This window comes from Ipomoea nil, unplaced genomic scaffold (genome assembly GCF_001879475.1).
Source record: "Ipomoea nil cultivar Tokyo-kokei standard unplaced genomic scaffold, Asagao_1.1 scaffold1720, whole genome shotgun sequence".
Taxonomy (NCBI): domain Eukaryota; kingdom Viridiplantae; phylum Streptophyta; class Magnoliopsida; order Solanales; family Convolvulaceae; genus Ipomoea; species Ipomoea nil.
Genome location: NW_017618148.1, coordinates 259,925 through 332,013, shown reverse-complemented (window position 1 = coordinate 332,013; position 72,089 = coordinate 259,925). Strand labels below are relative to the sequence as shown.

The 72,089-nt window shown below is 35.2% G+C and overlaps 4 protein-coding genes and 1 long non-coding RNA gene across 11 annotated transcripts; 2 read left to right on the top strand and 3 right to left on the bottom strand.

Moving 5' to 3' along the window:
* Positions 1–12,299: 12,299 nt before the first annotated feature.
* Positions 12,300–37,096, top strand: LOC109191794 (putative late blight resistance protein homolog R1A-4). Of its 7 annotated transcripts, XM_019342463.1 has the most exons (3): positions 12,300–12,477; positions 17,178–19,639; positions 19,709–19,927. In XM_019342463.1, exons 1-3 carry the CDS (start codon positions 12,307–12,309, stop codon positions 19,893–19,895), a joined length of 2,820 nt encoding a protein of 939 aa, XP_019198008.1. In that variant the 5' UTR covers positions 12,300–12,306; the 3' UTR covers positions 19,896–19,927. The 7 variants fall into 7 exon arrangements, with proteins under 7 accessions (XP_019198008.1, XP_019198009.1, XP_019198012.1 ...); XM_019342464.1 differs by lacking the exons at positions 12,300–12,477; positions 19,709–19,927 and adding an exon at positions 36,808–37,096 and having other exon boundaries at positions 16,920–19,635; XM_019342467.1 differs by lacking the exons at positions 12,300–12,477; positions 19,709–19,927 and adding an exon at positions 36,808–37,096 and having other exon boundaries at positions 16,920–19,639.
* On the bottom strand, positions 16,870–33,335 carry LOC109191797. Its single transcript, XR_002055979.1, has 4 exons — positions 32,512–33,335; positions 30,828–30,865; positions 28,081–28,083; positions 16,870–16,971 (listed from the first exon to the last, which is right to left on the bottom strand). It is a non-coding gene; the product is annotated as an uncharacterized LOC109191797 (long non-coding RNA).
* A 1,883-nt stretch (positions 37,097–38,979) lies between the features above and the next one.
* LOC109191744 (putative late blight resistance protein homolog R1B-12) lies at positions 38,980–60,856 on the bottom strand. Its single transcript, XM_019342395.1, has 4 exons — positions 59,926–60,856; positions 58,201–59,538; positions 57,953–58,111; positions 38,980–38,998 (listed from the first exon to the last, which is right to left on the bottom strand). The coding sequence occupies exons 1-3, from the start codon at positions 60,854–60,856 to the stop codon at positions 58,095–58,097; spliced, it is 2,286 nt and encodes a 761-aa protein (XP_019197940.1). The 3' UTR covers positions 38,980–38,998; positions 57,953–58,094.
* Positions 38,986–52,602, bottom strand: LOC109191745 (putative late blight resistance protein homolog R1B-8). The gene is made up of 5 exons (XM_019342396.1): positions 50,760–52,602; positions 45,833–45,846; positions 45,670–45,674; positions 39,229–41,714; positions 38,986–39,149 (listed from the first exon to the last, which is right to left on the bottom strand). Exons 1-5 carry the CDS (start codon positions 52,600–52,602, stop codon positions 39,130–39,132), a joined length of 4,368 nt encoding a protein of 1,455 aa, XP_019197941.1. The 3' UTR covers positions 38,986–39,129.
* Positions 60,857–65,555: 4,699 nt separating the features above from the next.
* Positions 65,556–71,171, top strand: LOC109191796. Its single transcript, XM_019342471.1, has 9 exons — positions 65,556–65,770; positions 65,941–65,991; positions 67,170–67,191; positions 67,354–67,468; positions 67,692–67,724; positions 68,390–68,515; positions 69,706–69,812; positions 69,891–69,962; positions 70,610–71,171. Exons 1-9 carry the CDS (start codon positions 65,579–65,581, stop codon positions 70,924–70,926), a joined length of 1,035 nt encoding a protein of 344 aa, XP_019198016.1. The 5' UTR covers positions 65,556–65,578; the 3' UTR covers positions 70,927–71,171.
* Positions 71,172–72,089: the final 918 nt, after the last annotated feature.

Below are 72,089 nucleotides of genomic sequence, written 5' to 3'. Positions count from 1 at the left end.
ATAATCCATGACTTCCTGATGAATTTACAGCCCCATTTTACAAGGATAATCCATGACTTCCTGATGAATTTACAGCCCCATTTTACAAGGCTTCTGTAAAGGAAATCCACACAACATTAGGTTATTCAAGAATGCAGCGAGGCCCTCATTTGCGGGGTAAGTCGCTTAAGGATTTGGGGATTATTCCAGTGAAATGATTGAAGGATAAATTTAAAGTTCCTGAAATCGATTTTAATTCACCGATAGCATCCGGAATTGGACCATTGAATGAGTTGGATGACAGATCGAGCTTCTCCAAATTCGCCAGGTCTGGGAAAACTCCGGCGGAAATCTCGCCGGAGAGTTTGTTTTTCGCCAGAATTAACCGTTGCAGTTGTCGACAGTTTCTGAGGTCCCTATAGAACACTCTGGCGATGGAGTTGTTCGATAAATCCAGATTTGGAGCCGCGGGAGATTGCATACAGACGACGGAAGAGTACCGGAAATGTTGTTATCGTAGAGAAAAATACTGAATGGCACCGTCAGTCCGGTGGAGTAAAGGAAACCACCTAAATTTGAAATTACTAAATTATCCATGTACTTAACACCCTTTTGACGGATTAACAAACGGAGGACAATATTGAGCGATAACACAAAAGTCTGGGACTATTTTATGACACCAAAGTCGTTTAGGACGAAATTGAGAAAAACCATTATAGTCGAGGACAATTTTGGGTATTAACTCAATCTATATATATATAAAAGTAAAATCCTCCTATTTCATTTTCCCGCCCAAACTTTTGTAGTAAAACTTATTTGGTAACTAAATTTAAATAAAAATTAATTAAAATCTATTAATTGATAATATTGTTTCCATATTCACATATTAACCTAATTGGTAAATCTATTAATTGATAATATTTTTTCCTTATATTTATTTATTCATTCTTTTATATTGAGTAAGTATATATAGAGATATAGATATGTATACTAACATACAACTATTACGGCTCCAATGTTTATTCTTGTCCAGGATATTTCTCCATTGAAGACTTGCAGAGCTATTAGACTGCAATTGGTGCGCACCTATATGAAGTCCCATAGAGAAAGGGGAGTGAATCCATAAAATCTAGAGAGTGCATGCTTCACGATCAAGAAGTATTTTTTTTTCAATTTTTTTTTATACGACTCCAATGTTTTTTCTTGCCTGGGATATTTCTCCATTGAAGACTTTCAAAGCTATTAGATGGTGATTGGTGTGCACCTATATGAAGTCCCATAGAGAAAGGGAGTGATTCCATAAAATCTAGAGAGTGCATATTTCCCGATCAAATGGTATTTTTTCAATTTTGCTTTTTTCTATAACTCGTGTTGTATATGAAATTGGGAAAAAGATGCATTACAAAGCTGCTTCCTATACTGCAAAAATAAATTGGAAAATAACACTTTTCCTTTTTATTTCATTGTAGGAAACTTCATGCTCATATACCAAGGGAGCATGTTGGTAAGTACTGTAAGCTTTTCAAACAATGAAAAGTTTATGCCATTAAAAATTTTATGGTGATAAATAATTTCTATATTTTCAAAAAATGCACTCATTATTTTATGTTGTAATTCCACTATGGTACTTTGGTTAAAGAATATAAAAAAAGACAACTTTTCTAGACAAATTTATGTATTGAAATCATTTTCATCTTTTAAGTCTGTAGATGATAAACAATTCGTTGGTAAGTTTCATTTACAATTTTAATCTACATCTGAATTCTTTTTTTTTTTATTTTTTATTATTATTATTAACATGTTTGACGTTATTGGTAGGGTCGTTGGAATTGAGATATACTCCCCATTGGATAAGATCATTGCAGGGAAGCTTTCTTAACTTATTGATTTTCTAATTGTACATGGATACAAAGTAAATTATCTATTTTTTTTTATTTTTATTGTATTTTTTATATGTATTTTTTATTAAGAACTCCGTAGTTTATTTGTTTATAGGGACAATCAATTGAAAGCTACAGTGTGGGATCAACATATACCAAGGCCAAGAGTTGAAACTTTTTTTTTTTTTTTTAATTCTAGCCTTGCAAATCCTATGGTTGTTCTTATGCAATTGTGTAGAGTTAAAATGATACGAAGAGTTAATCTAAACACAAGTATTTTAATTTTTCTTTATATTTGAAAGTGTTTGAATAAGGACAAGTAATGAATGTTCTTTTTGATTAGCCATTTCAAGATATGTAACTCTTGATACACAGCTCCTTTTCAATCAGGATTTCCCGAGTTTTGTGATTTTTTGAAAAGGTAAATTTATTATGTCTTAATCATTATCATAATGTTTTTATCATTTATTTTTGTACATATTTTGTTTATGATTGTCATTTTTTTTTCAGTTTATGTGTTGATTAGATCCCTCTAATAAAAATTATGGATATTTATGAGATGATTGAGGTAAACAATAGCAATAATTTTTTTTTTTTTTTTTAAAATTGATGCAGTGGCATCAAATTAGAAAATCATCTTTTGCCACTTTTTAAAATGATTTATTATTATAAATTGTCACACTTTAAAATGTATTTTTTTTAATGTTAATAAATAAATTAGCTTAAAATAATACATTAAAATCTAAAGGATAAGCAAAGTATAATTTAAAGTATAAAATAAAGCCAAAGTTGTACATGTTTGCAAAGTGATGGAGCATTGTAATAGTCTTAGTGCATCCAAATAAAGGCATCATTTAACTGATTATTTCTTTCTTATCTCATATATATGTTACAACCTCACGGTCAAATCTATACTATAATTAAAAACAAAATACTATTTACTTGATTTCCTGTCCAAACAATAGTAAATAGTAAAGGTAAATTAAAAAAAAAAAGAATGAAAAAAAAAGAACATAAATATTTCACAATAATATTCTACATCATCAATTAAAAATGGAATGGAAATTAGGTAAATTGGAAAAAGAAATGAATATTAATAATTTATTGAAAATTAAAAATGAAAAAAAGGAATTGAAGTTATGTTAATTGGAAAAGGAAATGAATATTAATAATTGACTGCAAATAAAAATGATCCATAATTGACTAAAATGAAAAAAGAAATGGTCAGATCATTGCATTTAAATTTTTCACAATAATATTATACAGTATAATACATCAAATCACAATTATGTCATAAATCTTTCACAATTTTAAACAATGAAATGGAAATTAAAAAAAGAATGAAAATATTTTAATAATAATATTCTACATCATCAAGTAAAAGTAAATTAAAAATAAAAGGAAATATTTACATAATAATATTCTACATCATCAATAGTAAATGCATATTTTAAACAATAGTAAAGGTAAATTAAAAATGAAACAAAAATTAAAAATGAAACCGGAATATTTCAATAATAATATTCTACATCATCAATTAAAAATGGAACAAAAATTAGGTAAAAATATCACTGCATCTGATATTCTAATTGACTAATTGAATGAAAATAAAATAAAATAAAAAGAATTGGCTGAAAATGAATATGGCATTACAAATTGACTGAAAATATAAAAAGAAATGAATATTAATAGTTGACTACAAATAAAAAATGATCCATAATTGATTAATATGAAAAAAATAAAATGTTTTGATCATTACATTTTAATTAAAAATGGAACGGAACCTAAAATTTGACGGAAATATTTCAATAATATTTCTACATCATAAAGAGTAAATGCATATTTTAAACAATATTAAAGATAAATTAAAAATGGAACGTAAATATTTCAATAATAATATTATACATCATCAATTAAAAATTTAACGAAAATTAGGTAAAAATATCATTGCATATGATATTCTAATTGACTAATTGACTACAAATATAAAAGAATAATTTGCCAAAAATGAATTTGATACTACTAATTGACTTAAAATATAAAAGGATCGCTAATTAACTAATACTCTACCATTATATATTTTCACCCGAGTCACCTATCCAGATGGACTGAAGGTGTTAGCTCTATACGATGATGGACAGGATTGCGTTGCTACAACCAATGTCATCTACAAACAGGTTTCAATAATGTGTAAATACAATCGTTGATATTATGTTTTTTTAAATGACAAAATTGCTATATATATATATATATATATATATATATATATATATATATATATATATATATATATATATATATATATATATATATATATATATATTCCATACAAATGAATTAAGATGGCAATTCATTCCTATAACTGAGTTGCTAGAGAACGAACATATTTGCTTAATTTATAAAAAAAAATACTAAACAATGATAAATAAAATATTCAAAGTTACAGCATTGCATGCGTACATCTACACATTAACTATTAATTTCAGTAATTATTTACTCAAATTCAAACAATGATAACATCAAAACACATAAATAATCCAAAACATATCTTCAATTGCAATGTATAATATTTGATGTTCTAATTTAAATAATTATATATCAATCTAAATATTTTTAATATATTATAACAAATCCACCCCGTGCATCGCACGGGCGAAAATACTAGTTGTACAAAATTGACATTGCGAGGACAACTATATTTGCAGATGTCAACTATAAGGGACCAAATTGATTAATTGTACCTAAAAATAGGGACTAGAATGCAATTCTTCCATTTTTAAATAATGAATTTAGGTTCAGAAAAAGTCAAAAACAAAAAATGGTTTGAAAAAGTTTTAATTAGACCAAACAACTATTCAATGAGGAAAGCACTAAAATGCTTGTCACATATATTACAAGTTACATAATAATAACATATTATACATTCTTGAATGATGTGACCAGTAAAATATGATTTTCATACCTAAAGACTAAAAATCACAAAAATTGAATTTTTTTCGTCTTTAGGGTTCTCATATCTCGGTCTGGCAGGATAATAGATAGATAAATCATAGTGATTCATCAGCCTATTGGGTGAGAGGAGCAATGTTCACAAGGAACCCATCACATTCAGTGTAACTCTTACACTACGACTGTCATGATTGAAGAATTTTAGTGTGGAAATTGAGAGGATTTTTTAACAAAGGATTTCGATTCATTGTTAAGAAATTTAGTATGAAGAAGGATATAGATGAATATGATTTCCACTGTGCATTCACAAAGTCTCAAAGAAATTACATAATTAATAAAGTAATAAGGAGGAATTGAAGCTAATTATAAGCCATATATATTTTTCCGTCAGTGCTTTACCAACATCATCCTAGCTAAAATCTGACATCTCCGTTCACATCCTGTTTGGCAATCTCGTGTTTTTGCAACGGATGAGCGACAGAACATGTTCTTGCACCTTGTCGAACATTCATCTGTGTTATGCGGCGGAAGTGCAGGTGCAACAACGTTGTTGTTGACCCGTTCGACGGCGGCGCCGGTGGTGTCACGTGCATTAATCGCCGTCACTGCTAACAACATTAATATAAAACTCACGCACAAAACCTTTCCTGCACTTCCCATTTCGATCTGCAGGCCTTAATTATATATCTACAGCCTGATATATCGAAGATATATGCTTGGATAAACTTCTCTGATTTATTCCTGATAGACACATGTTTAGCAATGCTATATATATACATTTTTTTTTCGTATCCATGGCGTGATCATTGTATTAATTTTTTTTAATTTTTTTTAAAAGTCGTGTTACGTCTCTATGGCCCGTTTGGTAATATAGTTAGTTTATCAGTTAATTTTGACTGATTTATTCACTATTAGTTATTTAATTTGGTTAAACAATCAATATAAGTGTTTGATTAATTAGCTTTTTGTAACCATTCAACTTATTGTTTTAAATTGCTAAAATTTAAAAAGCTGCTCAAAGCAGCTTTTTCGATCAGTATTTTGAGAAAAATCATTTTGAAGGTGATCAACTATCGACTAACAGATGATTTACCAAACATTTTTTTTGCAATTAGCTAATGTTATCAACTAGTCAAACCACTAACCCAATCAACTAACATATACTTACCAAACACTCCCTATGAAAAATAATTACATAATGGACCATGCTATACACCCCTCTAATTTTATCACTTATAAACTAACCACTACATAATGTGGTAAAATTATAGACATTAGTAAAAGGGAAAATTGCACTTTTCATCCCTAAGTTATAGGGTAATTGTAGAATTCGTGATTAAGTGTTGGTCAAACTCATTTTTCGTCCCTAAGTTATTATTGACGTTGCACTTTTCGTCCCTAAGTTATCATCGACGTTGCACTTTTCGTCACTTTACTAATAAAACATTAGGGACAAAATTTACAATTTTAGTATAACTCATAGACGAAAAGTGCATGCAACACCAATGATAACTTAGGAACAAAGAGTGAACATGACCAACACTCATGGACGAATTCTACAATTACCCTATAACTTAGGAACGAAAAGTGCAATTTTCCCTTAGTAAAATTAAAAAAGAAAAACTAATGTCCAGGCTTTTGTCACACCAGTGAGGGAGTGATTAGTTTGTGAGTGGTAAAATTAGAGATAATTAGTATTTTCTTTGCAATAATATTGACTATCTATTTTTTTTTTTTTTACAGTACATTATTAAATTAACTATATATTTTTTGTATTTGATTATTATGTTTTTTTTTTTTTTTTATTAACTCGTTATATGGTAGGTCAATTTATGAGTATTCATTTTGTAGAGAAAGTATACTTTTTTGAAAAAAGAAAATATTTGATAATTGTGTGACTTCTTTATTACGTACATTGCAACGAAGTTTTGATTAATTCATAAATAACTCATGAAAATAAAGATTTTTAGTATATTTTTTTAATACTGTTACATTAGTGGTGAGCAGTATACAGTGATTTTAGTAAATTAATAATAATAATGATATTTTTCAGTATAATTTTATCATAATTACTTATTCATGTATGAAAATAGAATTATGTATTTAACGTAAGTATTAAATTAAAAGTTCGTAGCTGACATACGTTATTGAGCAATTTATAAAGTGTTCTTAAAATCTAAGATATTAATTGGTGAACCCCAATTACAGGCAAATTATTGTGTGGATCATGTTATGTGGATCATAACAAAAAGGACATTTTTAATATACTAAATGTACATTATACAATATAATGTACATTCAGAACAAAAATAATGTACATCCTTTGAATACAATATACATTATTTTTATATTGAATGTAAATTATTTTACAGTAGAAAAATATGGTCCACACAATAATGATTGCGTTCCGTAAACTATTGTGTGGACCATGGTCCATGCAGTGTTGTATGGACCATAACAAAAAGTACATTTTTAATATACTAAATGTACATTATTCGTGTACTAAATGTACATTATAGAAAATAATGTACTTTTAGTACTCAAATAATGTACATTTTCTTAATACAATTTACATTTTTAATAAACTAAATGTACATTATTATTTTACAATATACAAAATATAGTCCACACAGCTTATGTGGGCTATGGTCCACATAATAATAATTGATGCATGTACAACTGGGCCATAATGGATTAATGGGTAACTGGGCTAGTAAATTACAATGTAGAGTTGATTAGCCCATTTAACTTTTTGTTAGTTACGGATTGGAGTATTTAATTTAATGGATAATGGATTTATTTAGAGTCGTCAAGATGGACTTAGTCCGCTGGGTTAGTTCGTTGCTCTCCGCCAAAAAAGTTAGTCCGGCTTTGAATTATATGGCCTGTATTTTGGCGGGCTTTTTTGCTCGCCCCGCAATATGAAGGGCTTTGGCACGGCCCACCCGCCAACCCGTTTCTGACAATTCTAGATTTATTAGTTATGTATGGAAGATTATGGCAAATTATTGTATGGACCATGGTCCACACAATGTTATGTGGACCATAACAAAAAATATATTTTTAATATATTGAATGTACATTATTTTTGTACTGAATGTACATTATACAATATAATGTACATTAAGAATAAAAATAATGTACATCCCCTGAATACAATGTACATTATTTTTGTTTTGAATGTATATTATTTTTGTACTGAATGTACATTATTTTACAGTAAACAAAATATGGTCCACACAACTTGTGTGGACCATGGTCCATACAATAATGATTGGAAGATTATATCATAGACCATGTTTTATGATTATAATATTGTAGGTTTATTATAAAGTATTATCATTTGTTACGATTAATTATTATAATATTGTAGGTTCATTATAATAATACTATATGTTCACTAAATGATATCAATTTGTCTACTATTATCTACGCATTTTTTTTTAATAAATAAAATCAATGTTGCAAAATATATTATATTATTAAAAGTATCCTATTTATATCTTTTGAATAATACTCATATTAATATAATTTGAATCCTTATTTTTTAAAAAAATATAGGAGAAATCGCACTTTTGGCCCCACAATTAGTGCCCAATCTGCAATGTCATCCTTAGTTCTCAATTTGAACACAATTGGTCCCTCAATTATTCGACCATTAAGCAGATTTGGTCCTTCTGTGAGACCATCAGTTTAACTCCGTTTAAATCAGGGGTATAATTGAAGTTTCACATAGCCTTGAATATAATAAGCTAATTTTTTCCCTTTCGCTGCCCGGTTGTTATTTCCACCGCCGCAGATGCTCCGCCACCATCGCCGTCAAGAAATGTCTTGGCATCCACCATTTGCAAGTCCACTCCCTACCCATCTTACTGCCAAACTGTTCTCCCCAGCAACAACTCTTCTTCCAATGTCTACGACTATGGTCGATTCTCCGTCCGCAAATCCTTATCCGCTGCGTGCAAGTTTCTATCATTGATCCAGAAGTACCTTCGGCGCAATTCCAAGTCGTTAACCACCAACGCCGTTCGAGCTCTCAAGGATTGCGAGTTCCTCGCCGGTTTAAACATGGATTATCTCTCTAGTTCTTTCAAGACTGTCAACGGGACTTCCCGGTATCTCCCGGTGTTGGAAGCCGACGACGTGCAAACGTTGCTCAACGCCATTCTCACCAACACGCCATGCTCAACGCCCAACCACAGCTATGTTGATGGCTAGACTACTTTCAATTCTTACTCATGTGAAATTTCAATTATATATCTGATTTAAACTAAGTTAAACTGATGGTCGCACAGAAGGACCAAATCTGCTTAATGGTCGAATAATTGAGGGACCAATTATGTTCAAATTGAGAATTAAGGATGACATTGCAGATTGTGCACTAATTGAGGGACTAAATTAAAAGTGCGATTTCTCCAAAAATATATAATTTGAATATTAGTTGTTTATTGATGGACTTACAATATTGATAAAATAAAAATTGTGTATTGTGAAAATGAACCTCTATTTTCTCTTAATGAACATATTTTAGATCCATTTGTATTATATTGGCAAATTATGCCGTGGAAACGTGGCCACCTTGCAGGTGGGCATGGTTGTAGATTCATAATTTCTATACTGTAGAATCATAAATAAAAAAAAATAAAATTTTGTTTTTCACTTGCCGTTAACGGCGTTTCTCTCTTCTCAATCGCACAGTTTAGAAATTATGAATCTACTGTATTTAAATTATGAATCTACAGTATAGAAATTATGAATATACATTATTAGGTTTGTGAACATGTGATAGAGCTATATGTTCATAATTATATAAATATATATTCATAATTATAAAGCTATATGTTCATAATTTTCGATGTTCATATATCCAATTGTTGAACTTTGTATTCACAAATCACATAATTGAACTATATGTTCATAATTTGATAACTATACAGTTTAGAAATTATGAATCTAAAGTACAGATATTATGAATCTGCAGTATAGAAATTATGAATCTACTTTATAAAAATCTACTGTATTTAAATTATGAATCTACGATTTAGAAATTATGAATCTACAGTATAGAAATCTATTGTATTTAAATTATGAATCTACGATTTAAAAATTATGAATTTACAGTATAAAAATTATGAATCTACAGTATAAAAATTATGACGGTTCCACAGCATAACGCTACTATTATATTGTAGTTGCATTATTATTGTAATAGATTGTTCGTCCCGAGGGTTTTCCGTTACAAGCTTAGAAGAGGTTTGGAAGTTGCCTTTGTTCCAAATTGGAAAAGGCCACTGATGAGTAGGTATTATATTTGTTTTAAAAGCCACAAATCAAAATTGGAAAAAGTATATTATAATTAATTGATTAAACTTAGATTGTATCAATGAATAATATTTTAATATATTACATTAAATATAATATAGTAAAAAAAAACAGGGATAAGGGTCAAATAGATTCTCCAACTATATATCAATGTTCAATTAGACCCTTAAATTGAAAAAACATTCAATTAGACCCTTAAACTTGTTAGATTTGTACAATTAACTTATTTAACAGGTTACCTTACCCAAAGGTAACCTGTAAACTTTGATTACAAGGCTTGTGAAATTCTATTTAAAATAAATAAAAAAAATTAAATCAAAAATTTTAAAAATTAATTTCCTTAAAAAAATCATCTCTATTAAGCTTCTTCAAACTGACATGGCGGGCTTCTGCAAGAGACAAGAAGCCATAGTAGCAGCTGCCCATGGACAAGAAGCCATGGCAGCAGCTTCTATGGAGTTGCCTCATGGTTTCTTGTCTATGGCAGCAGCTTCTATGGAGTTGCCCCATGGATTCTTCGTCCATGGCAGCAGCCGGTTAGGCTGTCATGGACGGACGATTGCCATGGCAGCTCGCTGCCATTTTTTTTTTAAAATTTAATTTAATTTAACTTTTTATGAATAAATATTATTTTAATATTTATAAAATATAATTTTAAAAAAATGTTAATCTAAGTGGCATCCTATGTGGCATGTGATCTAGAAGTAACATACCATCATAGGTCAAATAGGTTAATTGCACAAATTTAACAAGTTTAAAGGTCTAATTGGAGGTTGTTTTAGTTCGAGGGTCTAATTGCACTTTGGTTTATAGTTAGAGGGTCTATTTGACCCTTATCCCAAAAAAAAAAATGATGTCTTGCTTGTCCTTCCAAATTATATTTTAATGACAAAAATTGATGTGAGACCGTCTCACATATCCTTAACTGTGAGACTGGTGGGGTCGTAGATAACTCGATGTGTAATTATCACAATTTCAATTACAAGTATTACAATATTTATCATTAGTAACAATTAATTTTAACTTAAATAGTATCACAATTTCACATATAAATATTACAAAATATACATAAGTAACGATTTATTTTTAACTCAAATTGGTATTAAATTTTCTACAATTAGTATTATAATTTTTTTTTTTCAAAAGTAACATTATATGGGTCACACTTTTGTGAGATCGTCTCACGGATCTTTATTCGTGAGACGGGTGTGGTCAATATATATGCAAATGTAATACTTATACTAGCAAATGTAATACTAAATATTACATTATACGGACAAAGATTCATGAGACAACATGTTTTTGCCTTCACCATATAAGTATTACAATATTTACATTAGAATTATACTTTGAAAGTATCACAATTTCAGTTATAAATATTACAATATTTATCATTAGTAACAATTATTTTTTATGCAAAATAACATCATAATTTCAAATATAAATATTACAATATTTATTATAAGTAACAATTTGTTTATTTTAAATTAATAATTTTTTTTTTTTTTGGTAATAAGTATATATCATAAGTAACAAGCATTTGCCTTAGACCCCATCCGTCTTACGAACTAAGATTCGTGAGACGGTCTCATAGAAGTGTGATCTTCACCTATTTTAATATATGAAGTAGTTGGCTAGCATATTCCAAGTTGATCACATCATTATTAGTACCTCACAAAGTAATGTGACAAATTTAAAAAATATTTTAATTCTTTAAGGAAAATGATATTTTCCCCACTAAATTTTTTCCCTAATATTTCTTCCATGATGTGGCTTGAATTGGTGTCCTGACTTATGTGACCCCATCAATAGTTTTTTTTTTAAAAAAGTTAACTCTTCAATTAGAAAATACCATCTATGGAGGGGAAGATTAGATCGAGGAATGGAGAGCATTACTCATATTTTAAATCCTAGAAATTATCTCTCCTACTATGCAGGATATTATTAATAAACAAGGCCGGCAATACTTGTGCCGGCATATTTTAAACAATGCAGAGAGTAGAGCACGCAGACAATACAATAAAATAAAATAACAAAATATATACTAATTTATTATACTACGAGGAATTTGGGAACCTCTGCAAGTTGAGCATACTTGTACTGTGCATGCATTAATATTAATAAACCTTTCGTCGTTGGCAAAGTTCAAATTCGTTCAGAAGTATTGAAGGATACGATGGCCTGTGTTGGTCTCATATCTCTTATCCGAACACTAGAGTTGCAGTTCTTAGAGCCACCACCATTGTTGGTTGTCGATTACCAGGATAAAATCCAGTGTCTTCGTCAAAGGCTTTCTGTTTTGGTAGCCCTTCTTGAGGAATCTGAGAAAGAGCTCAACGTTAGCCAGGCCCAGAAAGATCATGTTATTGCAAGAGCTAAAGACATAAGTTTGAGAGCTGAAGATGAGATTGAATCTGAAGTGATGGAGATCCTTTCCAATGGAGCTTCTCATCAAAGACTCCATCAAATCTTGCAACGTCTTGCAGAAGACACTGAAGGGCTTCTTATTCAGCAAAGAAACACTACAGAAATGTGGTCATATAATCCCCAATCAAACAAAGAGCACATCATACTTGTAGGAGCTTCAAAGCTGCAGCAGGATGATGCAATGGTAGGGGCTGGGCACGCCCAAGAATTGGAGAGGACGAAGGAGATGCTCTTTCAACGCTCCAATCAGGAACGACAAGTTATATCCATTGTCGGCATGGGAGGGATTGGCAAGACAACTATGGCCAAAAAAATCTATGATGATCCATCAATAAGATCTCACTTTGATGTTCTTGGTTGGGCAACCGTGTCTCAACACTATGATCTGCGGAGAATCCTCCACGACCTGTACTGTTCTGTGGTACAAATGACTGGAGAACAAACAAGCAGTGCTGACCTAGCAGACAAATTACGTCGGCGCCTGATAGGTCAAAGGTATCTACTTGTGGTGGATGACATATGGGGAAGCAAAGGATGGGATGATCTACAAGGATGCTTCCCAGATGATTCCAACGGTAGTCGAATATTGTTGACTACTAGACTCAAAGAGGTAGCAGATTACAGTGGATGTTCAGGTAAGTATGTTTGCAACTTGCCTTTCCTAAATTCAAATGAAAGTTGGGAACTTTTTTCCCAGAAGCTGGGAAGCATACAATTGCCTCCAGAAATTGAAGAAATTGGTAAGGGCATTGTGTATAATTGTGGAGGATTACCACTTGCTATTAGTGTAGCCGCAGGGCTTCTCTCCAAAACCAAAAAGTCAGTAGAAAATTGGAGGAGTATTGCGTCAGCAATGAATATTCCAATGACATCAGATCTTCATGACCAATGCTCAAACATACTCACCCTCAGTTACAACAACTTGCCTTACCATTTAAAAGCCTGTTTCTTATACTTTGGAGTCTTTCCTAAAGTTAGAAGAGAAATCCCCACAAAGGATCTTCTCAATTTATGGATTGCCGAGGGATTTGTTAGGGAAGATAGTGGTAGAAGTTTGGAAGAGGGTGCCATGGGTTACTTACAAGATCTAATTGACAGAAATCTAGTACTTATTAGCAAGTTAAGTTTCATTGGCGATATCAAGACATGTAGATTGCACGATTTATTATTTGACTTGTGCGTGAGAGAAGTAGAAAAAGAGAAGTTCGTGACTGCTTTTCATGATAGAAGTTTGACATTTGGATTCGGTGTCACGGGGCAGCGGTTGTCTTCTTATTTGTTTAGTTTTTTACTGAATAGCAAACCATTTTCTTTTATATTTGCGCTTTTATATATTTACCGAGTTTGGCGTTGGAATGTGCAAAGTGCAAACCGTTGGTTAACATTTCAAACAATGACTATTCGGCCCATATTCAGTGATGACAACTATAATTTCTACAAATCTCGTACCCTTTTATTCTTTTTTGGGGATCCTGGAGATATTGTGAGGCCTGTATCTTGGAGACAAAATGTGTCTTTCAAGATGATAAGGGTACTGGACCTAAGGACATTTTGCTTCGCTGAGACTGCAACTTTTGACATCTCGGATTTGATTCTCTTAAGGTACCTTGCTTTGAGTAGAATTAGGTATGTAAGGGTGCTGAAACATCACCACAACTTACAAACTTTAATTGTTAAGTTTCGAATGGCATGGCGTCCAGTGGAAACTGAGATTGATGAGGAGATTGGCAGTAAGTGGTTGGAAGGTCTATGGAAGTCTCAAAATTTGAGGTTTATCAAGTATCCCTATCTATTCCCAATAGATACTGATGATGTTCCAGTTCATTATATTTTGTGCACTCTTTATTGGGTGCCATATCTCCAGTGTACCAAAGAATTTGTTTTGAAAATTCCAAATGTTAAAGTGTTGGGGATTAGATGCTTTGAAAGATGTGCATTTCAAACCCAAACCTGGTGGGATAATCTTCACTACTTAACTAAGCTTGAGAAACTAAACGTCTTAGATTTCAACTCCGCACAAATCAAACTTGGAAGTATTAACTCCTTTCCACAAACCCTTAAGAAGTTGAGCATTACTGGAACACAACTCAGTTGGGAAGCTATTACAGTCATCAGTATGTTGCCAAATCTTGAATCGCTCAAACTTCTCGGAGCGTATAGGATGGGAAACAAGTGGAAAACTAGAGACGGTGGGTTCCCCAAATTGAAGTTTTTGCTCATCAATTCAGCAACATTGAGGAACTGGGAAACTGTGGGTGATCATTTTCCTGTCCTTCAACGCTTAGCATTGCATCACTGTCGCCACTTGGAAAAGATCCCCAAAGGCTTTGCAGACGTTACTACCTTGCAATTGATTGAGTTGAAAGATTGTTATCGTTCTCTTGTGGACTCAGCTAAGGACATTCAAGAAGAGCAGAGCTCATATGGAAATGATCAACTTGTTGTTCGTGACTATGACACTCCGAGTTGGTAGGGTTTGATCTTTGCTTTTATGTTATTCTCATTTCTTTTCATTGACAATATTTGCTTCTTACTCCTCACCGGAAAAAAAAATATTTGCTTCTTACTGAATATTAGGAGCTAGCACCAGTCGAATGAAGAAATTGAATGAAAATTAAAGCAGATCGAGCAATCAAGGAATTGAATTTGAAAGTGGAGGCCAGGCCAGGCTGTGATGTTTTTTCAATGTTTTCTATCTCTCTTGTTTTGTTTTGTTTTCATCTATAAAATTAAAGATATTAAACTCATATATATATATATATATCACATCATTTGTATTGAATATTTCATGGGATGTATTTTGTTTCCTACTATATTTCTCTTCAATTTTAGCTTTGATCATTTTCTACCCATCTAAATGCAGCTTTCAAAATTTTCAACCTATGTATATATATAATGCACTTTCCATTTTCCCCATTTACTTAACACATTTGCTTGCACCATTTTTTGTGTAAAAAATAATGTTAATATATTTTTTGGGTTCATTCTATTATTGTAATTAGTAAAGAAAAACTTTTGTCAAAGAAAACCCAACGCCAAAAGTATACCACGTAGAAAAGACCACTCTATTTTATCATAAGTTTTACCCATATCTAATTTTAGTGCCCCCAACCAACACTCCCACAGTGTTTCCTATTCAAATAATGACCCACCTCCGCAGCAATTAGAATATTATTAGTTATCAACTTGTTAGGGATAAAAGCACTCTGAGATTCTAAAATCACATCATCCAACAAGGGTTTCATCCTATTCGCAATCATTTTAGCCATAATTTTATAGACCACATGCATTACAAAGAGCAATAGGCCTAAGATCAAACACCAACTCAGGCTAATTCTTTTTTGGGATTAAAACAACATTACTTTCATTCAAGCCATCATGAAAGGAACCAGAATGCAAACTAAGCACAAAAGAAGAGACTTACGTTCCAACAACATCCCAAAAATGCAGATAAAAGTCCGGATTCATCCCATTAGGATCTGGGGACTTGTCTGGAAACATAGAAAAGAGAGTCGTTTTGACCTCCTCAACCTCAAAAGGCCGAAGGAGGGTCTCATTCTGCTGCTGAGAGATACAAGGCGGTATAGTACTAAAGAAGGAATCATCACAATAGGCATGCTATTAGATTTAAAGATATTCACAAAGTACTCCAGAATCACAGTATTCATATTAGCATTCCCAACTCAGTTCCCATTAGAATCTTTAATTCTAGAGAGAAGTTTTACGCTTACGGTTAGAGGCATCCCTATGAAAGAAATGATTTAATTAATAAGAAATGATGTTAAACAATCCATTGAGATGGAGGAAGTATATTTTTAACAGTACCTCACTGTTTTCATTATATTAGGTCCATTATATTATAATTACTAATTTTTTATAGTAATAAATTCAAATCAGAGAATTGGGGTTTGTAAAAAATTCCATGTCATCACCATTAACCTAGGACAACATGTAATTTATTATACGACGAATCTGGGAACTTCTGATCTGCAAATCTGCAAGTTGAGCATACTTGTACTGCGCATGCATTAATATTAATAAACCTGTCGTCGTTTGGCAAAGTTCAAATTCAAATAAGTGAATTGTATATATATTCATCAGCATATTCCAAGTTGATCACATTATTTGTACCTCCCAAAGTAATGTGCCAAATTTTAAGATTATTTAATTCTTTTAAATTCTTTAAATTATCTCACCAATTGTGCAGGATATTATTAATAAATAAGGCCGGCTTAGAGATTAGAGTAGGCAATAAAATACAATAAGAAAATATTAAAATATATTAATTGAAGTAGGTGTGGTGTGAGTACAGTTGAGATTGAAAATTATAAGTACAAATTCAGAAGTATTATATCAAAACAATTCTAGCTAAAGGTGTTGATTCTTGATGAAACAAAGCTAGAGAGAGCAAGAACTGATTAGATCGAGTGAATTGAATTGAAGGATACGATGGCCTGTGTTGGGCTCATCTCTCTTATCCGAACACTAGAGTTGCAGTTCTTAGAGCCAGGATTATTCTTGGTTGTTGATTACAAGGATGAAATCCAGTGTCTTCGTCAAAAGCTTTGTCATTTGAAAGCCCTTCTTGAGGAATCTGAGAAAAAGCTCAATGTTAGCCAGGTCGAGAAAGATGTTATTGCAAGAGTTAAAGACATAAGTTTCAGAGCAGAAGATGAGATTGAATCTGAAGTAATGGAGATCATTTCCAATGGAGCTTCTCATGAAAGACTCCACCAAATCTTGCAACGTCTTGCAGAAGACATTGAAGGGCTTATTGAGCAAAGAAACACTACCCAAATGCTGTCGTCATATAATCCCGGCCAATCAAACCAAGAGCACATCATAGCTGGAGGAGCTTCAAAGCTGCAGGATGATGCAATAATGGTAGGGCACGCCCAAGAATTGGAGAGGACGAAGGAGATGCTGCTTCAATGCTCCACTCAGGAACGACAAGTTATATCCATTGTCGGCATGGGAGGGATTGGCAAGACAACTATGGCAAAAAAAATCTATGATGATCCATCAATAAGATCTCGCTTTCATCTTCTTGGTTGGGCAACCGTCTCTCAAGACTATGATCTGCGGAGAATTCTCCAGGACCTGTGCGGTTGTGTTGCACAAATGACTGATAAAGAAATCAATGAGGTGAAAAGCACTGCTGAGCTAGCAAACAAAGTACGTCGGCGCCTGATGCGTCAAAGGTATCTTCTTGTGGTGGACGACATATGGGGCAGCAGAGGATGGGATGATCTACAAAGATGCTTCCCAGATGATTCCAACGGTAGTCGAATATTGTTGACTACTAGACTCAAAGAGGTAGCAGTTTACAGTGGATGTTCAGGTAAGTATGTTTGCAACTTGCCTTTCCTAAATTCAAATGAAAGTTGGATGCTGTTTTCCCAGAAGCTGGGAAGCATAAATTTGCCTCCAGAAATTGAAGAAATTGGTAAGCGCATTGTTAATAAATGCCGAGGATTACCACTTGCTATTACTGTAGCCGCAGGGCTTCTCTCCAAAACCAAAAGGTCAGTAGAAAATTGGCAGAGTATTGCCTCAGCAATGAATCTACCAATGACCTCAGATCTTCATGACCAATGCTCAACCATACTCACCCTCAGTTACAACAACTTGCCTTACCATTTAAAAGCTTGTTTCTTATACTTTGGAATCTTTCCTAAAGTTAGAAGAGAAATCCCCACAAAGGATCTTCTCAATTTATGGATTACCGAGGGATTTGTTATGGAAGATAGTGGTAGAAGTTTGGAAGAGGGTGCCATGAAATACTTACAAGATCTAATTGACAGAAATCTAGTGCTTATTAGCAAGCTAAGTTTCATTGGCAATATTAAGACATGTAGATTGCACGATTTGTTGTTTGACTTGTGCTTGAGAGAAGTAAAAAAAGAGAAGTTTGTGTCTGCTTTTCATCAAAGGAGTGAGAATGTTATTGAATTGGGTGACACCGAGCCGTTGTTTGAATATGCAAACCGTTGGTTAACATTTCGAACAACGTATATTCAGCCCAAATTCAGTGACAAGTATAATTTCCACAAATCTCGTACCCTTTTATTCTTTTTTGGTGTTTCTGGAGCTTCTGGGCTACCTGTATCTTGGAGACAAAATGTGTCTTTCAAGATGATAAGGGTACTGGACCTAGTGGAAATTAGCTTCGATGAGGCTCCAACCTTTGACATCTCGGATTTGATTCTCTTAAGGTACCTAGCTTTGGGTACAATTAAGTATGTAAGGGTGCTGAAACATCACCACAACTTACAAACTTTAATTGTTAAGTTTCCAAATTCATGCCGTATAGAGGAAATTGACAGTGATGAGGAGATTGGCAGTAAATGGTTGCAAGGTCTATGGAAGTCTCAAAGTTTGAGGTTTATCAAGTATCCATATCCATTCCCAATAGATACTGATGAAATTCCAGTTCAAGATACTTTACACACTCTTTACTGGGTGCCTTATCTCCGGTGCACAAAAGAATTTGTTTTGAAAATTCCAAATGTTAAAGTGTTGGGGATTAAATGCTCTGAAATACGTGCATTTCAAACCGAAACCTGGTGGGATAACCTTCACTACCTAACTAAGCTTGAGAAGCTAATAGTTGAAGATATCGAGTCTGAACAATTCGAACTTCAAAGTATTAATTCCTTTCCCCAAAGCCTTAAGGAGTTGAAAATTGTGGGAACAGAACTTGGTTGGGAAGCCATTACAATCATTAGTATGTTGCCAAATCTTGAATCGCTCAAACTTCTCCAAGCATATGAGATGGGAGAGGAGTGGGTAACTGGAGACGGTGGATTCCCCAAATTGAAGTTTTTGTACATCAGTGGGGCGAAATTGAAGAACTGGGAAACTATGAGTGATCATTTTCCTGTCCTTGAACGCTTAGCATTGCATCACTGCCACAACTTGGAAAAGATCCCCGAAGGCTTCACAGACATTACTACGTTACAATTGATTGAGTTGAAAGATTGTTTTCCTTCTCTTGTGGAGTCAGCTAAGGACATTCAAGAAGAGCAGAGCTCATATGGAAATGATCAACTTGTTGTTCGTGACTATGACACTCGGAGTTGGTAGGGTTTGATCTTTGCATTTATTTTAATCTCATTTCTTTTCACCCCCTTTTTTGACAATATTTGTTTCTTACAGAATATTAGGAGCACCAGTCCAATGAAGAATAGAATGAAAATTAAAGCAGATCGAGAAATCAAGGAATTTGAAGGTGGAGGTCAGGCTGTGATGATGTTTTTCAATGTTTTCTATCTCTCTTGTTTTCTGTTGTTTTCATCAGTAAAAGATATTAAACTCTTATCACATCATTTGTATTGAATATTTCATGGGATGTATTTTATTTCCTATTATATTTGTCTTCAATATAATTATTTTAGCTTTGATAATTTTCTACCCATCTAAATGCAGCTTTCAAAATTTTCAACCTATAATATAATAATGCACTTTCCATTTTCCCCATTTGCTTAACACATTTGCTTGCACCATTTTTTGTGTAAAAAATAATGTTAATATATTTTTTGAGTTTGATGGAAAATAATGTAATGGGTCTGGCCCAAGTAGATTAGAGAGTGCGAGCCCAAAGGGATGAGGAGAGGGGCTCGCATGCATGCCTATACATACGCTTGGACCTCGCAAACATGCATGCACGCGTGTATGCGAGGTGGTTGCATGCGTACAAGGTGGCGGCTGTGCGCACGGGTGGCGGTTGCATGCGTACAAGGTGGTGGCTGCGCGTACGGATGACGGTTGCATGCGTACATGGTGGCGGCTGCGCGTACGGATGATGGTTTCAAGCGTACAAGGTGGCGGTTGCGCGCACAAGTGGCGGTTGCATGCGTACAAGGTGGCGGTTGCGCGCACGGGTGGCGGTTGCATGCGTACAAGGTCGTGACTCCAAGTACGGATGGCGGTTGCATGCACGCTATTGGAGACTACGTACATGCATGCATGTAGGTGAAATGGCGGCTAGTGCATGCATGCTGCACACGAAAGGGCAGCTGACGGAGGGCGGTGCGTATAGGAGCAGGGATCCCGGGTGAGTGCGCAACAAAATCGGTCCCGTTCGAGAAGTTGGGGGTACGTGTGGAGAGGGGAAGACACGTGTATGGTGGGAGCTGGAGGCCAGTAGATGTCGTACACGTGGGTGGTATAAAAGGGGGGGCTGCGGTCAGTTTAGGACAAGGCAAGAAACACAAAAGACCTGGTAGCCTGGCGGTCTGAGTCTTCTCTCTCTCCTAATTGGTCCAAAGATCGATTCTGGCATTATGCATGTAATTCAGGTTTCTGTCTATCCGTTTATTTCCCTTTTCACCGTATACTTTCCTGTACTATTGTTTCTGGGCCTGCGACATTGGGCTTGTGCGCGTTTATGTGGGCCTCGCGCCCCACTGGCAATAATAGCTCTTTTATTCCGTTCTATATTTCCTATACCCGGTTTATGGTAGACCCGATTTCATTAAAACCATCATTGACACCGTCTGTGGAGACCGTTACAAAAAGCGTGCGTTCGTAGCTTTACCCATCCTCTTACATTCTATCACGCACTCAAGTCCTAGCGAGCACCCAGATGAACAGATCTCGAAGTAGACTTCCACACGGTACGCGCGGGCCTAGCGTGGGGTAGCGGATGCCGTCTCCCGGAGGGGCGCGGAATACATAAGTTCCTTTCCTAGATTTGGTACGCTTTCACATTTTCTTCTCTTTCTGGTTCTGTTTTTCATCCTCGTTATTAAGCATAATAAAGTTGTGTTGATCCTAACACGATGAATCTTTATTATCTACCCGCATGAACGCGAGCTCCGCTCCGACATGCGCATCATCACCTGGGCCTACAGGGATTGTAGCCCAGCGTACATTCTTGAAAAAAAAAAATCACACGGTGTGTGGGCTAGCATGAGGCAGCAGGCAGCCCCCACACTAGTATACCATCGTTGAAGGGGACGCGATCCCCAAGACGAGGGGTATACACACATCCACCTGGGCTTCCAGGGTATGGTACGCAGCCCAGCGCGCGCCGTACTCCCCCCCCCCCCCCCCCCTCCCAAAAAAAACAAACAAACAAACAAAAGGAGTATAGTGTGCGGTGCCAGCATGAGGCAACAAGCGGTCCACACACTAGTATGCCATAAACGATGAGCATATACATATCCACCTGGCCCTGCAGGGAAAGGTACGCAGCCCAGCGTGCAAGCCAAAAAAAAAAATGGGCTACTACGGGTGAACGTGGCACAGTCCCACAAAAACCCACACCTAATTTGCAGGCAATGACAGTAGAGGAACACAAATACAAGTATGAAAAACGAGTTGTATTATTGACCATGTAGCAAAAGCATAAAAGAAAAAAGCGAGGAGGGATCACATCAAAGCAAAAACAAAATAACAAACGCCGCGAGCGACTGAGACAAGCCCCCGGCTCACTCACGCGGTGCGGCGGATCCTTCTGCCGACCCAAAAAAACCAGCGTGTGGTGCTAGCATGAGGTAGCATGCAGCCCATCTACAGGTACACCCAGGTTAACAGGATGCGATCTCAAAGCCGAGGGCGTACACGTTTCCATTTAGGCCTGTAGCAGCCGACTTATTATCCATTCGGCTTCTTAGCGGTCAAAAGTATTTCTTTCTCGCTTCTTAGCGGTCGATGTGCACTGTCGTGCTTTTCAGCGGTCGACGTGCACTGTCGTGCTTTTCAGCGGTCGACTTATTACTACCCCGCTTCTTAGCGGTCAATGCGGTCGACGCATCCTATCCCATTTCGCAGCAATCTAGTAGTTTAAATTATGCGACTCAGCGTTCAATATGTGCCGCTCCTCAGTGGGCCGCTAGGATACCCTTCGCGGCATGGCGTCCCAGTAAGCCCACGCGAAGGGAAGGTGGCGAGTATTTCTATCTTTCTCTTGTAGGGAAGGGGGAGCTTCCAGGCCGGGAGTTGGAAGGGTCGAGGTGCGTTGAAGGTCAAGAGCATATATACTTTATTTACTGGTCAGAGACAACTAATGAAAGTGGGGCACTTGTAGGGGTGTAAACGAGCCGAGCCGAGCCCGAGCCTGGGTATGCTCATGCTCGAGCTCGAGTTTAGGTTAGAATTTGAGCTCAATTTTGATCTCGAATTTGACCTGTTTGATTTAAAATTTAAACTACTTTGTTTTATGACTTTTATCCATACATAATTATTAAACTATTTTAATTTTCCTCCCCTAATTATTATTTTTATATACTAAATATAATATAATTATATATATATATATATATATATATATATATATATATATATATATATATATATATATATATATATATATATATATATATATATATATTATACAATATATTATAAGGCTCGCGAGCGGCTCGTCGAGCCGCGAGCCTACAATACCTAAGCTCGGCTCGTGCTCGTTTAATCCACGAGCTGCTCGAGCTCGAGTCGAGCTCAATTTTGACCGAGTTCGAGCCGAGCGTTGACCGAACTGCTCACGAGCGACTCGTGAGCGGCTCGGCTCATTTACACCCCTAGGCACTTGAGATGGGGCCAGGATACCCAGGGTCAGGGCCCATTTTATAAGAAAAGTCTTGGCCCAAGTGGGGGTGGTGAATAATGGAGGTGACCGGGTAATGGGAGCTGGGTCGTACGGCGCCGTGAGAGACGAACTGATTCCACATCCTGATCTCTTTGGAGTGATCAGGAAAGCACTATTAGGCAGGGATGGTGTAGTAGGGATCATCGGTTGAGGTGGTTGTTGTAGAGGACCTCTTGCATTTGCCTCTGTCCCATGTAAAAGGAAGTCTCACCTTCGCGAACTATTCGGCTCTGACCCTCCAACGTCTCTCGCAACTAAACCTCTGCGAGAGGAGCCATAGCAACCCGACCACCCTGCGTGGTCACCCAGTATTGAAAGATCTGCACGGAAGGAGGACATGTAACTGACGAGGATCTTGAGCCTCCCGCCAATTAGCCATGGGGTCCATCATCGGCTGACCTGACATATGAGGGGATGCCAACCAAGAAGTAGGCATACATGACATGGCATGCCCATCCGCCACTCGCACAAAATCGTCAAAATCTCGCCAATCTAGAATGGCCGCCTTCATGGTAGTAGCGTGAAGGGCTTCCGGTTGTATGAGTCGCTCTTACAAAGCCTGGAATGCTTTCTCCAACCGACCATGCTCAGCCACCAATGTATCATGCGCCATGCGCAATTGCGTGTGATTCTGTTCCGATCGTGTTAAATCGGCTACCAACATCTCCCGTGCTCGTTCAGACTCGGTATACTCCTTGGTGGCCGCATCTAAATCGTTGCTGCAACCCAATAGCCTGCATAGTCACCTAAAAAAAAGGGGGTCAGGACCAGGCGATACGGGCAGTAAAGCCGGGTGGGAGCTGAGTGCATCCATGGAGCTGCTATCCATCCAAAACCGTTTGGAGGGAGTCACCATGTCATGCACACTTCGCCGAATGAATTCAATGTGGCTGGGCTTGTATGGTTGCAGAGCCCGAGCAGCGACATCGCCAAACCCCCGCGCGGCCAAGGGACCATGTGGCTCGTACTCTTCATGTCGTGAAGGGGGGTGAGGCGACGACGGCTCCTCGATCCTCACAGAAACTACGCAAGTAGCGATCAGAGTAGGTAGATCCATGTCCGCATCCATCATCGAGGAAGACCGACCACCATCCATGGTAGGATCTGGCAATGCACTGACCAGTAAATCTTCTCCATCTAGCAAGGCGGTTTGGCCGCCGACGCGGTACACACGGTACATCTGCAGGAAGAGAGACAAAGAGGCCGGTACGCTAACCTCGAGACATCTCGTAAGAAAGCAAGTAAGAAGAGAAGTTTGTGCACATTGGGGGTTAGCTGGCATGGAATGGCGTTATGGACGCAAGGGAATTTGGCTACTAGAGGGTGTAAAGGAAATTGGAGACCTGTTTGAATAGAATGGAAATGGACTGCCACCAAGAGAGGGCCCGGAAGCTCAGTCATGGTATTCGTGGCGCCCTGGATAATAATTTTTACCCCCTCACCCAACCATTCATCTAGAGACATCAACTCAACACTGGACAAACAAGATTGGATCCCGCGGGGAACGGAAGGATCCAAAATACAATAACTTGGGGAGGTCGGAGGGAACCCATCATCTACAAGATTAACAACAAGGGGTACCAACCTTTGGCTAGCGGTAGTGGCATTCAGCGTAGCATCGGTAAGTGCGGCATGAGTGGCAATTGCAGGCGTGGGTGCGCAGTCAGAGTGATCTAACAGCATTGCCTTGCGAGAACGGGGAGCAGAGACGGCGAAGGGATTTCAGCAGCTTTCGGCGGCATTGAGCAGATTGCGAGGGGCAACAGGCACGGTGGCGGTGGCGGCCGCGGTCGCGTCCTAGCGGACTGACCCGGCTGTGCCATGCGATGATGCGGCGAAAAGCGATCGAGATAACTCTTTGTAAGTGGGTGTTGCGGGGGTAGAAGTCGACAAGCGGACGGAGGCGACGCGGTCGCCGACGGTAGGGTAAACGTCATGGGTCCCCATAGTCGTGAAGGCATCGGGCGTGGAGGGAGCAATCGGGGGAGTGTTGGTCGTCGCGGCGGCACCTGTGGCGAGACCTTGATCGTGGGTGGAAGAAGAGGAGATGACAAGATACATGCTGTTGGCGGCAGTCAGCGAGGGTACAACAAAGGAAGCGGACGATAATGTTAGGGTGATCTCGAGTGCGCGGTTGACGTGGTGGGGATGCATAAGCGGCAGAGGAGACGGGGTTTTCGGGGGAGTGGTGGCGAAGAAGAAGGGAGCTATTGCGTTGGAGAGGGAATAGGAGTCGTAATTGGCCGAAAAGGAGGGAGGAAATGGATATTAAGGTCATTTAATTCCAGGGCTTATCATGGAATTTGGGCCTTGCTTAGTGGACTGGGTCTTACTTCTTTTAATCATTAACCAATGATTAATAGAAGTGGGGGACTTATGATGGAAAATAATGTAATGGGTCTGGCCCAAGTAGATTAGAGAGTGTGAGCCCAAAGGGATGAGGAGGGGGGCTCACACGCATGGGCTCGCATGCATGCCTATACGTATGCTTGGACCTCGCAAACATGCATGCACGCGTGTATGCGAGGTGGTTGCATGCGTACAAGGTGGCGGCTGTGCGCACGGGTGGCGGTTGCATGCGTACAAGGTGGTGGCTGCGCGTACGGATGACGGTTGCATGCGTACAAGGTGGCGGCTGCGCGTACGGATGACGGTTGCATGCGTACAAGGTGGCGGTTGCGCGCACGGGTGGCGGTTGCATGCGTACAAGGTGGTGGCTCCAAGTACGGATGGCTCCAAGTACGGATGGCGGTTGCATGCACGCTGTTGGAGACTACGTACATGCATGCATGTAGGTGGAATGGCGGCTAGTGCATGCATGCTGCACACGGAAGGGCAGTTGACGGAGGGCGGTGCGTATAGGAGCAGGGATCCCGGGAGAGTGCTCGACAAAATCGGTCCCGTTCGAGAAGTTGGGGGTACGTGTGGAGAGGGGAGGACACGTGTATGGTGGGAGCTGGAGGCCAGTAGATGTCGTACACGTGGGTGGTATGCGGAAGTCCTGAGAGGGTATAAAAGGGGGGGGGGGGGGGGGGCTGCGATCAGTTTAGGACAGGGCAAGAAACACAAAAGACTTGGTAGCCTGGCGGTCTAAGTCTTCTCTCTCTCTTAATTGGTCCAAAGATCGATTCTGGCATTATGCATGTAATTCAGGTTTCTGTCTATCCGTTTATTTCCCTTTTCACCGTATACTTTCCTGTACTATTGTTTCTGGGCCTGCGACATTGGGCTTGTGCGCGTTTATGTGGGCCTCGCGCCCCACTGGCAATAATAGCTCTATTATTCCATTCTATATTTCCTATACCCGATTTCATTAAACCATCAGAGTTAATTCTTTTTTTTTTTTGAGTTTTTTTTTTTAGTTAATTCTATTATTCTAAAGTGTAATTAGTAAAGAAAAATTTTTGTCAAAGTTTTTTTTGTTCTTGAGGAAATTTTTGTCAAAGTTAATCCTCCGCGGAAATATTAATTATAAGCGGACTTAGCAGCTACATGTTTGAAAATTTGAGGCAGTAATAAGTATGATATGCAAGAAATTGAAATGTGTAAATTAAAGTAAATTAAATGACACAGAATATATAGGGTTAGAAAATGGTGTAATTCTTATATGCCACTCTTCTCCTATCCATCAAGAGAAATTTCACTAGTAATTTTGTTCATCATACACATAAATCAAAAAGTGAAAACCAACTTGTGCTTTGATCGGAAAGCTAAGCCAATAAAACAAGGAAAAGAGAATGGTTAGACCCTCAATAGAAGCAGAATATATATAAATTGGGGTAAGAATATATTTAGAAATTCAAAGTTCTGGTTTACATATCAAGTATCAATGCGGTGTGGGTACATGTCTCTGGATATCCTCTGATTCTTCAATTGGTGCCTTGAACACTCCACCATTGAAGGGCCTCCGGGTTTCAAGTGGCTTGATCTTCAAAAAAGGGCTTGTATATATAGCTTGTTCTTCTTGAAGGGCCTCCGGGTTCAAATGGTTTGATCTTCAATGGAGGTTTGGATCAATAGGCATAGGCATGATCATTATGATCATTATGGAGGAGAGACTTCTACTTTCAGTATCACATTTTTATTGTGATCCTGAATAATATTTTTCTAGATGTTTACATCACTTTTCCTAGGATGTGTGAGATTACATAGAAATGAGAGCTCCTATTTATAGCTGTAGGATAGAGAGTTTTGATAAGCTCAAACTCTTTTGATATTATCTAATTAACAAATTAGATAATATCAATATTATCCAAAATATTTCAAATATATTCAAATATACTAATATTGATAAATAATCAATATTTATCAAAATTTAAGTGTACAATAGATGTCTCGGCTGAGATAACATCGTTACTTGCTCTCCTTCGAGAACTTGGTCTCAATGTACTAAAATCTTCCTGACTCTTAGCTTGTGTGATAATCTTGATGTTCATATTTGTGTGTAAATCTTTTTTTTTTAATGCCCGAATAGGGGTGTTAGCGAACAGAGCTTTCGGCAAACTACTCGTGTTCGTGTTCGGTAAGCGTTCGTTTATGTTCGTTTGTTAATGTAAACGAACATTAACAAACAAAATTTAGAGCTCGGTTAATAAACGAACAGAGCTTGAACAGTTCTAAGCTCGTTTGCTAAGAGATCGTGAACAAGCTCGTTTGTGTTTGTTTACTAATGTTCGTGAACAAGTTCGTTTATGTTCGTTTAATAATGTTCGTGAACAAGCTCGTTTGTGTTCGTTTAATAATGTTCGCGAACATGTTCACAAACATATATATTATATTATATTATATTAGTTATGTAGTTGTGTTGTTTGTTTGATTATTGTTCGTGAACGTAGATTATTTATTGTTCACGAACGAATTGTGATCATGAACATGTGCAGGTTTTTGTTTATTAAGTGTTCATGAACGTAAATAAATATGTTCGTGAACATGCTTGTTAATGAACATATTTGTGAACGTGTTTGTTAACGTTAACGAACACGTTTGTGAACGTGTTCACGAACATTAACAAACACGTTCGCGAACATGTTCGTTAACGTTAACGAACACGTTCGTGAACGTGTTCGCGAACGTTAACGAACACTAACAAACGCTTAACAAACGAACACGAACAAGATTTTCAAAAACCTTAACAAACGAACACGAACACTCCAAATTCCTTAACAAACGAACACGAACAACCTCTGTTCGTTTATGTTCGGTTCGTTAACAGCCCTATGCCCGAACGAAACATGTAGAAATAGATTACTATTTTTCTCGTGAGAAAGTAACATCAACAGAACAAGTATATTACATCTTTATAAAGGATCAACTGATAGACATCATCATCAAACCACTAACCACAACTAGATTCAATGTTCTAAAGGACAAGTTGGATCAATGTTCTCTTCAAAGAACATTAAGTTTGAGGAGGCGTATTATGACTATGTATTCTATTTACATTAGAATTCATTCTCCCTCTCACTATACATTAGGACTAATAATCTTTGTACTCTTATAAATACATCTCTTCATGTATTTTGTAAATTAGATTTATCTATATAAAATTTTCTCATAACTATTATTATTCCCATAAGATTATATTATTTATCATGAAAAAATGAGAAAAAGCATCATCGTCCTAGTGTTGAACGGTGGATCTTGCTAATTTTAAAGCTCTGCAGCAATGAGGCAATGACGTGAGATGCAAATGGATGGTGATACGTCACTACCATCAATAGTTTTTTTTTTTGGGAAAATGTCACTTTTCCCCCCTAAGTTATATACTTATAGCCATTTTCCCCCTCAATTATTTAGCTAAGCACATTAGCCTCCTCAATTATTCTAAAAGTGGTGATTTTTTCCCCTGATATATTAAATTGACATTTCTACCCTTAAAGTAAACATTTTATTTATTTTACTTCTCCAACAAATTATCACGTATACGTAGGGATGACCACGGTTCAGATCAAACTGAACCGGACACTATAGCAATTGAATTAAAAGTTTCCGGTTATGATTCAGATCCAGAACCTAATATTTGGATTTCAATTTATTAAAATTATGAATAAAAAAATTGGATCTTGAACCGTGAATCGGCGGTTCTGGATCCGGTTCGCAATTTTGAACCGTCTTTATTTTAAAATTTTATTTTTTATTTTAAATAGTCTAAATTCAACAATAAATATATTTTATTTTTTCAGTTGGGTACATGAATCGTCCGTTCCGGTTCGCGATTTTAATAAACTCTAAATATTGAGTTTCGATTCTAAATTGTAATTGGAATATTTCGGTTTGGTTGCTATAGTGTATGTTTGGTTTGAACCAAATTATTGTCATAATTTGTTGGAGAAGGAAAATAAATGAAATATTTATTTTAAATATTTATTTTAAGGGTAAATATGTCCATTTAACATTTCAGGGGGAAAAACAGCCACTTGAATAATTCAGGGGGAGAAAGTGCTATAAGTATATGACTTAGGGGGAAGAAGTACCATTTTCCTTTTTTTTTTTTTTTTTTTTTTTTTTCCACACATTTTATCATTGATCCTTGTGCTTAGTGTTGAAAATTGCAAAAAAAGTTAATTATCTAATTAGAAAATATCATCTAAAGAGGGGAAGATGGGAGGGGTGGATGGAGAGCATTAATTATATTTTAAATCCTAAAAATTATCTGTCCTACTATGTAGGGTATTATTAATAAACAAGGCCGGCAGACAATACAATAAAATAAAATAACAAAATACTAAAATACAATGGCTGAAGTAAGACTGAGACAATAGAGCAGACTACATGTAATTAATTATACGAGGAATTTGGGAACCTCTACAAGTTGCATGTGCCAAGTTGAGCATACTTGTACCGTGCATTCATTAATAATATTAATCAACCTGTTGTTGGAAAAGTTCAAATATTATTATGGAATTTGATAAATAGCAGTTAGTTGATTGGGATAGTAAATTTGACTAATTGATAACATTAGTTGATTGTAGAAAAATGTTTATTAAATTAATTGTTAGTTGATAGCTGATAACTTGTAAAATAATTTTTTCAAAAACTTAATTGAAAAAGCTATTTTAAGCAATTTTTTAAATTTTAATATTTTGGAGCAATAAATTATTACAAAAAGTTAATTAATCAAACAAGTCAAACAGTTTTTGAAAGTAATGAATTCAAATAAGGGAATTGGATATTCTTAGCGTATTCCTAGTTGATCACATTATTAGTACCTCCCAAAGTAATTTGACAAATTTTATTTAACTTTTAAATTCTATAAATTATCTCTCCAATTGTGACTTTGTGAGGATAATTAAGGCCGGCTTAGGGAGTTGACTAGGCAATAAAATATAATAAGACAATATTAAAATATATTGATTGAAGTAGGAGCGGTGTGAGTTGAGATTGAAAATTATGGGGGTTTGGTAAATTAGTTGTTAGTTGATACCTGATAATATGTAAACTGATTTTTTTCAAAAAGTTACTTTGAACAACTTTTTAAATTTTAGCATTTTGAAATAATAAATTGTTACAAAAAGTTAATTAATCAAACAATCATATTGATTGTTTAATCAAGTCAAATAGCTAATAATGGTTAAATAAGCTAAAATTAATTAATAGGCTAACTAATTTACCAAATAGAGCGTATATCCAAAAAAAAAAAAATTTGCTAAGATCAGAGAAAGCTAGAGAGCAAGAACATTAGAGTGAATTGAAGGATGGCCTGTGTTGGTCTCATCTCTCTTATCCGAACACTAGAGTTGCAGTTCTTACTTTAGGGGCCAATTTTACCTTTTTTTCTTGTCTGAGTAATTTTTGAAAGTAATAAATTCAAATAAGTGAATTGGATGTCAAGCACGTTGTGCTTAGATGTCATGTAGTAACTCTCCCATAAGAAAGATCATGACAATTGTGTCACTATTACTCAAAAAAAAAAATAAAAAATGAATTGGATATTCTTAGCATATTCCAAGTTGATCACATTATTAGTACCTTCCGGAGTAATTTGACAAATTTTAAGATTATTTAACTCTTTTAAATTCTATAAAGGGGAAATTGTAATTTATGACTCTCCATAATATATCAATAATCAATATAATTTTTGAAGATAAAATTACACTTTTGATCCTATGACTATAGGGGGCATTTTAATTTCGGTCCGTGACTTTTAAAACTAACACTTTAGTCCTTTAACTACGTTTTTTTAGCAGATTTGGTCCTCCCGGCCAAATGTTGCCGGAAAAACATAATTCCTTTAAAAAAATTTATTCATGGGGGCAAAATGGTCATTTTAAGCCATTTTTTTTAATTTAAAAAAGAGCCATTTCTTCTTCTTGATGCGCTTGCGGAAACGGAAACATGGATACCAACGGCGGCGACAATATCCAACAAATTTGCGAGTTCAACCAATGCTTGAACCGCCAACCTCCGTCGCTCCGCCACCTGAGAGTCGTACATGGATACCAACGGCGGAATAACGTAGAGCTCTGCCATGGATTTCCGCCGCTTCAAGTCCTGCTGCGCCACCATCTTAATCTCCATCATCGCCGCCTTCTTCTCTTCCCAGCTCCCGAAGTGAAGTTTCTTCATGGACTTCTGCAAAACCGCCCAACCGCCACCGCTCTATGCTTTCCTCTCTATAACTACTCCCTCCTCTCTATGCTTTCCTCTCTATGACCAATTTGTCCCCATTATTAAATAATTAAAAATGTTTTACGTTTTTCCTGCAACTTTTCCCCGGTGATTTGGCCGGGTGGACCAAATCTGCTAAAATAAGCATAGTTAAAGGACTAAATTGTTAGTTCTAAAAGTCACGGACCGAAATTAATGCACTCCCTATAGTCATAGGACCAAAAGTGTAATTTTTTCCATTCCTGAATTATTAAGTGTAAATGTTGTCCCTCAATTTTCAAAACAGCACATATAGTGCCCTCCCGTAGTACATGTATGTTGTCATTCATTTTTCAAAACGGTACATAAATTGCCCCTCCCGTACGGTACGAAAGAGACAATATATATACCGTTTTGAAGAGCAACATTTACACTATTAATAATTTAGGAGTGACATTGATAATGGGCATATTATGAAGATGCATAAATTACAATTTTCCCTTCTATACGTTATCTCTCCAATTGTGACTTTGTGAGGATAAGGCCGGCTTAGGGAGTTGACTAGCTAGGCAATAAAATAAAATAAGAAAATATTAAAATATATTGATTGAAGTAGGAGCGGTGTGAGTTTTGAGATTGAAAATTATAAGTTCAAATTCAGAAGTATTATATGCAAAACAATTCTAGCTAAAAGTGTTGATTCTTGATAACACAAATCTAGAGAGAGCAAGAAAACATTAGAGTGAATTGAAGGATGGCCTATGTTGGTCTCACCTCTCTTATCCGAACAGTAGAGTTGCAGTTCTTAGAGCCACGACCAATCTTGGTTGTTGATTACAAGGATGAAATCCAGCGTCTTCATCAAAGGCTTTCTGTTTTGGTAGCCCTTCTTGAGGAATCTGAGAAAAAGCTCAATGTTAGCCAGGCCGAGAAAGATGTTATTGCAAGAGTTAAAGACATAAGTTTCAGAGCTGAAGATGATATTGAATCTGAAGTAATGGAGATCCTTTCCAATGGAGCTTCTCATCAAAGACTCCACCAAATCTTGCGACGTCTTGCAGAACACACTGAAGGGCTTATTCAGCAAAGAAACACTACCCAAATGTGGTGGTCATATAATCCCCAATCAAAGCTGCAGCAGGATGATGCAATAATGGTAGGGCACGCCCAAGAATTTGAGAGTATAAAGGAGATTCTCCTTCAACACTCCACTCAGGAACGACAAGTTATATCCATTATTGGCATGGGAGGCATTGGCAAGACAACTATGGCCAAAAAAATCTACGATGATCCATCAATAAGAGCTCACTTTGATGTTCTTGGTTGGGCAACCGTGTCTCAACACTATGATCTGTGGAGAATTCGCTACGACTTGTGCCGTTCTGTGGTACAAATGACTGATGAAGAAATTAGTAGTGTTGACCTGCTTGCAGACAAATTACGTCGGCGCCTGATGGGTCAAAGGTATCTTCTTGTCGTGGATGACATATGGGGCAGCAAAGGATGGGATGATCTACAAAGATGCTTCCCAGATGATTCCAACGGTAGTCGCATATTGTTGACTACTAGACTCAAAGAGATAGCAGATTACAGTGGATGTTCAGGTAACTATGTTTTCAACTTGCCTTTCCTAAATTCAAATGAAAGTTGGGAACTGTTTTCCCAGAAGCTGGGAAGCATAAATTTGCCTCCAGAAATTGAAGAAATTGGTAAGCGCATTGTTAATAAATGCCGAGGATTACCACTTGCTATTACTGTAGCCGCAGGGCTTCTCTCCAAAACCAAAAGGTCAGTAGAAAATTGGCAGAGTATTGCCTCAGCAATGAATCTACCAATGACCTCAGATCTTCATGACCAATGCTCAACCATACTCACCCTCAGTTACAACAACTTGCCTTACCATTTAAAAGCTTGTTTCTTATACTTTGGAGTCTTTCCTAAAGTTAGACGAGAAATCCCCACAAAGGATCTTCTCAATTTATGGATTGCAGAGGGATTTGTTAGGGAAGATAGTGGTAGAAGTTTGGAAGAGGGTGCCATGAGTTACTTACATGATCTAATTGACAGAAATCTAGTACTTATTGGCAAGTTAAGTTTCACTGGTAATATCAAGACATGTAGATTGCACGATTTGTTATCTGACTTGTGCTTGAGAGAAATAGAAAAAGAGAAGTTCGTCACTGCTTTTCTTGAAAGAAGGTTGAAAGTTGGATTGGGTGACAACGGGCTGCCATTGTCTTTTTATATTTTTAGTTTTTTTTTACTTTTATTTTTTAGCAGTAAAAACCAAACAATTTTCTGTTACACATATGCTTTTATATATTTGCGGAGTTTTGCGTTGGAATATGCAAAGTGCAAACCGTTGGTTAACATTTCAAACAATGAGTATTGTGTCCAAATTCAGTGACAACTATAAGTTTCATAAATCTCGTACCCTTTTATTCTTTTTTGGTGATTCTGGATATTTAGGGAGGATATTTTGGATACAAAATGTGTCTTTGAAGATGATAAGGGTACTGGATCTAAGGACAATTTGCTTTGCTAAGGCTCCAACTTTTGACATCTCGGATTTGATTCTCTTAAGGTACCTAGCTTTGAGTAGAATTAGGTGTGTAAGGGTGCTGAAACATCACCGCAGTTTACAAACTTTAATTGTTAAGCTTCGAAATTCAGAGCAAATTGACAGTGATGATGAGGAGATTGGCAGTAAATGGTTGCAAGGTCTATGGAAGTCTCAAAATTTGAGGTTTATCAAGTATCCCTATCCATTCCCAATAGATACTGATGAGATTCCAGTTCATGATATTTTGCACACTCTTTATTGGGTGCCTTATCTCCAGTGCACCAAAGAATTTGTTTTGAAGATTCCAAATGTTAAAGTGTTGGGGATTAGATGCAATGAAACACGTGCATTTCAAACTGAAACCTAGTGGGATAATCTTCACTACTTAACTAAGCTTGAGAAACTAACAGTTGAAGATATCAACTCCGAACCAATCAAACTTAGAAGTGATGTTAACTTCTTTCCACAAAGCCTTAAGAAGTTGATAATTTGGAAAACACAACTCAATTGGGAAGCTATTACAGTCATCGGTATGTTGCCAAATCTTGAATCGCTCAAACTTCTCCTAGCATATAAGATGGGAGAGGAGTGGGAAACTAGAGGCGGTGGGTTCCCCAAATTGAAGTTTTTGTTCATCAGTCGGACGAAATTGAAGATCTGGGAAACTGTGAGTGAACATTTTCCTGTCCTTCAACGCTTAGCATTGCGTCACTGCAACGACTTGGAAAAGATCCCCGAAGGCTTTGCAGACATTACTACATTGCAGTTGATTGAGTTGAAATATTGTTGTTTTTCTCTTGTGGACTTAGCTAAGGACATTCAAAAAGAGCGGAGCTTATATGGAGATGATCAACTTGTTGTTCGTTCGTGACTACACTTTGTGGAGTTGGTAGGGTTTGATTTTTGCATTTATTTTGTTGAGTTTGTCTCATATATGGATTAGGAATAAGTGTTTGTCTCATACTAGAAGTAGGAGTGAAACGGGTAGATCTTGGCATGAGTCACGGCTGGTATGGATTGGGCTTGTCATGAGACATGGACCTGGTATGAGCCGCGCTTGGCAAGAGTCACGGCTGGTATGGGCGGACGCTTCAGGATGAAGCGGTTCATGAACATGCACTGGGAACGTTTGATGCTGCGTTGTGCGTGTTGCTAACTAGTGGCGATAGCTGGTTAGTGGAGCATTGGGCAAGGCACACGGGTTCAGTGTGACTTTGCAGGGGCGCTGTTGTGTGGATACCAGGAAAGGACATGGACCTGGTATGGGCCAGATGCTGGAGGTCAGTTAAACGAGACAGTAAGCATGAGTCGCGGCTGGTATAACAGGTCGACGGCTGAGGGGCGAATAGCTTGGGACAAAGCGGTTCGTGTACATGCTGGAAAACGTTTGATGCTGCGTGGTGCATATGGCTGGCTAGTTGGGATGAACATGGTTGTTCCTACCCATGTGTATATGTGAGATAAGTTTTTTTCTCCTATGGGGCATAATTGTGAAGGTGGAGATGGTGAGATAAGTCTTTTCTCCTAAGGGACATATTTGCTAAGGTGGAGATTTGTTGAGTTATCTTTTTCTCCTAAAGGACATATTTGCGAAGGTGGAGAAGTCTTTTCTCCTAAAGGGCATATATGTGAAGGTGGAGATGATGAGATAAGTCTTTTCTCCTAAAGAGCATATTCGTCAAGGTGGAGATTTGTTGAGTTATCTTTTCTCCTAAAGAACATATTCGCCAAGGTAGAGATTGTTGAGTTTGTCTCATATATGGATTAGGAATAAGTGTTTGTCTCATACTAGAAGTAAGAGTGAAACGGGTAGACCTATTGTATAGGGATTGGATGCCTATAAATATATTGGTTGTATCCCTAAGGGCGTTTGGTTGGAGGGAGGGAATTATGTGGGAAAGTAATTATAATTCTATGGGAGTTGAATTACTGGGAATAAAGTGGGAATTTAAATTCCAGTGTTTGGTTGACAGGAATAAAATTACTGGGAATTTCAATTTCTATGTTTGGTATACATGGGAATTGAAAGGGAATAAGTAGTATAAAGTCAAAAATGTCCATTATTGTTGTTAGACATTAATTTTAGGTTAAAAAAGGAAGGGGTAATTTTGACTCATCACTATCTGTTTTTCCCAGGAATTAAAATACCAGGGGGGGACATGGGATTTTAATTCCATGAAAATGGGGGAATTGCAATTCCATGGAATTGCAATTCCCTTCAACCAAACTACGGAATTTAATGGTCTTTGGAATTAGGTGGGAATTAAGTGGGAAGGGAATTTAAAATCCCTCCAACCAAACGCCCTGGGGTTGTGTCACCACTATCACTATCACTATGAATATAAGAATCGTTTCACTCCCGTGGATGTAGGCACATTGCCGAACCACGTAAATCTTGTCTTCTTTACCCTTTACTGCCATTATTTTTGTTTCTTGTTTTTGTTAATCTCAACATATTTTAATCTCATTTCTTTTCACCCCTTTTTGACAATATTTGTTTCTTACAGAATATTAGGAGCACTAGTCCAATGAAGAAATCGAAAAAATTAAAGCAGATCGAGCAATCAAGGAATTTGAAGGTGGAGGCAAGGCTGTACGTGATGTTTTTCAATGTTTTCTATCTCACTTGTTTTGTTTTGTTTTGTTTTCATCCGTAAAAGATATTAAACTCATATCACATCATTTGTATTGAATATTTCATGAATGCATTTTGTTTCCTATTATATTTGTCTTCAATTATTTTAGCTTTGATCATTTTCTACCCATTTAAATGCAGCTTTCAAAATTTTCAACCTATATGTATATAATGCACTTTCCATTTTCCCATTTACTTAACACATTTGCTTGCACCATTTTTTGTGTAAACAATAATGTTAATATATCTTTTGGGTTAATTCTATTATTATAATCACTGTTGCAAAAATCCCGCATAGTCATTGATTAATCGGCACTGGCAAGTCGCCTAGCGTATTACCATAATCGGTGGTCTAGGCGGCCGCCTAGGCGTTGATCACCTAGGCTCCTTGGTACCGACTAGGTCTCCTAGGTACCGACTAGGTAGCCTAGTCGGCCAATAAATTATTGTTCCATTCTTTTTTAAATTGGTCGTTTAATTTCACTCAAAACGACATTGTTTTGAGCGAAATAACTTTATATTGTTCAAACTCTAGATGTTTAAACTCAAAACTCTAGGTCGCCTAGGTTGCCACTCTTCTCCTATCCGTCAAGAGAAATTTCACTAGTAACTTTGTTCATCATACACATTAAAAGTGAAAACAAACTTGTGCTTTGATAAGAAAGCTAAGCCAACAAAGCAAGGAAAAGACATTGGTTAGACCCTAAATTATAGAAGCAAAATACAAAGCTGATAGATGTCTCGGCTGAGTTAACATGGTTAGTTGCACTCTTTCAAGAACTTGGTCTCAGTGTACTAAAAGCATCCTAACTCTGGTGTGATAATCTTGATGTTCATATTTTTGTGCAAATCTTTTTTTTTTTTCATGCCCGAACGAAACATGTAGAAATAAATTACCATTTTGCTCGTGAGAAAGTACATCAAAAGAACAAGTATATTACACCTCTATAAATTAAAAGATCAACTGGCGACATCATCACCAAACCACTCACCACAACTAGATTTTATGTTCTAAAGGACAAGCTCGATCAATGTTCTCTATCTCTTTAGAGAACATTAAGTTTGAGCAGGCGTAGTATGACTATGTATTCTATTCACATTAGAATTTATTCTCCCTCTCACTATACATTAGGACTAATAATCCTTGTACTCTTATAAATACATCTCTTCCTGTATTTTGTAAATTAAATTTATCAAAAATTGATTTTTTTTTTGCTAAATGGACATTTAGTGACGGCATATTTTCGTCGCTAAATACGTTGCTAATTTTCCGATAAACTTTGGCGCAACAATTAGCGATGGATTTGTGACAGATTAGTGAGGAATTTTTTGCGGGCTAACTCCATAATTTTATTTGATACAGATTAGCGACGGAATTAAAATTTCGTTCGCTAAATATAGCGATTCTTTAGAATTTAGCAATGGATTTCAGAATCCGATGCTATAAAGCGACAAATTTTGATTTCCCTTTCTAAATTTTCAAGCCAAAACTTTTTAAAACAATTTAGAGATGGATTAAAAATCTGTCGCTAAATATACCGATTCAATAATCCGTCGCCCAAAAAAAAAATAACAGCATTATATATTTAGTGACGGATTAAAAAATCCGGCGCTAAATATTTTACAAAATTCGGCTTGTAAATTTAGCGACGGAAATCAGAATCCGTCACTATATAGGTACGGATTTTGAAATCCATCACTAAATTCTTTTTTAAAAAATCGCAACTCACGCCTCTCAGCCCTAATTCCCTCTTAGGCCTCACCCTCATTCGTCTCAGTCTCAGGCCTCTACAGTTTGCCGTCGCCTATCGCCGACGGAGCATTATGCCCTGGACTTGTGTCCATCCTGTACATGGTGGACACGCTGTACATTCATAATTTCTATATTGTAGATTCATAATTTCTATACTGTAGATTCATAATTTTTATACTGTAAATTCATAAAATTTATAATGTAGATTCATAATTTCTATACTGCACATTCATAATTTCTGTATTGTTACGTGAACCATATTAAAATTTGCCCACATTTATACTTGATTAGTAATGAATATTCAAACAAACTTATGATATTGTGTACTCAATTACATGCCCATTACAGAGAAAAATAAAGAGAGAAATATATAACATCATGTAAGGACAAATGAAATAATTAACATCTTCGATCACCGGTACCTTTGCGTCTTACTAAATCTCAACATCCGGGGGGCGCTCCTAATGTTTGTCAGAAACAAATATTGTAAATAAAATAAAATAAACGAAAAAACTAGAAATTAAAGATATGAGATCAAACCTGAATATGTATCATAGTCACGAACAATAAGCTCATCGTATCCATATAAGTTCTCTTGTTCATCACGAATTTGCCGGGCTGACTCCACAAGAGAAGGAGTGCAAGCTTTTAAATCAATCAATTGCAATGTCAAAACATCTACAAAACCCATAGGGATCTCTTCTAAATCATAGCAATTGTGCAAGGCTAGTCGCTCAAGGACAGGAAAATGATCGCCCGTACTACTCCAATACTTCAATTCTGCACAATGAATGAATAAAAACTTCAACTTGAGAAACCCGCCATCAATGATTTCCCACTTTTCTCCCATGCACTCTGCACGGATAAGTTTGAGCACTTCAAGATTTGGCAACATGCTAAAGGCGTTAATAGCTTCCCACTGCAGTAGTACTCTAATAAGTGTTAACTTCTTAAGTTGTTGTGGGAAAGTACTAATAATACTTGGAAGTGGGCTTGTTGAACACCAATAACTACAAACTTTTAGTTTCTTAAGCTTAGCTAAATAGCAAAGATTTTCCCACCAAGTTTGGACTTGAAATTCAGACTCTTCAACACTACATCTAATTGCTATCACTTGAACATTTGGAATCCTCAAAACAAATTGCTTCGTACATTGAAAATCAGGCAACCAATAAAGAGTTTGCAAATTTTCTTGAACAACATCCTCATCAATATTCGGGTTTGGGAATTGAAAGGGACACTTGATGTACCTTAGGCTTTGAGACTTCCAAACACCATGCAACCACTCTCTGCCCGCATCATCTTGAGAGCCATCAACATTGGGATCTTCTACAATTAATGTTTGTAGGTTACAATGATGTTTTATAGCTCCTACATACTTAAACGAACGCAAACGTAAGTATCGTAGAAGAATTAGATCTTCAATGTCAATGATTGGTACCATGATGAACATAATTAAACTTAGATCCAGAACCCTTATCCTTTTGAAAGAATTACACAAAGTCCATGGAGTTATAAAAGGACCATAAAAGAAAAGGGTTCGATATTTGTGGAAAGTATACTTTTCACAATTAAAGTTGGGCAAGAAAGACGACCATGATTGAAATCTTAACCAACGATTGCCATTTTCATCATAACACTTTGGTTGGGTTTCATCTAACTGAACACTCTCAATCTCTTCATAAATAACAGACAAAAGCTTCTCATCTTTAGCTTCTCTCAAGCACAAGTCATATAACAAATCATGCATTCTGCATGTCTTAATGTTGCCCAGCAAACTTAGCTCACTAATAAGCACTAAGTTTCTGCCAATTAGATCTTGTAGATAGTCACTCCCAACTTCTTCCAAGTCTCTTTGGCTATCCACTTTAATAAATCCCTCTGCCATCCATAACTTGATAAGATCTTTTGTTGGGATTTCATAATCTTCTGGAAAAACACTAAAGTATAAAAAGCAAGATTTTAAATGGTAAGGTAAGTCGTTGTAACTCAAAGTGAGTATCTTTGAACATTGTTCATGAAGAGTTGAAGTGGCAGATAAATTTATTGCAGATGCAACACTTTCCCAATTTTCTGGTGATTTAATGGTCTTTGATAGAAGCCCTGCAACTATAACAATAGCAATAGGCAACCCTTGGCATTTATGAATAATGCGCTTCCCAATTTTTTCGAGTTCTACCGGCAAGGTTTCCTCGTTGGAAACTTTAGAGTAAAATAACTTCCAACTTTCATCCAAATTTAAAAATGGCAAGGTACAAATATACTTACTTAAACCAGCATAGTGTGCCACCTCCTTGAGTCGAGTTGTCAACAATATTCGACTACCATTGGAATCATCTGGAAAACATCTATGGACATCATCCCAAACTTTAGTGTCCCATACGTCATCCATTACAAGTAGATACCTTTGACCCATTAGACATTGGCGTAGTTTGTTTGCTAGGTCAACGGTGTCTACCTTGCTAATTTCATCATTAGTCATTTGTGCAATAGAATGACAAAGATGATGGAGAATCTTTCTCAAATTATGATCTTGAGACACTGTTGTCCAACCATGAAGGTCAAAATGGGATCTAATTGACAGATCATCATAGATTATTTTGGCGAAAGTTGTCTTGCCTATACCTCCCATACCGACAATGGACACCACTTGTCGTTCTGGAGGTGAGCCTTGAAGGAGCATTTCCTTCATCCTGGCCAATTCCATGGCATGCCCTACCATTTCTTCTTCGTCAAGCTTTGAAATCCGGCGGGTGGAACCACCAACTGTGATGTTCTCATCATGGATTGATGACGAAACGGATTGAGGAGAATATGACTCTTTAACGTTTCTTCTTTTTTTAATGCACTCGATAACCCCGTCAATGTCTTGTGCGAGACTTTGCAAGATTTGATGGAGTCCTTCAAGAGAAGATGGTTGATTCCCCATAGAAACAATCTCCATTACTTGAGATTCAACATCACCTTCAGCTTTGAAAGTTATGTCCTTAACTCTTGCCATCAGATCTTTAAAAGCCTCATCATCACTAACCCAAAGCTTATTTTTCTCTGATTCCTCAAGAAGGGCTTGCAAAAGAGAGAGGCTTTGATGAAGAAAGTGGATGATTTGATTGTCATGAAGAACCACACGGGGTTGGCGTTGTAAGAACTCCAACTCTAGTGTTCGGATAAGAGAGATTAGAGTAACACAAGCCATCCTCCGATCACTACTCTTTCATCCGATCCTCTCTGATCTATTTGTGATCGAGTGTCTAATGCAAAATGAATGTTTTAGCTTGCAAGGGAGGGATTGTGATATGTACCTACTCCATCTACTCTCCTTGCAGATGAAGATTTAGTATATTAATGGTGTATATAGTCAAACAAATAATTTCTAGGAGCTATCTGAGTTCAGTAAATAATAATAATTTGTAATTTGTCATATTAATATGTTGAACTTGTCACCAGGCCACCAACAGAGATTCTCAACAACTTATTATTTTATCCTAGCTTAGAGTCTTAATTAGACTTTTGGCAGGTTAAAGTTAAGAAAATTTTACTAAACCCCAATTATATAATTTATTTGAATTGGTCCTAACTCCTAATGCATGCTAGATGTCAAAAACAATAAGGTGTTGGGGGCTTTTGCACTGTACTATGATATTGATGAAACGAAAAAAAGTCGAACGAAATCTTGAAACGCCCAACGTAACCCTGATATTGATGAAACGGAAAAAAGTCGAACGGAATCTTGGAACCCTAATTAATATTGAGATTCTATAGTCTTTCATCTAGTCTGATCTGAGTAAGTTTATATGTCAATCCAACGTCTATGTGCACTAAGTATATTTTTTTATGTTTAATCAAGTAAAATTAGTTTGAACGTTTCTAAACATATTGTTTTTTAAATATTGTTTTAAAATTTTTTATTAAAGAAAATAAAAGGAATATGATAGAGTGTTTTGTTTTCGAATGTTTATGTTCTTAAATACATAGTTATTTTGGGTTCTGTCTATTTATAGAAATAAGAAACATAATTTCAAAAACCCTCTAAAAAATAACGATAAAAGTACAGAAGATCTCTATAACTGAGGTAATTGAGTCCAAATATTTTTGGATTTCAAGCTATTGTATTCTATAACAATAAATAAATAAATAAATAAATTACAATAAAAAATTTTGTCCAAACATAATTCATAAAAATTTAACAAAAAAAAAATACAATTCAAAATTTAATTTATAAGTGATAATTTTCATACATATTTAATTTCAAAATATTCACTAATTGTCAATGTCAATTCGTTTTAAATTTTATTTTCAGCTACAATTAAGACTAGTCAATGAATTCTAAAAACATAATTATCAAGTATACAAATAATGATTTTATATATAAAATATTTTTTTAGAGAAAAAAATGACCCCTAAATTGAGGCCCTCACTACTGGAAATTCTGAAATTTTCGACCACCTGAAAATTATCTTAAATCAAGTCAAAAGTCTTGTTCCGACCACTTTTGGTATCCAGAAAAACCCTTGTTGCTATTTCCGACCACTTTTTGCTTTCAACTTGATTTAAGATCACATTCAGGTGGTCGGATATTCAATAATTTTCAGTAGTGCCTATGCGTTGCCCTGGCCGAGTGCCGACCCTACTTAAATAAAATAATAAATTTCAATTTTAGTCATGAATTATTGTGTCATTGCCATATTTTGTCTTTTTTTTTTTTAAAAAAAAAAATTTGTCACATTATATTGTGGCATTGTCTTGCTTGAGTAACCCAATTAAATTTTTGAATGCAATTTAGTGACCTATTTGACTCTTATTTTCAAATTTTATTACTTTGCATGCTTATTCTATTAACCAAATATGTTAGAATACATTTGCTCTTTAGGGCATCCTCAATAGTGGGGGTTTTGGTGTAGTTTTTGAAGAGTTTTTGTAAGTGTGATTAGGAAAGAGAAAATGATAGGGGAGAAAAAAAAATTAAATTCTGAAAACAAATAAAAATAAAAATAGAAAAGTTGAATTACGTGCCCAGGCAAGGGGATGAGAGGCTTTTACTCTAAAATATTTCCCTAAAATATAAAAAAAGAAAAGAAAATGCAAACCGAATAGAGAGTGTTTGATAAATAGTTGTTAACTGATTGAGTTAGTGAATTTGATTAATTGATAGTATTAACTGATTGCAAAAAGGTATTTGGTAACTTAATTGTTAGCTGAAAACTGATTACATGTAAAATGACTTTCTCAAAAAGTTAATATAAAAAACTACTTTGAGCCGTAATTTGAAGAAATAAGTTATTATAAAAAGTTAATTAAGTAAACATTCATATTGAACAGATACTACATTATAATAGAGCCAGTAACATTCAAAAAAAAATTAAACATTCATATTGATGGTTTAATCAAGTCAAATAACATAATAATATTTAAATAAATAAAAATTGACTAATAAGGTAATTATATTACCAAATATGTAATAATGTTTTAAAACTTAAAATGGACATCCAAACCTCCGTCGTTCACACGGTCACACCTGCCGCAACACAGCTTCTATCCTGAAGGCCACCACGTGGATACGCTCGCCGGCTGTACGTTACTGCAAAGCCGCCTCCAATCTCCGCCTAAAGCCGTTGTAGCGAAAAAGTCGTTACTTCTCCATGGCCTCCTCCGTCCGAATCGCCGCCGTCGGAGATGTTGTAAGCGCATTGCCTATCTCCCTCTCGATTAGCTTCAGCTTTGCATTTTTACCTTCTCAACAAAATACAACTAGAAATACAAAGGGATGAAATTCAGCTTTTCTTTTTAAGTTTCCATGTTCGTATATGCTTTGTTAGATTGTAAATTGATATTAGATGTTTTTGTTTTGAAATTTCCGAAGCATGATGATTGGGATTTAGAAGGTGACAGGAATTTTATTTCGGGACTTGGAATTGTCGACAGTATGGTATTGTCAAATCACTGAAAATTTATTGTGATAATGTAAAACGACAAGTATACAAGTGGTGCTAAACATATTGATTTGAAGTTTGTCGTTAAAGAAGATGTTTTGGAACGAAGAGTATCAATTGAACACGTTAGCACTAGATTATTGATTGAAGACCTACCTATTAACTAAAGCCTTGTCACCAAAGGCATTTAGTGAGCATGTTGAAAGAATGGGAGTTATTGGAAACTGTTAACATTATGTTAAGGTTTGTGTTTTGATATATTTGATATTTAGAGCTCAATATTGCTTCGTTTATGTATTCAGTATCCTGTTTAGCTTTGAAGTATATATACATGAATGCTTTATGTTAATATAAACAGGATTTGTCTTTGACAAAGACATTATCGTGGACCATCATGGAAAAGTTCATTATAATTAATCATATTGACTTTGAAATTAATATTGTGATACATGGAAGGAACTGTGTTAAATTAGTAACATATTACCGCTATGATTCTTATTAGTATCTAACTGAATGATGACTTATGATCTGACCAATATTACGAAGGAATTAGCTTATACTATGCAAATTATGTTTCATGTTCATTATTAAATTTATGACTTATGAGCCATGTAGGAGAATGTTGGAATAATAATAATAATAATAATAATAATAATAATAATAATTATTATTATTATTATTATTATTATTATGGCTCATAATTATTTATTTATGTTTAATAATGATATAATTCTATGATTGACCTGTTAACGGTAAATAGTAGTTTTAACTGCATCAGATAATCTCTCACATTGATGGAACCGTGAGATTATGTTTTGCCATTCTGATGCTTTAGTCCTCTCCCAACCTTCCGATAAACAAAAACAAAAGTCTCTCCATCAGAGTTTTTAGAGAAAGGAATGTTGAAGGTTCTGGAGAGAGAAACCAAGTCTCTAATTTGAGCATTCACTGATTAACAATAGGCCACAGATATGTTCACAAAATGCTATTTAAATACAATATGTGAAAGACATGTCTTCTGAAAATCTTGTGTTCATAGGAATTATCTTACACTTCAATGTCAAGAAGCTTAACAGGCATAGGTTGAGCCATCAAACTGGGCCTCATATTGTCGTCCGCTTACCCTTTATGCACATTACAGAAGTTCTGCGTTATGGCTCGCAGCTCACTCAGTTGAAAATCGCACAAGTCCTGCCCAAATCACTGCGTCAGATCCTCGTTAATCCACGTCGACGACTATCTGCTAAGATCCGAGAACGAGAGTCGCCGGAACGACGTCAACGGCGCAATGTTCTTCAAAAACTCCAACCTCGACGGCCGGCACCGCCATTGGACCTTGCCGTCATTGTCCGCGAACCCCCCTGGAGAGACACCACTGAGGTCACGGCTACGGATGACAGAGAGAAGCGGCAGGGGAAAAAAACGAAAAGGGAACACACACGTGTATTGGGGTAATGCCAAAATAAAAAAAGCCCCTACCAACTCTACAACCCAAAAGATAGCTTGTACACAATGCACAGGGTGACGCGTGCACTCAAATAACAAACGCAATACGCGTGCACTCAAATAACAAACGCAATCACGACCGGGTTCACATCTGAAATTAATTCATATATATATATATATATATATATATATATATATATATATATATATATATATATATATATATATATATATATATATATATATGGAAGGGATCAGGTGCATTTGTGGCTTCTCGTGCGGTTGTGCGGTTGATTAATGTGCGTAAGTTTTACACTTAATGTGCGTGAGTCTTGTGCTTAATGTGCCTGAGCTTTATACTTAATGTGCGTGAGTATGTAATGTTAATGTGCGTGTGTTTTGTATTCAATGTGGCTGAGTCTTGTGTTTAATGTGTCTGAGATTTGTACTTAATGTGCGTGAGTTAGGATGCATGCCACTGTAGATCGAGTCCAAGAACACATGCAAATTCACCAGCATTTGCACGCCAAAATATGAAGAATCCCTTCACCTTAGATAGCTAGCAGCTAGGTTGGCAATGCTTAATGTCCATAGTTAGCTAGCAGCTAGGCTGTCAGATGCTAAATCTTCATAGTTTGGTGATCGATCGAAAAAAATAATCCTTTAATTCTGGAATGTCATGCCCACAGTTATTAATCCATGCATATATGCATCCTCCGGATACTGATCATAGGGTAACCCGTAAAGATAACACCTGTATATTTGTATGTTTAATTTACGTAGTCAAAATTAAAACAATAATAACCAAACCCACTCACACATATTAAGCACACAACTCACACACCTTAGTCACAAGATTCACACACCTTAAGTATAAAACTCACGCACATTAACATTACACACCTACGCACATTAAGTACAAATCTCATGCACATTAAGCACAATATTCACGCAAATTCAATACAAACTTCACGCACATTAATCAACCGCACAACCGCACGGAAAGCATTCAACCGCACGGGAACCTTTCACTATATATATATATATATATATATATATATATATATATATATATATATATATATATATATATATATATATATATATATATATATATATATATATATATATATATTTCTGTTCAAATGCGATCGTGCCCTCTGGTGCGGTCGCTTGACAAAATACACCAATAGTGTTAACAAAAGGCATCAATAGTGTTAGGATAAAAGCACAACCATAAAATGCATAAATACACCAAAAAATACACAACACACCCAAAATATGTACCATATAACTATACACCCCTAATGGTGTATTTCGAATACTGTGTGGTGCTTTTATTCATACCTAATGTTGCATTTTTGGTAATGCGTACCTAATTTTGTTAGGAACAAGTGTATTTAGATTTTGATGATACCAAACTGTCTTAGATTGTAGACCCCTATTTTTCATTTGTTAAATAAGTCTCGTATAACAAAGCCATGAGGTGTGTAAATCATGCACGAGACTAGTATAATAGATCTACATGAAGACTTGAAGGTAACAAGATGATCGAAAGATGCTTCCAGACGAAAGAAGGATTAAGCAAGTCTCGGATAGACTGCTCTTACAAAAGGAACCTTCGTCTAAGAAGAAAGGACGGAAGATGAGGACAATCTTGTGTTCCTCTCTCTTTCTCGAGCAAACAAGTCAAAGACAGACTTGTAAAAGACAATACTCATTAAGTAAAGCAATGAGAATGTTGTCTATGACTCAGATGAGCAAATCATTCAGACAAAAAGTGTCCTAGGAATGATCCTCACAAAAGACAAATAGCATTAAAAGTCTTGTACCATCTTGTCAGAGATCAAGGACAAAAGCCATAATGCTTTTGGCTCCAACGGCGATACAGTACAAGAGCATTAAATGCCCAATGCCCAATGGGTAATACTCACTGGTTATTAGGTTTGAAATTTTTATCTCCCTCCAACGGATGGATTTTTCCACTTATAAATACATCTCTTCACCATTGAAGAAGGTGCTGGTTAATTTACTATTGCAATCCAAAGAAAAACTCTTCAAGCAATCTCATCTACAAAAGCTTTTCATAACCAGTGATTTTGTGAAGTTTTTTAAAGACATATCCATCTTCATACTTCACAACTCGAAGCAGTCTTGAAATTTCTCAAGTGAAGATCAATCTAGACGTCAAGACAAGGCTTCAACCTGTTGGAGAAACACCAGACTGTCTTTCCAACAACTCAACTTAGGAAGATGTTGATAGAGGCGGAGTAAACTCGGGGAGTTGAAAAACCTTCCAAGTGGCTGTCCAGCTTAGTGATCAAGGAAGCCAGCTTGAAGTAGTTTGTACTAGGAGTGATAGTGCAAACCCTTTCACAAGTTGTGAAATAAGAGTGGAATAGGCTTCGTTAACAGCTGAGCTGCTATAAAAATCTCTCTCCATATCTCTTTACATTCAGCTATTACTTTCGTGCATTACATATCTTATTGACCAAACGCTAAGTTTTCGCTTTAACAAAAGTGTGCAAAGAATATCTAAAACAAAACGCTACTTTCGTTGTGCATCGCTCTGAAAGGAGTTACTTTGAAAATTCAATTAGAGTCTATTCACACCCCTCCCCCCTCTAGACTTTCTTTTGACCCTACCCGAATCAACAAATTTGTCCATATTTTTTGTTGTGTATTCCCTAACATGGATAATGTATATTTGTATAACTATTGCTACAACCACACCTGAACTCGACTATATATATATATATATATATATATATATATATATATATATATATATATTAGAATGCAGTATCTCTTCTTCTTCTGCAGAATCTGCTGCTCCAACGCCCAACAACTTCTCATAATTCCAATGACATTTAATGAATGACATAGCTTCCTCAAGAAGCTAAGTAACAAAAGTCAGAATATTATATGGGCTCAAAGATTATAAGAAATTGTTGGCCAAACAAAGCAAATATAGGCAATTTATATCCTACACCACGGTGCGCGTTGCACTATGCGCCCAGATGTAAAACGACGTCGTTTTAATTTTTTTTTTTTTTTTTTTTGAAATTTTCCGCCCGTGTATGGCAGTTAATTTTTCTTTAAAAAAAATCCCTGTTCAAAAATGTACATAATGTTGTACTAGAATACACATAATTGTATACATGAATGTACATAATTATATAACAAAATATACATACTCTTTTTAAAAGATAATACACATAATCTAACATAATACATAATACATAATAAACATAAACTTTTAACATAATACACATCAACTCTTAACATAATACACACAAATTTTCTGATTCGGATGTACATAATTGTATAAAAAGAATGTACATAATTGTACAAAAAATGTACATAACTGTATGAACAAATATACATAATTGTATGAACAAATATACATAATTGTGTGAACAAATATACATAATCATAGCAACTTTCTACCGCGCCTCCCAAAACGACGTCGTTTTAGGAGGCGCGCGGCGCGCCGTGGTGTAGGGTATAACGATTGGCAAATATATATTATACAAGTGGACTTGCTCCAAATTAGGTTATTTACTACATAAAAGGGAAGTCAACTCAACACAAATATAGTAGGAAACAAAATACACTCCATGAAATATTCAATACAAATGATGTGATATATATATGAGTTTAATATCTTTAATTTTACTGATGAAAACAAAACAAAACAAGAGAGAGAGAAAACATTGAAAAACATCACAGCCTGGCCTCCTCCTCCTTCAAATTCCTTGATTGCTCGATCTGCTTTAATTTTTTTGATTTCTTCATTGGACTAGTGCTCCTAATATTCAGTAATAAACAAATATTGTCAAAAAGGGGGTGAAATTAAAATAAGGGGAGATTAAAATAAAAGCAAAGATCAAACCTTACTTACTTCGAGTGTCATAGTCACGAACAACAAGTTGATCATTCCCATATGAGCTCTGCTCTTCTTGAATGTCCTTAGCTGAGTCCACAAGAAAAGGATAACAATCTTTCAACTCAATCAATTGCAACGTAGTAATATCTGCAAAGCCTTCGGGGATCTTTTCCAAGTCATGGCAGTGATGCAATGCTAAGCGTTGAAGGACAGGAAAGTGATCACTCATAGTTTCCCAGTTCTTCAATTTCGCCCTACTGATGAACAAAAACTTTAATTTGGGGAACCCACTATCTCCAGTTTTCCACTCCTCTCCCATCTTAAACGCTTGGAGAAGTTTGAGCGATTCAAGATTTGGCAACATACTGATGACTGTAATAGCTTCCCAACTGAGTTGTGTTTCCACAATTTTCAACTTCTTAAGCCTTTGCGGAAAGGAGTTAATACTTCCAAGTTTGATTGGTCCGGAGTTGAAATCTTCAACTACTAGTTTCTCAAGCATAGTTAAGTAGTGAAGGTCATCCCACCAGTTTTCGGTTTGAAATTCATCTATTTCATTGCATCTAATCCCCAACGCTTTAACATTTGGAACCTTCAAAAAAAATTCTTTGGTGCACTGGAGATAAGGCACCCAATAAAGAGTGTGCAAAATATCATGAACTGGAATCTCATCATCAGTACTTATTGGGAATGGATATGGTCCTATGGATACTCAATAAACCTCAAATTTTGAGATTTCCATAAACCTTGCAGCCATTTACTGCCAATCTCCTCACCACTGACAAGGTCCTCCCAAGTGGAAGCATTTCGAAACTTAACAATTAAAGTTTGTAAGCTGTGGTGATGTTTCAGCACCCTTACATACTTAATTGTATCCAAAGCTAGGTACCTTAAGAGAATCAAATCCGAGATGTCAAAGGTTGGAGCCTCATCAAAGCTAATTGTCCTTAGGTCCAGTACCCTAATCATCTTGAAAGACATATTTTGTCTCCAAGATACAAGCATCCCAAAATATCTATAATTACCAAAAAAGAATAAAAGGGTACGAGATTTGTGAAAATTATAGTTGTCACCGAATTTGGGCTGAATACTCATTGTTTGAAATGTTAACCAACGGTTTGCATATTCAAACAACGGCTCGGTGTAACCCAATCCAACTTCCTCACTCCTTTGATGAAAAGCAGACACAAACTTCTCTTTTTCTACTTCTCTCAAGCACAAGTCAAATAACAAATCGTGCAATCTACATGTCTTGATATTGCCAATGAAACTTAGCGTGCTAATAAGCACTAGATTTCTGCCAATTAGATCTTGTAAGTAATCCATGGCACCGTCTTCCAAACTTCTACCACTATCTTCCATAACAAATCCCTCGGCAATCCATAAATTGAGAAGATCCTTTGTGGGGATTTCTCTTCTAACTTTAGGAAAGACTCCAAAGTATAAGAAACAAGCTTTTAAATGGTAAGGCAAGTTGTTGTAACTTAGGGTGAGTATGGTTGAGCATTGGTCATGAAGATCTGAGGTCATTGGTAGATTCATTGCTGACGCAATACTCTGCCAACTTTCTACTGACTTTTTGGTTTTGGATAGAAGCCCTGCGGCTACACTAATAGCAAGTGGTAATCCTCGGCATTTATTAACAATGTGCATACCAATTGCTTCAACTTCTGGAGGCAATTTTATGCTTCCCAGCTTCTGGGAAAACAGTTTCCAACTTTCATTTGAGTTTAGGAAAGGCAAGTTGCAAACATACTTACCTGAACATCCACTGTAATCTGCTACCTCTTTGAGTCTAGTAGTCAACAATATTCGACTACCGTTGGAATCATCTGGGAAGCATCTTTGTAGATCATCCCATCCTCTGCTGCCCCATATGTCGTCCACCACAAGAAGATACCTTTGACGCATCAGGCGCCGACGTACTTTGTTTGCTAGCTCAGCAGTGCTTTTCACCTCATTGATTTCTTTATCAGTCATTTGTGCAACACAACCGTACAGGTCCTGGAGAATTCTCCGCAGATCATAGTCTTGAGAGACGGTTGCCCAACCAAGAAGATGAAAGCGAAATCTTATTGATGGATCATCATAGATGTTTTTGGCCATAGTTGTCTTGCCAATCCCTCCCATGCCGACAATGGATATAACTTGTCGTTCCTGAGTGGAGCGTTGAAGGAGCATCTCCTTCATCTTCTCCAATTCTTGGGCGTGTCCTACCATTATTGCATCATCCTGCAGCTTTGAAGCTCCTCCAGGTATGACGTGCTCTTGGTTTGATTGGGCGGGATTATATGATGACATTTGGGTAGTGTTTCTTTGCTCAATAAGTTCTTCAGTGTCTTCTGCAAGACGTTGCAAGATTTGATGGAGTCTTTCATGGGAAGCTCCATTGGAAAGGATCTCCATCACTTCAGATTCAATATCATCTTCAGCTCTGAAACTTATTTGTTTAACTCTTGCAATAACATCTCTCTCGGTCTGGCTAACACTCAGCTTTTTCTCAGATTCCTGAAGAAGGGCTACCAAAACAGAAAGTCTTTGACGAAGACACTGGATTTCACCATTGTAATCAACAACCAAGCGTGGCCGTGGCTCTAAGAAATTCAACTCCACTGTTCGGATAAGGGAGATGAGACCAACACAGGCCATCCTCAATTTGGTCTCTCTAGCTTTGTGTCATCAAGAATCAACACTTTTAGCTACAATTGTTTTGCATATAATACTTCTGAATTTTGGACTTATAATTTTCAATCTCAACTCACACCGCTCCTACTTCAATCAATATATTTTAATATTTTCTTATTATATTTTATTACCTACTCTACTCTCGCCAGCCGGCCTTATTTATTAATAATATCCTGCACAATTGGAGAGATAATTTCTAGACTAGAATTTGAAAGAATTAAATAATCTTAAAATTTGTCACATTAAAGTTTAATAATAAATTTTTTTAAAAAAATTATTTAAAACAAATTTAATTTTTTTAATTAATTAATTTATTTTTTTCAATTTTTTTTAAAAAAATTATTATTAAAAATTGTTAAAAATTATTTAAAAATAATTAAAAATATCAACTCAACCGCCACGTAAGCAGGTAACCTTCTGAAATTGATGGTAACCTGCTATCCGGTGAAATTGCATACATTTGGAGTGTTCAGTGGTTTAATTGCACGTTTTTGAGTGTTCAGTGGTCTAATTATATATTTTTTCTTTCAGTAGTCTAATTGCATTTTCAGGTTGCGTACAGTGGTCAATTTAAACCTTATTCCTTTTTCTTTTAATATTATTTTAACTTCAAAGGGATAAAACTTGGCACATGCAACTTGCAGAGGTTCCCAGATCGATCATTTATATAATAAATTAAATGTTGTCCAAGTTAACGCAGACATGTTGAATTCTTTTATTTGAATTCATTTCTTTCAAAAACACTCTGTAATAATGGACCTAATGAAAACAATGAGGAACTGTTAAAAGAATTCCTCCATCTCAAAGGGTTGCTCAACGTCATTTCTTATTAAACAATATAATCTAAATTTAGATCCATTTGAAAATAAACTAAAAATTAACTTTCGGGAGTTATTTTTAAAATTTTATAATATTTGACTATCAATAGAAAATGAAATTAATGAAAACATTCATTCTACTAAAAAAAATGACTTATTTTTACAGAAAATATATTATGAAATTTGTACTCGAAAGACATTTTCTGAATTCCTCACTCAATCTCCACACTCCCTCTCTCTCTCTTTCCTAGTAGTATCAACTGGGTAGGCCAATCCACAGCCCACCCAATTGTACGTTATACAGTGGACCATGATTCACATAGTGCTATGTGAACCATGGTCGTCAAATGAAACTGTAGTAGAATTAAAATAACACTTTAGTGTTTTCAAAGAAAAATAATAATACTTTAGTGTTGTAATAATGAAACTAGTGTGTTGATAGGGTATTACCCCGACCCCTCCTGCTCTACGGTCGGTATCATGATCGGTAGCTAACCCCTGATCCGCGTTGTCCCCAAAGTCCCAAACTGACCGACATTGGACAAGCGGGACTTCCCAACCATATTGACTCCGATCGACCTCAACGCGGATTGCCCGTTCATTACTCCAACCCGCTAGGTAGCCCGATCGATTAGGGTCGGGAGCCTAGGCATCCAAATCCGCGTGTAGCAAGGCGTCGTCACTCGTCAGGGATATAGCCCCACGCGTCATGACATCCTTCGGCCCCGAGCTTAGCCCTTGCATGCCTACCACGTGTCGAGCATGCCGGAGGCCCGGACCTTTGTTCCCTTCTACCCCTATAAATAGCGCATTTATTACTGAGATGAGGACTTTTCAACTACTTCACACTCAGGCTATTTGACCGGAGACTCCTGACCCACTGTCAGAAGATCCCGGGCTCAAATACGCCGCACTCGATACTGTACGGTATGCACACCCCCGTATTTACGGTATCAATGTATCATGTGTGTAGAAAATGAAACTAAAAAATAGAGCTCATTCACCAACGTATATTGTCAAATGAAACTATAGTATAATTAAAACAATACTTTAGTGTTGTTATAACAATGAAACTAGTGTGTGTAGAATGAAACTAAAATCCAGAGTCATACAATAACATATATTGTCAAATAAACTTACAGCACGTTTGGTTCACGGAATGAATTTGGAGGGAATAGGAATGCTATTGAACAGGGAATAGAATAGGTAAGGAATAGAATAGGAATTGTATTATGTTGTTTGGTTGGCTGTAGGAATAGACTTTAGTAATTGTATTCCAGTGTTTGGTTGGTTAAAGGAATAGAAATGGAATAGGTTTTAAAGACATAAATACCCTTATACAAAATAATAATAATAATAATAATAATAATAATAATAATAATAATAATAATAATAATAATAATAATACTAATTATTATTATTATTATTATTATTATTATTATTATTATTATTATTATTATTATATTTATATTTATTTTCCCACTTATCCCACATCGGTTGGAGAAGTAAGGAATGGAGCCTCAAGGCCCCATAATTTCAATTACAATGCTCAGCCCATCCGCTAGGCATGCAGATGGGCAGACTACCATAATTAAGGAGTCTTATACAGTTTTATATATATATATATATATATATATATATATATATATATATATATATATATATATATATATATATATATATATATATATATATATAGGCTTCGGATCCCATGAGGTCACTTAGATGGGTGAGATAATGGGGTCTCATCTCATCCATTAAATCATAACATATCAAAGGGTGAGATTGAAAGAGATTTATTTTCCATCTATGGTAGTAGTCTATGCATAAGGGTGTATAAGTAATTGTAATATTAGAGCTATATATGGTTAGGAATAGATTGGAATATATTCCATGCTAAGGATCAACTAATTATGGTGTTGAATAATATATTTACGGTTATAAATTATTGTTGATAGAGTGTGAGTTGTATTTAAACATTTGTACTCAGCAATAGTGTTTTGCGGAGGGATATCTCCTCAACAATGAAGGTGCAACCGGAAAGAGGTATGTGCAACCTTAATAGAAGTGTGTTATGGGTTATGTTCTGTCTGTGCAGCCATTTTGTTAAGTCGGTGCGTTGAGTTAAGAACCCAACGCACAAGCCAAAAAACTAAACCGAACAAACGTCAGACCTACTAGAATCCAGTGTAAATTTTAAACCAAAAAAAAAAAAAAAAAAAAAAAAAAAAAAAAACCACACACACACCCATTGTAAACCCCAATCGCACAGACCATAACAACAAAAAGCACCAAATAAATATATAAAATAACAACACACCAACAGTTAATAGATCATAACATGTTACAATTAAAATACACATACCAAAATTGCTTTACGTAAAAAAACAAAAACCAAGCTATAAAAATATGGTAAAAGTTTGCCTCAATTCTAGTTGACAGTCCAAATAAGAGATATTTGGCCTGAAAACTTGTCAACCTATTTGTGACCCAACGCACAAGCCGAACACATAAAATGCACACAGAAAAACTTCATAACACAACGCAAACTTCTGTTCATTAATTTTTAAATTGAATAACGGAATCAACATGCAACAAAAACCACAACCATACCGATAATTGATCATATCTGTCATAACAAATAATTTAAGCCAAACGCACACACGGGAAAACAAATTGCACACACAGCATAACAAAGAATTGAAGCCAAATGCACACACGGGAAAACAAATTGCACACACCCGATACAATACCATAATTAAGTAGTGCACAAGCCCATAAAATCTGCTAATTAATTATTACACCCTAATTAAGACACTACCAAAAAGACAACACCACCCCACATGCAAATAAATCACACGCACAAGGCATTATATTCAGCCAAATCTAATCCATCCAAAAACTCAAATAAACACACCAGATCAAGCCTCACCACCTCGCCGCCTGACAAAGGTAACCTCACCGGATCCAAAAAAAAAAAAAAAAAAAAAAAATATATATATATATATATATATATATATATATATATATATATATATATATATATATATATATATATATATATATATATATATATATATATATATATATATATATTTGTGATATAAAAGCTATTCCCAAAGGTATGGGCATAGCTAATACCAAGGCCCCCCTAGGAATGGCTATTCCCCTTGCGAAGGTAATAGCTCATTCCTAGGCATGTTATTCCCATAACAAAATGATCCAACCAAATGATGGAATAGTTCTGTTCCAAGGAATGTTATTTCATTCCTGACCTATTCTATGAACCGAACATGTCATTAGAGTGTAATTAAAATAACACTTGAATATTATTATAATCAAACTTGTGCGTGTGAAAAATGAAACTACAAACTAGAGTTCATGCAATAATGTATATTGTCAAATGAAACTGTAGTAGAATTAAAATGATATTATATATGGTATTCCTATAATGAAACTAGTGTGTTTGAAAAAATGAAACTGAAAAACAAAGCAATATTGTCAAATGAAATTGAAAAACAAAGCAATATTGTCAAATGAAACTGAACTGTAATGAGAGTAATACTTATTTCATGGACCACACTGCTACATGGGCCATGGTCCACAGTAAAATTTGCCCAACCCAATCATTATACGATAGACCTTGGTCCACACAACTGTATAGACCATATGGTGATACGCTAAAAATTAAATATGAATATTGCCAAATAAACAAGTAATAGAATTAAAATGATACTTTAGTGTCTCTATAATGAACATATTGTTTGTATAAATTGAAACTGAATAGTAGAGCTCATACAGATATGTATATTGTCAAATGAACATGTAATAGAATTAAAATAATATTTTATTGTTGCTATAATGAACCTATTGTATGTGTAAATGATACGGAGTACTAAATAGTAGAGCTCATACAAATATGTATATTGTCAAATTAACGTAGTTTGGAATTAAAATAATGAAGTAATGAACCTATTGTGTGTATAAAATGAAATTAGATAGTAGATACATAGAGTATAATTAAAATGATACTTCAACACTAATGAAATTAGTGTGTGTGAAAAAATGAAACTAAGATATAGTTCATACCATAGTTCATGTTGTTACATAGACCATATATAGGCCATGTTTGGTAAATGGGTGTTAGTTGTTAATTGTTTAGGTTAATTAAAGGGTATAACTAGTTGATAACATTAGATGATTGTAGAAAGGTGTTTGGTAAATTAGCTGTTAGTTGATAGCTGTTTGGTATAATTTCTTTTTTTTCAAAAAAATTAATTGAAAAAGTTGTTTTGAACAGTTTTTTGAATTTTAACATTTTGGAGTTACAAAAAACTAATTAACTACACACTTATATTAATTTTTTAACCAAGTCAAACAATTAATAGTGATCAAATAAATCAAAATTACTTATAGGCTAACTATTTTACGGCCATAGTAAAATTTGCCCACATACTAATGATTGGTAATGAATATTCAAACAAACAGGGAAACACTTGTGATATTGTGTACTTAATTACATGCCCATTACAGAGAAAAATAAAGAGAGAAATATATAACATCATGTATGGAAATTGGAAAAGTGAAATAATTAACATCTTCGATCACGGTACATTTGCGTCTTATTAAATCTCATCTTCATCCGGGGGGCGCTCCTAATTTTTGTCAGAAACAAATATTGTAAATAAAATAAAATAAATAAAAAATTCAGAAATTAATTAAAAGATATGAGGTCAAGTTAAACCTGAAAATGTATCATAGTCACGAACAATAAGCTCATCGTATCCATATAAACTCTCTTGCTCATCACGAATTTTTCGGGCTGACTCCACAAGAGAAGGAGTACAAGCTTTTAAATCAATCAATTGTAATGTCAAAACGTCAACAAAACCCATAGGAATCTCTTCTAAATAATAGCAATAGTGCAAGGCTAGTCGCTCAAGGACAGGAAAATGGTCACCCGTGCTACTCCAATACTTCAATTCTGCACAATGAATGAATAAAAACTTCAACTTGAGAAACCCTCCATCAATGGTTTCCCACTTTTCTCCCATGCATTCTGCACGGATAAATTTGAGCACTTCAAGATTTGGCAACATGCTAAAGGCGTTAATAGCTTCCCACTGCAGTAGTACTCTAATAAGTGTTAACTTCTTAAGTTGTTGTGGAAAAGTACTAATAGTACTTGGAAGTGGGCTTGTTGAAGACCAATAACTACAAACTTTTAATTTCTTAAGCTTAGCTAAATAGCAAAGATTTTCCCACCAAGTTGGAATTTCAAAGTCAGATTCTTCAGAACATGTAATTGCTAACACTTGAACATTTGGAATCCTCAAAACAAATTGCTTCGTACATTGAAAATCAGGCAACCAATAAAGAGTTTGCAAATTTTCTTGAACAACATCCTCATCAATATGCGGCTTTGGGAATTGAAAGGGATACATGATGTACCTTAAGCTTTGAGACTTCCAAACACCACGCAACCACTCTCTGCCGGCATCATCTTGAGAGCCATCAACATTGGGATCTTGGACAATTAATGTTTGTAGGTTACAATGATGTTTTATAGCACCTACATACTTAATTGAACGCAAACGTAGGTATCGTAGAAAAATTAGATCCTCCATGTCAATGTTTGGTACCATAATGAACCTAATTAAAGTTAGGTCCAGAACCCTTATCCTTTTGAAAGAATTACACAAAGTCCATGGGGTTATAAAACGACCAAAAAATAAAAGGGTTTGAGATTTGTGGAAAGCATACTTTTCACAATTAAAGTTGGGCAAGTAAGACGACCATGATTGAAATCTTAACCAACGATTGCCATTTTCATTATAACACTTTGGTTGAGTTTCATCTAATTGAACACTCTCAATCTCTTCATGAATAACAGACAAAAGCTTCTCATCTTTAGCTTCTCTCAAGCACAAGTCATATAACAAATCATGTATTCTGCATGTCTTAATGTTGCCCAGCAAACTTAGCTCACTAATAAGCACTAAGTTTCTGCCAATTAGATCTTGTAGATAGTCATGGGCAACTTCTTCCAAGTTTCTTTGGCTATCCACTTTAATAAATCCCTCTGCCATCCATAACTTGATAAGATGTTTTGTTGAGATTTCATAATCTTCTGGAAAAACACTAAAGTATAAAAAACAAGATTTTAAATGGTAAGGTAAGTCATTGTAACTCAAAGTGAGTATCTTTGAACATTGTTCATGAAGAGTTGAAGTGGCAGATAAATTTATTGCAGATGCAACACTTTCCCAATTTTCTGGTGATTTAATGGTCTTTGATAGAAGCCCTGCAACTATAACAATAGCAAGTGGCAACCCTTGGCATTTATGAATAATGCGCTTCCCAATTTCTTCAAGTTCTACCGGCAAGGTTTCCTCGTTGGAAACTTTAGAGTAAAATAACTTCCAACTTTCATCCAAATTTAAAAATGGCAAGGTACAAATATACTTACTTAAACCAGCATAGTGTGCCACCTCCTTGAGTCGAGTTGTCAACAATATTCGACTACCATTGGAATCATCTGGAAAACATCTATGGACATCATCCCAAACTTTAGTGTCCCATACGTCATCCATTACAAGTAGATACCTTTGACCCATTAGACATTGGCGTAGTTTGTTTGCTAGGTCATCGGTGTCTACCTTGCTAATTTCTTCATTAGTCATGTGTACAATAGAATGACAAAGATGGTGGAGAATTTTTCTCAAATTATGATCTTGAGACACTGTTGTCCAACCATAGAGGTCAAAATGGGATCTAATTGACAGATCATCGTAGATTATTTTGGCGAAAGTCGTCTTGCCTATACCTCCCATACCGACAATGGACATAACTTGTCGTTCTGGAGGTGAGCTGCCTTGAAGGAGCATTTCCTTCATCCTAGCCAATTCCATGGCATGCCCTACCATTTCTTCTTCGTCAAGCTTTGAAATCCGACGGGTGGAACCACCAACTATGATGTTCTCATCATGGTATGATGACGAAACCAATTGAGGAGAATATGACTCTTTAACGTTTCTTCTTTTCTTAATGCACTCGATAACCCCGTCGATGTCTTGTGCAAGACTTTGCAAGATCTGGTGGAGTCCTTCAAGAGAAGATGGTTGATTCCCCATAGAAACAATCTCCATTACTTGAGATTCAATATCACCTTCAGCTTTGAAAGTTATGTCCTTAACTCTTGCCATCAGATCTTTAAAAGCCTCATCATCACTAACCCAAAGCTTATTTTTCTCTGATTCCTCAAGAAGGGCTTGCAAAAGAGAGAGGCTTTGATGAAGAAAGTGGATGATTTGATTGTCATGAAGAACCACACGGGGTTGGCGTTGTAAGAACTCCAACTCTAGTGTTCGGATAAGAGAGATGAGAGTAACACAAGCCATCCTCAGATCACTACTCTTTCATCCTCTCTGATCTATTTGTGAGTACTGTAATGCAAAATGAATGTTTTTTGTGATATAATACTAAAATTAAAGAAATTCAAGCTCTCTACCATTTCATCATTATTTAATTTTGCTATGTACCTACTCCATCTACTTTGCTTGAAGATGAAGATTTAGTATATTAATGGTATCATGCATATATAGTCAAACAAATAATTTCTAGGAGCTATCTGAGTTCAGTAAATAATAATAATAATCTTTAATTTGTCATATTAATATGTTGAACTTGTCACCAGGCCACCAACAGAGATTCTCAACAACTTAATATTTTATCCTAGCTTAGAGTCTTAATTAGACTTTTGGCAGGTTAAAGTTAAGAAAATTTTACTAAACCCCAATTATATAATTTATTTGAATTGGTCCTAACTCCTAATGCATGCTAGATGTAAAAAACAATAAGGTGTTGGGGGCTTTTGCATTGTACTATGACATTGATGAAATCAAAAAAAAAAAAAATCGAATGGAATCCTGAAACGCCCAACTCTAATTGATATTGAGATTCTAGTCTTTGAGTTTATATGCACTAAGTAAATAATCAAAAGAAGATTAATTAAACGAAAAAAAAATTAACCTAAATTTGTTTCTTTTTTAAATGCAAAAAAATCAAATGACTTTTCAAATTCTTGATTCATAATCTTTGATGCTCAACTTTGAATATTATGTATTTAGTCGGGTTAATTATTTGACCAAAGTTTATGTTAAATTTTATATTATATATATATTTTTTAATACGGAGTACATTTTAACATATTCGTAATATATGTTTTTAACAATTATGTCAACTCTAATTGGGATGTGGTTCGAACCTAAGACCTTTCTTATAGAAATTAATGAGTAAGTTAAGAATAATAAATAGTTAACGGAACATTCCGTTACTAAAGTTTATACTAATGGAATTTAGGGTTATTTAATGGAAGATAATAATATAATAGAGGATAAATAAGGAAAACCATTAAAAAATATTAAAATCAAAATAATATGAACTATTCATTTTTAAAAATAATTACACCAACATTTTTTTTTTGTTCCGTTAAGGACCTAATATTATTGACTCTTATTTTTGAAAGCCAACCAATGAATGATTGTATTAATGAATCAAAGCTGCAATGCAGTCTGGGGGATAGAATCCCAATACATAGCTTGATCCTGAACAAAAGCTAACGAAGCTAACGTGTGCGCATGTGCATTAATCTGCCTAGAAATATGATTAAACAAGACATAATTAAAAGACGAAACTAAATTCCTACATTGATCTACTATTACTCCAACATAGGACATTATGATAGTTGATTTCTACCGTATCGCATTCCTCAGCTGTAAACAGTCTGTTTGAAGGGTTACTGTTGTTATATTCTTCTCCAAAAGCCAGGATATAGCTTCCCTACATGCCAAAGCCTCTGCCATGAATGGTGACAAACAATTCGATAATCTTCCATTTTTCACCGCAAGAAAAGATCCCTCCAGAGACAGCAACACAATACCATATGTAGCCTCTCTCGTGTCCTCCCGGTACCCCGCATCCACATAACATTGTGGGGTAGAGCCGCTGCTGCCATCCGCCGTAGCCGCCGTGAGGGACGCCGTGCCACGGCGCACCACCTGCTGGTAGGAGTGCAGCGCCGCCGTGGCCTGCCTCCAAGCCGCCGTAGGGCGCGGCAGTGTGTCGTCCCATACCGCTGAATTTCTGCACCTCCATAAGTAATAAAGCAATGCCACCACCGCTGCACTTTGGTCCTTTGTGAACATTGTAAGCACAATTGTTAGCCACTCGGGGAATGAGTTTACAACAATATTTGTTATTGGCAATCCTGAAATATTTCAAACATGTCTAGAATAATCACAATTGATGAATGTATGCATAACATTCTCATGTGCTAACCCACACATTTGGCATGTGGGATCCACTTCCACCCTCTTTATAATCAAGTTGTTAGTTGTTGGAAGAATATCACAAGTTGCTCTCCATAAAAAAGTCTTCCATTTTGGGGGTATTCTCATTCCCCACATTTTAGTCTATTTCTCAAAATCCCCAGGCGAGTGATCATAAATACCCATAATGTTTCTGTAAGCATTTTTAACTGTGTATATCCCATTGGGGTCATCGGGCCAATACCATGAGTCCTCATATCCTGGACTGACAGGTATCCTCAGTATTCTACTCACATCCTCCTCATCAAATAAATCTGATAAAATATGTGGGTCCCAGGTAGCAGTTTGTTCATCAATTAAACCTACCACTTTAGCATGTCTGAGCTCTATAGGCATATCAGTCTGCACCAAAGGGCTAGGATTATCAGGTAACCATGGGTGTCCCCAGATTAGTGTTGTTTTACCATCCCTATCCTCCTGCGCACCCGTGCCACCACCATATCATGAGCTGCCATAATACTTCTCCATGAGTGGCTTGGGCACCCTCCTATTTTGGCATCAATAAAAGTGGTATTCGGATAGTACCTTGCCTTATAGACTTTTGCAACAAGTGTGTCTGGACTTGTGAGTAGGCGCCATGCATGTTTTCCCAACATTGCTAAATTAAAACTCTTGAGATCTTTAAATCCCATTCCTCCATATTTCTTTGGGATACTTAACTTATCCCAAGCTTTACAGTGTATTCCTCTATCCCAATATTATTGACTCTTATTAGATTTGTAGATTTGTAGATGTAGATAGAAATAAAGAGTTATTTCATTGAAAATAGGGGTTCTGTCTATTTATAGAAACAAGAAACATAATTTCAAGAACCCTCTAAAAGATAACAATAAAAGTACAGAAGATCTCTATAACTGAGGTAATTGAATCCAAATATTTTTTGATTTCAAGCTATTGTATAATTGTATTCTATAACCAAAAAAAAAAAATGCAATAAAAAATTTTGTCCAAATATAATGCATAAAAATTTAACAAAAAAAAATATACAATTCAAAATTATTTAATTTAAAAGTGATAATTTTAATACATATTTAAATTCAAAATATTCACCAAATTTTCAATGTCAATTCGTTTTAAATTTTAGAGTGAATTTAATTTTTGGTCCTACTGTTATAGGGGTCATTCCAATTTTAGTCTACCATAATTATTTTTGTCACATTGCGTCCACTATTATTAAAAGTGTTTCAATTTTAGCCTACGAAAAGTCTTAAAGTGAACTAAAATTGGAACACTTTTAATAATAGTGGATGCAATGTGACAAAAATAATTATGGTGGACTAAAATTGGAAAAGTCCATATAACAATATGACCGAAAATGGAATTCACTCTAAATTTTATTTTCAACTATAATTAAGACCAATTTATGAATTCTAAAAACATAATTATAAAGAATACCAATAATGACTTTATATATAAAATATTTTTTAGATAAAAAAAAAAAATGACCCCCAAAATTGAGGGTCTTGTGCCATTGCCCTGGCCGAGTGCCGACCTTACTTAAATAAAATAAGAGTAAATACTCAAAATGGTCCCTCGACTATAGCTAAATTCACAAATTGGTCCTCGACTTTCAATTTCAACCAATTAAGTTCTTAACTTTTTAATTTTAACACGATTTGATCCTCCATCTATTTGACCGTTTGTTGACTGTGATCGACGATCTCCAGAAGAACCTTCAGCTCTCGTCGGAGCACGTGGAGGCCTCCAAGATGACGTTGCACTGGTTCAGAAACACGTCGTCTTCTTCGTTCTGGTACGAACTCAACTACATTGAATCCAAAGGGAGGACGAAGAAAGGCGATCGGATTTGGTAGATTGCTTTCGGCAGTCGATTCAAATGTAACAATGCGGTCTGGAAATACAACTAGAACCTTAAAAAACCGACGATGGACCTTGAAATTACATATATATGCTCAAAAATCACAGTTAACAAACGGTCAAATAGACAGAGGACCAAATTGTGTTAAAATTACAAAGTTAAGGACTTAATTGGTTGAAATTGAAAGTCGAGGCGACCAATTTGTGAATTTAGCTATAGTCGAGAGACTATTTTGGGTATTTACTCATAAAATAATAAGTCTCACTTTTAGTCATAAATTATTGTGTCATTGCCATATTTTGTCTTCTTTTTTTTTTTTTTTTAATTTAAATTTTGTCACATTATATTGTGGCATTGTCTTGTTTGAGCAACCCAATTAAGTTTTTTAATGCAATTTAGTGACCTATTTGATTCTTATTTTAAAATTTTATTACTTTGCATGCTTATTCTATTAATCGAATATGTTATAATATATTTGCTCTTTACGACACTTGTCTAGAGGATGAGATGCTTTTACTCTAAAATACTTCTCTAAAATATATATATAAAAAAAAAAAAAAAAAAGAATGCAAACCAAATAGGGAGTGTTTGATAAATAATTGTTAACTAATAGTTGTTAGCTGATTGAGTTAGTGGAATTGATTAATTGATAACATTAACTGATTGTAGAAAATATTTGATAAATTGGTTGTTGTTAGTTGATAGCTGATTACATGTAAAATGACTTTCTAAAAATGTTAATATAAAAATTGCTTTGAGCAGTAATTTGAAAAAATAATTTTTACAAAAAATTAATTAATCAAACATTCATTGATGGTTTAATCAAGTCAAATAACTAATAATATTTAAATAACTAAAAATGGATGATAAGATAATTATATTACCAAATATGTAATAATGTTTTAAAACTTAAAATGGACATCCAAACCGCCGTCGTTCACACCTACCGCAACACAGCTTCTATCCTGAAGGCCACCACGTGGATACGCTCGCCGGCTGTACGTTATTGCAAATCCGCCTCCAATCTCCGCCTAAAGCCGTTGAAGCAAAAAAGTCGTCGCTTTTCCATGGCCTCCTCCGTCCGAATCGTCGTCGTCGGAGATGTTGTAAGCGCATTGCCTATTAGCTTCAGCTTTGCATTTTTACCTTCTCAACAAAATACAATTAGAAATACAAAGGGATGAAACTCAGCTTTTTCTTTTAAGTTTCCATGTTCGTATATGCTTTGTTAGATTGCAAATTGATATTAGATGTTTTTGTTTTGAAATTGCCGAAGCATGATGATTGGGACCTAGAAGAAGACAGGAAAGCTCTTCAATACTTGAAGGTATTTTATTGTTTCTTTGCTATTCTGGGGTAATTGCTTACTGCTTTCCAGTTTTGCTTACTCTCTTCCATTTATATGTTGTTATGCACATAATGCTGTGCCTTTTTGAGAAAAAAATTGAAATTCTGGCATCTTTTATACTCATCAGATGGTGAAGGATTCTCAATCCCAAACCAAAAAATGAAAATTCTTTGAAATTTGAAAGAATGAGTAAGTAAACATTCCAAAAATAATGTGTTAGAGTGAACTTAACAGTTCACTGCTCAGATCTGTTTTATCCCAACATTTGGCTTGGAGATCATTTGGACTTTGACTTGAGAGATGAATGAAGTCAAATGAATGATTTTTGGAGTGTATCAAACACTTGTTTAGAAGTAGATTATATAATCTCAACAATCTGATTAAATTACTTTTACCAAAAGGGAATATATACTACAAAGATGGTGTTGTGAATGGAGACTACTGGAATACATCTTGTGGTCAATTAGCTAGGCAGCTGGCAGCCTGATTAGGCTGTTCGGAATTCATTTTTTTTTTTTACTAGATTGATTTTTCAGGGGCTTGTGTTTAACAAGTGTGTAATGATTGCCTGATTGGTAAATTAATCAAATGGCCCAAATAGCATTCATATAATCATATTTGTACAAGAAAACTATAGCATCTTAAAAGGTGTTCAAAATAACGATATATGGCATTGGAACCATGATACATTATAAATATAGAATATTAGAGTTGTTTCTCGACATCAAGTCATGTTTTTTCCTTAGCTGGGTGAGATTTGATGTTTATTGCTTCTTTTGGATATCAGATTTTCCCCTTGTCTCCCAGATTGGGCATTAATATGCTCCCAAAAAAATTGATATCCATCATTCCAAAATGGGATCGAAAAGCTGTAATGATGCCAAATATGAAATTAAGGAATTAAATGTTGCATGTGTCAGCCTTACAAAACATTTTTTTTTAAAGCTGTAATTAATTGAATCGTGCATTTCTAAGATCCTATTTCTATATATGGTTTATCACTGCACATATTTTATATTTACTTTTGCCTCAAAGAATAGGCTTCGGAATTTTTCATACTCTCTGTTAGGTGCAGCTTTACTGTATGTAAGAGCACTGCATCATTCCATAATTCAATATTCCTTCTCATATAATGCTTCCTTTATTTGAAAATGCAGCCAGATGTGGTGCTGTTCACAGGCAGGTTATCTTATCTGTTGTGCTTTCTCTATAGTCTATTCACTCAATTCAACTGACAATGGCAATGTCAGCTGTATTCATTTCCTGCTATTTACATATATGGATAGAGTGAGGTAGAATTCCTTGTCCCACTTCCTTTGTTTCTTGGAGAACTTGCTTCAGGTGATTTTGGTAATGAAAATGTTGATCTAGTAAAAAGTATTGCTGATCTTGAAATGGCAAAGGCTGTTATTTTGGGGAACCATGATGCCTGGAATACATCACAGTTTTCAGGAAAGTAAGTCCAGATTTCATTTCCCAAGACTCTTGTTCCTGTAAATTCAGTGTTTGTTATCCAATTGGTGTGGCAATCACTGTTTGGCTTTTTTTTTTCTTTTTTTTTTTTTTTTTTCTTTGTCACAATTTTCCCTTTCTCAAGCCTGATTTTTAAGAAGTTGAGCTTTATTTTATTTACAATTTAAATTTAGTTGTCCTTAACATATACTCATTTCAAATTGTAGGGAAAAAGATGCTGTCCAACTTCAGCTAGAGTGGTAAGTTTATCTAACATAAAAATTCTTGAAATTTTAGTTGGTTTACTTTTGATGCTTTGAGTATTTTTTTTCAATTAATTAATTAATTTATTTATTTTGGTATGGCAGATCTTTAGTGTTATTAGTGCGGTCAAGTCACCGAAATTAATTTTTCATAATTGTTCTTAGGTGCATTAAAGTAAAAGTAAATTAACAATAGGACCCCAATCAAAAAAGAAAAAAATAAATGTTGACCACAATCATTGTATTTTTTTTTATTTTTTATTTTACTTCACTTAGTTTTTTAAATTTAATTTCATTATATGTATTTAAAGAAATTTTGAGCATATTGAGTTTTGTACAGCCCTGAACCTCACATATGGGAGATCATAAAGAGGTTCCAGGGTGTCTGTTACCTTTTCTCCTGATACAGTACATATATATATATATATATATATATATATATATATATATATATATATATATATATATATATATATATATATATATATATATATATATATATATGCACACTGCACACATTTAGTTTCTATGGATAACATTACTTTAGCCTCTAATTTGATTTGAACAATGAATTCATTTTTTTTTGGAAAAAAGACAACAAACAATTGATGTCTTTTGGCATGTTTGCTTCTTTCTCAAATGACTCACTTCATAATGGCCAGTCTTGGTGATGAGCATGTTGGTTTCCGACGCATGGATCTCCATACATTGAAACTGAGTATCATTGGGGGAAGGCCATTCTCTTGTGGTGGTTCTCAACTGTTTCGAAAAAGGCTTCTCATTGCTAGGTGAGTAGTGTGTATATGTGATTTTGGTTATACTGTATGGCTTGTATGCATGTATTGGCCTTGTTTGGGGGAGAACTTCTTGAACAACTTTTATCTTTTAAAGAGTTTTTAGTTGCTTGACTAGATTAAAAAAAAATGAAAAAGAAAAAAAGAAAAAGAAAAGAAGTCTAATTTGTGGTAGCCCATGCTTGTAAATAGCTTTTTCAATATGTTTCTGTGTAAAAATAATAGGAGTAGCTTTTTAACAATCTTATCCCTTACACATATTTATATATAATACTCTATTTGTCCCATTTATTTGATTTATTTACTATATATTTGTCAAATCAACTCTTCTTTTTTCGCTTAATTTATCTAATAATTTCTTATCATTTTCAACTTCACCTTATTGTATTTAATAGAACTTCTATTTTAGTTTTTAAATCAATAAATTTTATTAACTAATATAGAGTTCTAAATTAAATATTACAAAAATTTTGATTGTATATAATTTTGGTTAAGTCTTGTTATAGGAGGTCATATGAAATGGAGCAGACAGAGTAATATATAGGTTTCCATATTATACTCTAGTGTACCATATTCTATGATAATACTGCTTTTATTGACCTTCCATTGATATGTATAGTTTTAATAGAAGTATTTCTTGATGTCCTTATATGTCAATTCATATATTCAAGCAGCTAACAAATAATAACTAATGTCTCACATTCATTTTTAGTCTCAGCTCAATATTATTACCTGGAACAAGCATTTTTGTCATTGGAAAACACATAGCATTTACTTTAATTTCTTAAAAAGCGTGCAAAAAGTAAATGTGAACCAATTCGGGACGGAGAGAGTAGATAAGTTGACCAAATCTATTTGTACCAATAGCTAATGAAATCAACTAGTCAAACATCTAAACAAGCAGCTAATAGTTAATGTACAGGCCTATTATCTATATGTGCTGGTTCTCTCTGTATTTGTGTTCTTTAATTCTTCATAAGCCTGACCTTTGTTTTGAAGGTTTTAGCTTAGTTAGTAATTTAATATTGAATATTTCAATGGTTGAGTTTATTAAACATAGAGGGGATAGGTGATAACAGACCCCAAGGTGAACTATCCAACAGCATTGTGCAAATAAGAATCGTATAGGATAACTTTTTATCGGTCTGTTTTAAAACTGTTTTATTTTCAACTGTGCTCTTTAGATATGCAGTTCATGATATGAACAGAAGTGCAGAGAAAATCTATGAAAATGCAGTGGGTGCTCCACAGGATCATTCACTAATATTTCTTGCTCATAATGGTCCAACAGGTATTTATATCAGTCTGATAAAAGTAAAATTCATTTGGCGATTTGTGACTAATATATCTGAGATCAATGTTCATACAGGTTTAGGTTCTGCAGTGGATGACATCTGTGGAAAGGATTGGTGGCCTGAAGGCGGCGACCACGGTGATCCAGGTAATAATATTGAGCTATGACTTCCAATGACTAAAATGCTTGTTCCTGTTTAATTGTATAGAACAGTATAGTAAATAGTATAATATACTTAGACTTCTATAAATAATTTTACATGTAATCAATTAAGATTTAAGAGTAACCAATGAATTTATCAAATATGTTTTTATAACTAGCTAATACAATCAATTGGTCAAACCAGTTAACACAATCGGCTATCTGCTAACTGCCAAACACCCAATAATTGGATGTAATGACCATCAAATCAAGGGATAGCATAGATAGATATGTCTATTTAAGATACATAAGTGTCATTTTGGTCCTGTTTGGTAACATAGTCAGCCTATCAGCAAATTTTGGTTTATTTGACCACTATTAGTTGTTTGACTTGGTTAAACAATTAATATGACTGTTTGATTAATTAGCTTTTTGTAAAAGCTTATTACTCCAAAATGCTAAAATTCGAAAGGCTGCTCAAAACAACTTTTTCGATCAGCTTTTTGAGAAAGTCATTTTGCATGTAATCAGCTATCAGTTAACAACTAATTTATCAAACACTTTTCTACAATCAACTAATGTTATCAACTAGTCAAATCCACTAACTCAATCAGCTAACAGCTATTTACCAAACACCCCTTTGTACTATACAGATCTAGCGCAAGCTATTTCCCGGTTAAAAGAGACTGCACAATTTCCCGCCCCTCTGGTTGTGTTTGGTCACATGCATAAAGATCTGGCCTGTGGAGGCCACCGGAAAATGGTGGTTGTTGGGGAAGATAACACCATATACCTGAATGGGGCCATTGTTCCGAGGGTGAAAAGAGTGGAAAAAGACAACTGCACACTGCGAGCCTTCACCATAGCCGATATTTTGGATGGAAGAGTGGAGAAGATTACAGAAACATGGGTTTCTGTTGCTGGCAACAATACAACATTAGAAAAAGAGCAACTAATGTTCAGTAGGTAAATGTAGAGACGTTAGTGGTTCTTTGGTAAAATTTATGTCCATATCGTGTATGTATAAAGTATACTAGCTATCATTGCCCAACCTGCGAAGTTATCATCCAATATAAGCTTAACATTAAGATAAATTTAGCAAAAAAATATGAATAATTATGATATTTAAGCATATGTATGCATATAATTTCACACACTCAGTGGCTGTATAAACTTATGCACATCTATATATCTTGTTTATTATGTTTTATTGAAGTCCAGTTATATTATTATATTGTACATGTTACCATCTTTTCATTTTTTTTTTCATTTTTATTTAAACTGTGCGATGGTATAGGGTTGGCCCATGGGTTTTGACCCACTTTGACACCCTTAATGCTAGCCATAGATTAAGAAATATAAAGGGTCCAGATTTGTCTACAGTTTGTATGGGGGGATTTGCACGGTAAAGTTTGAGTTATTTATAAAAATGTCATCTCGTTTTCTTTTAAAATTATGTATGATTCGTTGATCTTTTTAGGCTTGGATTAGTTCATAGTTCTCTCCTGATAACAGTTCTCATATATATATATATATATATATATATATATATATATATATATATATATATAGTCTCAAATAAGTACTCATATGGTCGCATTGTCTCTTTTAATACATTTTACTTGCACTTAGGTGCACTATATGAAACGGTTACTTGTCATTTTCACACAATTTACTTGCATTTCAAAGTTTAATTATTTATCAAAATGCCACCATATATTTCTTTTAAAAATAGTGTTTTTGATCCGTTAGATCTAAATATGCGGACAGCTGTAATTGGTTCTCAGTTCTCTCCTGATATGTCTTATATATATATATATATATATATATATATATATATATATACAGTTTTTTATAAGCTCTTTTTAGCTAGGAGTTCCTTGTTTTTGCATTGCATTGAGTGAAAAGTATAGGAGCAGAAACTGGCTAGGAGTAGACGGCAAATTATATCGTGTACCAGGGCGCATAATTGTGCGCACTGGTCTAAAAAGACGTCGTTTTGTATCTGTTTTTTTTTTTTTTTTTTTTTTTTTGGAAATTTCGTTTCCCGTTTCTTCTATTAACTTCTAAAAAAAATTCATGTTTCGAAGGTACATAATTGTAAAATAGAATGTTATAATAGAATATACATAA

Excerpts from the sequence above, each read along its gene's own strand:
- LOC109191794 (XM_019342463.1), top strand. The coding sequence starts at position 12,307 with ATGGCCTGTGTTGGTCTCATATCTCTTATCCGAACACTAGAGTTGCAG. Across the intron at positions 12,478-17,177 it reads AAGAGCTCAACGTTAGCCAG|GTCGAGAAAGATGTTATTGC; the intron begins GCCCAGAAAGAT and ends AATGTTAGCCAG. Across the intron at positions 19,640-19,708 it reads GACTATGACACTCGGAGTTG|CTTACAGAATATTAGGAGCA; the intron begins GTAGGGTTTGAT and ends CAATATTTGTTT.
- LOC109191745 (XM_019342396.1), bottom strand. The coding sequence starts at position 52,602 with ATGGCCTGTGTTGGTCTCATCTCCCTTATCCGAACAGTGGAGTTGAAT. Across the intron at positions 39,150-39,228 it reads TGACTATGATACATATTCAG|GAGCGCCCCCCGGATGTTGA; the intron begins GTTTGATCTCAT and ends GACAAACATTAG.
- LOC109191744 (XM_019342395.1), bottom strand. The coding sequence starts at position 60,856 with ATGGCTTGTGTTACTCTCATCTCTCTTATCCGAACACTAGAGTTGGAG. Across the intron at positions 59,539-59,925 it reads GGCACACTATGCTGGTTTAA|AGGGATTTATTAAAGTGGAT; the intron begins GTAAGTATATTT and ends TATGGATGGCAG.
- LOC109191796 (XM_019342471.1), top strand. The coding sequence starts at position 65,579 with ATGGACATCCAAACCGCCGTCGTTCACACCTACCGCAACACAGCTTCT. Across the intron at positions 67,469-67,691 it reads ACATCACAGTTTTCAGGAAA|GGAAAAAGATGCTGTCCAAC; the intron begins GTAAGTCCAGAT and ends TTCAAATTGTAG. Across the intron at positions 68,516-69,705 it reads AAAAGGCTTCTCATTGCTAG|ATATGCAGTTCATGATATGA; the intron begins GTGAGTAGTGTG and ends TGTGCTCTTTAG.